Source organism: Chenopodium album, chromosome 1 (assembly GCF_948465745.1).
Source record: "Chenopodium album chromosome 1, dcCheAlbu1.1, whole genome shotgun sequence".
In the NCBI taxonomy this organism is placed as follows: Eukaryota; Viridiplantae; Streptophyta; class Magnoliopsida; order Caryophyllales; family Amaranthaceae; genus Chenopodium; species Chenopodium album.
In genome coordinates, this window is record NC_137834.1 from 22,440,312 (window position 1) to 22,512,400 (window position 72,089).

The 72,089-nt window shown below is 37.8% G+C and overlaps 4 protein-coding genes across 6 annotated transcripts; 2 read left to right on the forward strand and 2 right to left on the reverse strand.

The window, feature by feature from the left end:
- The first annotated feature begins 7,208 nt into the window (after positions 1-7,208).
- Positions 7,209-13,531, forward strand: LOC145642646 (protein STRICTOSIDINE SYNTHASE-LIKE 7-like). The gene is made up of 4 exons (XM_081693832.1): positions 7,209-7,778; positions 12,421-12,728; positions 12,893-13,025; positions 13,117-13,531. Exons 1-4 carry the CDS (start codon positions 7,332-7,334, stop codon positions 13,399-13,401), a joined length of 1,173 nt encoding a protein of 390 aa, XP_081549958.1. The 5' UTR covers positions 7,209-7,331; the 3' UTR covers positions 13,402-13,531.
- Positions 13,532-13,579: 48 nt separating this feature from the next.
- LOC145642639 (isovalerate--CoA ligase CCL2-like) lies at positions 13,580-20,307 on the reverse strand. Its single transcript, XM_081693828.1, has 3 exons — positions 19,840-20,307; positions 14,382-15,336; positions 13,580-14,283 (listed from the first exon to the last, which is right to left on the reverse strand). Exons 1-3 carry the CDS (start codon positions 20,191-20,193, stop codon positions 13,802-13,804), a joined length of 1,791 nt encoding a protein of 596 aa, XP_081549954.1. The 5' UTR covers positions 20,194-20,307; the 3' UTR covers positions 13,580-13,801.
- A 24,966-nt stretch (positions 20,308-45,273) lies between these two features.
- Positions 45,274-54,629, reverse strand: LOC145642652 (isocitrate dehydrogenase [NAD] regulatory subunit 1, mitochondrial-like). Of its 2 annotated transcripts, none has more exons than XM_081693840.1 (4): positions 54,023-54,629; positions 52,386-52,613; positions 46,518-46,596; positions 45,274-46,011 (listed from the first exon to the last, which is right to left on the reverse strand). In XM_081693840.1, exons 1-4 carry the CDS (start codon positions 54,569-54,571, stop codon positions 45,737-45,739), a joined length of 1,131 nt encoding a protein of 376 aa, XP_081549966.1. In that variant the 5' UTR covers positions 54,572-54,629; the 3' UTR covers positions 45,274-45,736. The 2 variants fall into 2 exon arrangements, with proteins under 2 accessions (XP_081549966.1, XP_081549963.1); XM_081693837.1 differs by having other exon boundaries at positions 52,386-52,625.
- Positions 54,630-55,313: 684 nt separating this feature from the next.
- Positions 55,314-60,418, forward strand: LOC145571655 (uncharacterized). 2 transcript variants are annotated; one of them, XM_081630716.1, is made up of 11 exons: positions 55,314-55,620; positions 56,706-56,761; positions 56,883-56,960; positions 57,060-57,642; positions 57,728-57,865; positions 58,005-58,091; positions 58,174-59,071; positions 59,155-59,254; positions 59,525-59,614; positions 59,705-59,835; positions 59,952-60,418. In XM_081630716.1, the coding sequence occupies exons 4-5, from the start codon at positions 57,125-57,127 to the stop codon at positions 57,747-57,749; spliced, it is 540 nt and encodes a 179-aa protein (XP_081486842.1). In that variant the 5' UTR covers positions 55,314-55,620; positions 56,706-56,761; positions 56,883-56,960; positions 57,060-57,124; the 3' UTR covers positions 57,750-57,865; positions 58,005-58,091; positions 58,174-59,071; positions 59,155-59,254; positions 59,525-59,614; positions 59,705-59,835; positions 59,952-60,418. The 2 variants fall into 2 exon arrangements, with proteins under 2 accessions (XP_081486842.1, XP_081486906.1); XM_081630780.1 differs by lacking the exons at positions 56,706-56,761; positions 59,525-59,614 and adding an exon at positions 59,355-59,447.
- The last annotated feature ends 11,671 nt before the right edge of the window (positions 60,419-72,089 follow it).

A 72,089-nucleotide genomic window follows, 5' to 3' on the forward strand; every position in this document is an offset into this window, starting at 1 on the left:
CCGTGTGTTCCCTCTACTCATTTTTCCTATAAATATGACCCTCATTTCTACAGTTCGGGGCATCAAATCATTCACTCTTCCTCTTTTTTACCCAAAAATATTCTCTTCTCCCTCTCTCATATTCTAAGTCTTAAACCTATATTTCTAATTACACCATTCTTCCCTTAAGCACTCCAAGGAGTCCATACGACACCCAAGGTTCCATCCTTAAACCAAGACATGAAAGGTATAAATAACTGAGGGTTTGGACCAAATCAAATCTACATTTATTTAATTTGATTTTCATTTGATTTATATTTTTTATTGAAGTTACTAACAATTTATTCATGATGTAGCAATTTAAAGGAACGCGCGGAATGTGAGTAATTAATCATTTAATTACTCTTATTTTTATTTCAATATTGATAGTATCATGATTAGGTTATTTTATATTTGATTTGACTAACACTATTATTGTTAAATTTCTTCCAATATTAATGTTTATTCTATAATTATTTTTTATCACCATATTGCATGTTTAAAGGGAATATGTAATTGAAAATCACGCCTAATAAGATAATTTGGACAACCGGTTTAGGTTCCTTTTTAATCTTGTTGTTAATTGAAGTGGTCACAATATTTTAGAATTATATGTTGCATTAATATTCAACCAATTTAGTCTAATAATAGTTTGGAGCAAATTGAATCTTTGTTTGCATGCCTTTGAGATCGCAGGAATCACTTTTCACTATAAGAATCGAGTAGAGGCCAATACGGGTGAATGTGACTCCATGACTCACTTCGTACCATCATCCCCGATCCTCCTTTCGTGGTTCTCAACCATATGGAATTAGTAATCTCATGGATTATGAATGGAGTGTAACCTTCACGGGTCAATCGTTGTTGCCTATCGTTGTCCCTTTATCGTGGTTGCCTTTTATGATTCGTAAACGGTTTACAAGTTCCTTAAAAACTTGTTGGCGGCTCCCTACTTTCCTTGTCCCTAATCGTATATGTTAATTCCCACTTCCTATGAGTGTCAAGTATAATCACAACATGCTTAACGTAGGCGCACTTCGAACGTCACCTACAACATCTCACCAGAAGCAAGGACATTCGCATAGTATACAGGTTAAATATAATACTTAGCAAAAAAATCTATGCATGCAAAATTGAAAGCTTTAAAAATTTTAAAGCATAACACAATATAAACAAAACGGTCAAAATGACCGCATGCTTCATTCACATAAATAAACAGCCATCAAAATTGACAACTACAAAAGTCAGCTGGTTGAGCCAGAAATTGTTAATTTACTTGACCCCTCGATTGGTAAGATACATGATTACTCGACATGTAAGTTGGAAAGCAAAATACTTGGCCATTCGGCCGCAGAAAGATACCAATAAGCTTAAAAAGATCAGGAGAGGTTTTCAGCATTAGAAGCCGCCTCATCCTTCGGCGACTGCTCCTCATTCTTCTCTCCCTCCTCCCGATCCTCGTCATCCCCCAAGGACGACTCATCCGAGGAATTGAACTCCTCATTGCCCCCGGTAGCCGCCTCCTCTGCTTCCTTCATGAGTCGGTTGTTAAACTCATCATTCGCCGCATCAAACTTGTCTTTCCAAATTTTATAATCGGCGGCTGGCTGCAATGATCCCCATGTCATTCACATGATGGACTCATTGTCCTCCATCATTTGTTTGACTAGGGCTGTTTTCTCCTCCTCAGCCAAGGACATGTAGTAAGCCTTGAGCTGAGTTTCTTGATTTTGTAGCCGACCCTTGAGTTTGTTAACCTATCCCTCCAGACGGCTAACTTTGTCTTGCGCGTCCTTGAGGGGCTCCAGCTTTTCCTTGAGGCTTTGAACCTTATTGTGGATCTTGGTGATCCGCCCCCTCGCCGCATCCAAATTTTGCTGGACCTACAGATTGGCCGACGCTTGGGAATACATTATATCAAGAGTCAGAATCTCATTTTGGGCAATCTCAAATTGATCTTTGTCTAAGGAGGAGGCAGCTCGAGAATTAGCTTCCTTTACCTCTTTAGACTTGTCGTTGAGTGGCTTCCTAAGCCCACTCACGCGTAGCATAGCCTTTATTCGGCCAAAACATAAGTAGAAATTAGTATCAATTGGCCAAGAAATTATTCAAATGAAAAGTTACAAGTTTTACCTTGCAGAGAAGCGCCAGAATGGCGTCCGAGTCGAGGGTCCTGACCCCCTTTACAAATTCCTTGTCATTAGGATCAAGCTCCCTGAGAATTCGCTTGGCCATCTTTAGGAAATTCGGCCACTCCGGAATCTCTGTCAAATCAAGCAAAATAAGTTAAGATAAAATTCAGGAAAGCCAGTTCCTTTATTGGCAAGTGTAACTAGGAGTTTGGCCGAATGATAGTACCTTCCTCCTCCCCCATTGCGGTTTTGTTGTTGCCAACTGCTAAGCTAACAGCAGTATTGAGTGGCTTTCCACTCTTTGATACTCCATGAGGAGTATCCTGCTTCAAGGAAGACTTGAATGGGGTGGAGGCGCCAGTGCCCTTCTTTGGTTTGGTGGCGATGTGCTTCTGGATCTTGCCTGAAGCGCTGACATTGCCGCCCGACTGCTTTCGCAGCTTAGGGTGCGGCTGTTGTGAGGGAGAAGGCTTTGACGAGTCACCCTGCAAAGAATTCACATGTTAGTATTGACTTCAAAAAAAACTCGACTCAAGTATAAAAGAAAGAAATATGTTTCACCTTAGGAGTTCCACCTGACGCTTCCTCCTCATTCGTCCGCTTCCCCAAAAAGGACAAACGGTAGAAGGCTGCAGCATGCGCAGCCGTCTTCTTGTGAGATGAACCTTTAACATTGCTTTGTCTGCACAATAGAACAATAGAGTTAGAAAATCAGACAAAAATAATAATGATCATTATGAGCAGCTAAGAAAAGTAAATCTACGTGGCCTACTTAGGGATTACCTCCTTTACCCCCGTCTCCTCATTGGTTTGAACGACCATAAAGAAAAGGCCTCGATCCAATATCTGCTCCTGTGCCTGCCGTGGGACAGGCGGCAGGGCTTTCTTTCCAGCAAGGAGTGCCGATTCTTTATTCCAGCGGTTGTACCGCATGTTAATCTGGAAGTCTGAGGAAGAGACTATGTAAAACTCAGATCTCCAATCTTTCCATTTGTTCTCTTTCCCCACAGTCATCATAAAACCCTTTTGACTGGTAATGGTAAACCAGCCGACCCCACTTGCATGGGAAGCCTTGCTCAAATAATGCATATAGTGAATGCCTCGAAGCTGGGGTCCACCTCCAGTATCTCACAGGCAGCAACGTAGCCCAAAATGTTTACCCAAGAGTTGAGGGCTAGTTGCCAGATGCCTAGTTGGTATCCTTCAAGAATCCTCTCCACTGCTAGATGGAGAAGGAAGCGCAGAGCAGCTTGAATGGCCGCCTCGTAACAGCCGAAGCATTAGTCACTGTAGCTGGCCTTCTTTGGCCAGGTAACTGTGTCCTCACCATCCGGCACGGACAGTAGAAACCCATGTCCCATGAAATGGTTGGAGATGAACTTGCTGATTTGCTCTTGGCGAAGTGCAAGAAATAAGGGGCATGTTTTAGTCGCCGCAAAGCAGACAGCTCCGCCCATCCCTCGCCCATGTCCACTGAGAGGCACTCTCGGGCGTCGTCTAATATGGACCGTGCCTCCTCCGAGTCTATGGAGGCGCTGTTAGAGGATGATAACCCAGAGTCATCATTAGAATCTTCTTCGGAGCTTGGGGCCTGCTGACTTATGCCAGCAGTGTCCTCCCCCATTTCTACATCTAACATCGAATCACTTGGCCCGGGGGTTTGTTGGTTATCACCCGACTCCTTCAAAATTGAGGAGCTCAGGGTGCTAACATTGCTAGGAGGGTCCTGGTGAACCTGCTTTAATGGAGCCTTCTAAATAGACTGTCGAACTCTTTGAATGGTACCAGGAACCATCCATCCTGTACGTCCAACTGGTTTATTTGGTCCTTGCCATGGTGTCCTGCAAGGGCACAGACACTGTCGGATTTGGAGAATTTCTCAAAGGGAGTCCTCGAACGAGCATTCGGCACTCCTAGTCCTAGATCTAGCCGTCCTCGGCGACCGACTGATTGCTAACCTAGGTCGTGCTAGGTGCGTTTGGGAAACCATTTTTGAAAAAGAAAAATGCAAAAATAAAATAAAGAAAGGATCAAACGGTTACCTTAGAAGAAGGTACTAGAGTCGCTTGGTCTGGATGTCTACTAAAACTGGCGGACGAACAGCCGAGTGTCAGATGCTGTCAGGAAGAAGTCAAATCTTTGAAAGTCAAAGATTCAAGATTCTCTCAAGATTCACATACACAAGTGCGAATCCAAAGGGGAGGTCAACCCCTATTTATAGAAAGGGTGAAAATCTAAGGTAAAACCCTAGATTCCCCAAGCAATAAAAACTAATAATTCGGCCAATGAAAAGCCGACACCTGTCACACGCCTCACGGGGCGAGACACGTCAACCCTGTGAGGGGCAAATGATGATTTGGGTATTTATACCCCGCCAAGTGGATCAATGAGAGGGTGACACGTGTAGCTCTAAGAGGTGTCCAAATGGACTCCCCAGATGATGACACATGTCGCTCTGATATGCCCCCTAGGAATGGCGGCCTTCAAGGCCCAAATCCCAAGGTGAGCCGCAAAACGTCGCTGCCCTAATTCCTAGGTGATCAAACCCTAGGATAGGGTACGTTCTTCTAGGACCCTATAAATAGGGAGATTCCCCCAATAATTGGGACAACTTTACAAACCTGAACTTTACGTCTTAATCATTAGGACATTTATTGCTCTCGAAAACAGAGAACACCTGATCTCGGAATCCGAGAAGATACTTACTTTCCGTACGTTTTTCTCCGAATCCGTACTAACTTAATTTTCGGAGGCGGACCTCCAACCATTCAGAGCTCCGTTTGTTTTGCAGGTACATGCGCCCTTGTCGAATCCAGTCTTCGAGTTGCAACTCTCCCAAGGGACATAAAAACACCCGAAACACAATCAATGCTCCGTAGACAGATATATCTCAAATCAAATTATTAAAAAGCTATTAAAATCCCTCTTGTGCTTCGAGTAAATTTTGTATATATTCGGTGTACAGTATTTTACTGTACATTAAGGGTCACTTTTATCTAATTTAGGGTCACTTTAATCTAATTTAGGGTCACTTTTACAATTTTTTGGGTAACTTTTATAAACAAAGCATAAATAATTCGTAACTTTTATTTATGTTAGAGTAATTTTTATTTATATTAGGGTAATTTTTGCTTATTTTAGGATAACTTCATAATAGATGCATGTACCATATTTATGGTACTTCTGATTTATTTAAAAGTGTGTGTTTCTTCAATTCTAATCCGTGCTCAGAATTGAAGACGGATATATCTCAAATCAAAATCCTCTAGTTTTTTTCAGTTAACACTCTTGTTTTTTATCCGACTTTCTATAGCCTCTAGATATCATGGCCGAGTCAAACACTATTACATTAGGCACGACTTTCGCGTGAGATCGTGTTAGATTCATTTTAATTTGTATTTTCAAAATATTGATTTTGTAAATTTTTTTTTTTTTTTGTTTATTGATATGATTAGATCCTTAGAGGTATCTACAAATAAATTTAGAAAAAATAAACTTTAATAATCCCAACGATAGGCGATTTATTTTTAATAATCCGTACTAAGGTTATTATCTAATAATCCAAACTATGGGGTCCGTTTGCTTCCAATGGTTTCAATCACCGGTGATCTGGTGAAACGGTCTTTTTCTTGGGTCTATTTTGTTTTAATCACCACGTGTCAATACATAACTGGTCCAAAATTAAAAATAAAAAAAAAAGAAAATAAAAATAAAAAATTGAAAAAAAAACAAAAATTTCATCCACCCTTTCCCACTCCTTAAACTTATGGGAATCCTAACCCCACACCCTAACTTCGCCGGTAACCGACCGACCAACCCCCACAACCACCGAAATTGGCTAGCCGGTGGTCTATGTAACCCATTTTCGATCCCCGAAACTAACCACCCAGCCCACTCCAACCCCCAAAACCACCGAAAATGGCAGTGAAGCTCCCACCGCAAACAATGAATGCTTAACAACCATTGAGTACGATTTCAGTGCAATTGAATCCACAAAATGAGCCCTAAAATCTGCAACAACGACGATGAAGGCCGAAAATCGCAGCAATGGCGGGAGAAAGAGGAAGACTGGAAGAGAGTGAAAATGGAGGCTTTGGGGGTCTAGGTGGGTGATTTCGGGAGTCGAGAATGGGTGGTAGAGGACGAGGGACCATTTTCGGTGGTAAAAAGGTTTAGCCAGCCGTTTCCCGGCGAGGTTAGGGGGTGGGATTAAGATTCAGGTGAAGTTAAGGCAGGTGTGGTGGAGGAAGTACAGCGTGATGGGCTACTGCTTGGATTTGAATTGGTGGGAGCAGGGGATGGTGATGTTGGTTATTTGGTGCGGTGTAGGTTAAGAGTTGGAGTGGTGGAGGTTAAGGGGGGCAGCAGTCAGGTTTTTTTTAATTTTATTTTTTAAATTTTAGACCAATCACATGTTGACACGTGTCATGGTAACCTGTTATAACAGGTCGTGACTTGGTATTTACCGGTTAAGACTATTGGAGGAAAACACATAACATAGTTGGGTTTATTAGATAAATAAACCTTAGTTCGGATTATTAGAAATAAATCGTTCATAGTTGTAATTATTAAAGTATGTTTTTCCTTAAATTTATGCACTGAAAATCTTGATAAAAAAACGTGTCAACTATTTCGGAATGGGTGATGTACTCGTATATGATTTGTAAGATATGATATTGGACACATTAATCTCAGAACTTCAATTTTATTCTTCTTTAGGTGATATTTCGAATTTTAAATTTCGGACATTGGGTAACAGATATTAGATTCAAATACAAAAATTAATTGGGTGTTATTTACGATTTTATTAAAATTAAATCCAAATTAAAAATAATTACATATAATTTTATATATTTAGTATTTCCAATTCGAAAATTTATGCTATATCTGAAAGTTTTTGAAACGAATTAAAAAAGTAGTTAATCTATTTTGAATTGAATATCCAATCTTTGCTCATTCTTGATCGACGGAAATATCTCAAAAAGGCTATTAAAGCCCCCTCTTGAAGGATCAACCTAACTCAATTATATCAACATACTTGGCACATAAATGAATCCAAATTGGTAGAGGCGACGTAGATTACGTTATCCTTGTCACTTTTAACTTTGTTAGTGCGCCTTTGTAGTCTTTTTTCATTAACACCCTTGTTCTTTACCCGACTGTCCTTGGCCTCTAGACATCATGGCCGAGTCAAACACTATTCCATTAGGCGCGACAACTGCAGCCACTAGTAGACTATGCTTTACAAGCTTGTGCTCATTTGTCGCTCCCATAGTATTTGCGATTGCTGTTTTATTGTATCAAGCTGACCCATTTGATCCAGCACCATTCCCTGCAGACGAGTCAACCAATAATAAGGTAGCTACTGCAGCAAAAATCAACAGTGGGATGCTTAGGGAGTCGGAGTTTATCGTGTCTGGTCAACTCTTTGGCCCCGAGGATGTGGCTTATGAGCCTAGATCACGGTACATGTATACTGGTTGTGCAGATGGATGGATCAAGCGAATCAAGGTTGGTGAATCGGATGTTGACTTAGTGGTTGAGGATTGGGTCAATACTGGTGGGCGCCCTCTTGGAATTGCTATTGCGAATAATGGAGATCATGTCATTGTTGCTGATGCTTACAAGGTACATTACTAACTTATGAGCAGGGCAGACTCCACTTATACGAGGGCTATTCGATTAGTGTCTGACTCGGCCTTGAGATATTATGACCGAGACAGACACGAACCATAGTTCAAAACAAAAAGGGAGTATATAATTTTGTAAAGACAAATTGTGACTTACAAGAGTTCAAAAACTGAATTGTATTTTAAAATACAAGTACAAATGTACTGCTGTACATCAGTACATGGTTTTACATGATTGGTAAGATCAATCAATCAATCAAAGCCTTAATCCCAAAAGTGGGGTCGGCTAACATGAACCAAATTTGATTATTCCGTGTAGTCATCAACATAAATCTTTCTCCTCCATCCCTTACGATCCAAAACTTCATCCTCACGTAAATCCATGCACTTCATATCCTTCCTCACTCCTTCCAACCAAGTCATCTTTGGTCTCCCTCTTCCTCGTTTAATCCCTCCATGGTCCCACTCTTCCACTCTTCGCACCGGTGCACCCTCGGGTCTCCGTCTTACATGTCCAAACCAACGCAGACGATTTTCCCTTAATTTATCTACAATGCCCGCCACACCTACTTTCTTGCGAATAACCTCATTTCTGATTCTATCTCTTAAAGTGTTTCCACACATCCACCTTAACATGCGCATTTCCGTAACCTCCATCTTTTTAATATGCTCTTTCTTAGAAGCCCAACATTCTGTACCATAGAGCAACACTGGTCTTATGGCAGTCCTGTAGAATTTTCCCTTCAACTTTAAGGGAATGCTGCGGTCGCATAACACTCCCGTGGCCGCTCTCCATTTAAGCCACCCTGACTTAATCCTGTGGGTCACGTCTTGATCAATGTCACCATTCTTCTGGATGATCGACCCTAGGTACTTAAAACATTCACTCATGGTCAAATCCTTTCCATCCAAACTCACCACTTCATTGCTTGTCCCCCTCTGAGTGCCAAAACGACATACCAAATATTCAGTCTTACTCCGACTTAGCTTAAACCCTCTAGATTCCAACCTTTGCCTCCATTGCTCCAACTTGACATTAACCCCATCCTTAGTCTCATCCACCAAAACGATATCATCTGCGAACAGCATACACCATGGAACCTCATCTTGAATTGGTCTAGTTAATTCATCTAGAACCGTTGCAAAAAGAAAAGGGCTTAATGCAGACCCTTGATGCAATCCGATTGTAATAGGGAAATCTTTTGTCAACCCTCCGCATGTCCTCACATTTGTTGACACATCCCGATACATATCCTTAACTAGGTCTACATACCTTCGTGGGATACCTTTCTTCAACATTGCCCACCAAAGTATCTCTCTTGGCACCTTGTCATATGCCTTCTCTAAATCAATAAAGACCATATGAAGATCTTTCTTCTTTACCCTATAAAACTCCATCATTTGTCTTATCAAATGGATTGCCTCCATAGTAGATCTCCCAGGCATAAAACCAAATTGGTTATCTGAAATGCTTGTGCATGCCCTCAACCTTTGTTCAATCACCCTTTCCCACAACTTCATAGTATGGCTCATAAGCTTAATTCCTCGATAGTTAGAACAATCTTGAGCGTCTCCTTTGTTTTTATAAACCGGGACCAAGGTGCTCTTCCTCCAATCTTGTGGGATCCTTGTAGCCGTCCATATCTTGTTGAAAAGGTTTGTTAACCAATCAATACCAATCTTACCCAAACACCTCCACACCTCTATCGGTACCCCATCAGGGCCAACCGCCTTCTTAGGTTTCATCTTCCTCAGTGCAATCTCCACCTCTACTCTCCTAATCCTTCGCACATACTCCATGTTGATTTCTTCATCACTCATAGAGGTATCTCCTATCACAACTCCATTACTTCCATTAAATAATTCATCGAAGTACCCCTTCCACCTGTCCTTGATGCCCTCCTCTTGCACTAGGACCATTTGGTTCTTATCTTTGACACACTTCACCATGCCAATATCCTTCCTTGCCTCTTGTCTTCTCTTTGCCATCTTATAAATGATCCTTTCTCCCTCCTTGGAATCAAGCTTTTCATAAACCTCCTGATATGCCTTTTCTTTTGCTTGGCGAACAGCTGCCTTTGCCTTACTCTTAGCCTCCTTATACGCTGCAAAGGTTTCATCACTCCTACATTTTCCTAAGGCTTGATAGCATTCCCTTTTTTGCTTAATTACTGCTTTCACCTCTTCATTCCACCACGAAGTATCTCTCTGTACCGAAGTTCTTCCCCTTACTTCCCCTAAGACCTCTTTGGCCACTCTTAGGAAACAGTTCTTCATTCGTAACCAGGTCATGTCCGGATCCACCTCTCCATCCCAATCCGCTTCTTCAATTACCTTTTCTGTAAAAACCTTAGCTTTTGCATCCCTTAGGGTCCACCATCTTATCCTTGGTTCTTCTTGTCTAACTTTTTTCTTCGCCTTCTCTTTCAGACGAATAGTCATTACCAATAGCCGGTGTTGGGTGACCACACTCTCCCCTGGGATAACCTTACAGTTTATGCAACTTTGTCTATCTATGCTCCTTGTGAGCAGGAAGTCTATTTGAGTTGCATTTGCTCCATTCCGAAAAGTTATCAAGTGTGAATCCCTCTTCTTAAACCAAGTATTAGCCAAAATTAAATCATATGATTGGGCAAAATCCATAATAGCTTCACCACCGGCGTCCCTCTGCCCATACCCAAAGCCTCCATGGACACTCTCATAGCCATCTCGGCTCGCCCCAACGTGCCCATTTAGATCCCCTCCAATATATAACTTCTCTGAGTGGTGGACACCCTGCACCACCTCGTCTAGGTCCTCCCAAAATTGTCGTTTCTCTTCTGCATCTAAACCCACTTGGGGAGCATAAGCACTGATAACATTCACAATCTCCTTGCCACATAGCAACTTCAGCCTTATCAACCTATCGTTCTTCCGATAGACCTCGATCACCTCTTTTGCCAACCTCTCATCGAGAACCACACCAACTCCGTTCCTAGCTCCACCATTCCTTGTTCTGTGGCTCGTTTCTTGCCCAACATACCATACCTTATACCCCAAAACCAAGCCTCGAGCTCCTTCTCCTGTCCATCTTGTCTCTTGGAGGCACATGATGTTCACGCGTCGTCTTTTCATTACTTCTACCAATTCTGCTGATTTTCCCGTAAGAGACCCCACATTCCAAGAACCAATCCGCAAACTAAATTCTTTTCTCCCACGCTCCCTCCTGATCCCAACTCCAAGTCCTTGATTATTTGACACCACAATTGGGCAATATGGCGCGTCGCTTCTGGGCGACGACCTAGCAACCCTTACATACTTATCACTGCACCCGGGTCTGGGAAGTGCAGCGCGTCGCTCAGTAGGGAACGCCCCAATGGCACGCCCTTGCTCATTTGACACCACACTCGGGCAATGTGGCGCGTCGCTTCTGGGCGACGACCTAGCAACCCTTGCATACTTATCACTACACCCGGGTCTAGGAAGTGCAGCGCGTCGCTGAGTAGGGAACGCCCCCACGAAAATATCTGTTTGGCTCATGTCATGGTAAGATAATTTGACTTAAAATTTTCTATCTAAGGCTCCACCTGGATTGAGAGAAATGGAATGTAAAATTTAAATGGGTAATAGCTATGGGTTTGTAACCTTGGCCTGGATTGAGTGTAATATTTTGGCCCGATAAAAATTTCCCCTCAAATGGGTAAAAATCTCCCCTCAAATGGGTAAAATTTAAATGGGTAATAGATTAAATTTTGAATTACTTTTCTATTTATCTTTTTTATTTTCTTTTCTTTTGACGATATTTTTCTGTGATATTTTTTTTTTTTTTTTCGTTTTTGTTTTTTATATTGTGATTTACTAATTTGTTTGTTTTGACTTAATAATATTGTGATAAATTCATGTTTGTAAAACAGATTTTAATTTTATGATTTTATTGGATTAATCAAATTTAAAAGATTTTTAAGGAAAAAAAAAAGCATTATAATAGAAGGAAAATATGCAGAGCAAGGTAGCAGGACAGATTATTATAAAAACATTAATACAGCTGGTGAGTGCTCCTTATAATACCAAACATAAGAATAAGTTCCCCGGGCCCTTGTAAAGTTGTAATGAGTTACCTTGTGCCAAACCTACTATAAATAAGTCTCCTTGACAGTTTCCCTCCATTAATTACTTTCCCCTAACAACTCCCCTCTTAATCATTATCCCACTAATAACTCCCTTAAATCCAGGCAAGTCCTAAGCAATATGGACATATTGAAGCCAATTTTAAGACCTTATTTAGTTCGCCAAGTTTGAATTACATGTAAGATACCGGTGTAAATTTAAATGAATTTAGATAAGTTCAGATACATGACAATCACATGAATACACACCTTAAGCTACTTTGAACATTCAGTTTGGTATGTTAGCAACAATCTAAGCAAAATTTGGATGACTTAATCCAAATCAATCCAAACCAGGTTGAAACTTGTAAGTTTCAAATTTTCAATCCGGATCAAACTAATTGAAAGTACATTTTCTCATACAACGGTTGTACCACCCATTCACATCCCTTTTACATCTTCCAGAAACTGAGAGGTATATTTGAGAATTGTACGTATAAAAAAAAGTAATGGTTTTATTGTATTGATTTGAATTGGTTGAAAACCTTTATGCAGGGCCTGCTGAAAATCACTATGAACAAAGAAATCAGTCTACTAACTAATGAAGCTGAAGGAAAGAAATTCATGTTTACAGATGGTGTCGATATTGCTAGAGATGGTACAATATATTTCACAGATGCTTCGTACAAATACGGGTTCCATAATTACTTGAACGACATCTTAGAATACAGACCGTATGGCAGACTACTGAGCTATGATAACAATACTAGAGACACAAAAGTTCTACTTGAAGACCTCTACTTCCCCAATGGAGTTACAGTTTCGCCTGATCAGAATTCGCTCATCTTTTGTGAAACGCCTTTGTAAGATTTCAAGTTTTCGGTCTTAGACTACAACTAATCATAGACTGCACTAATCGTTTTCTTTGATAGAAAATTATCATCCAAGTGACCAAGTCATTAAGCATAAGGTGTATGATGTTCAACTATCTGGTGTATGTGACACTCAATTCATTCTAAAAATGCAGGAAAAGGTGCAAAACATATTGGATACAAGGTAGCAGGAAGGGAGAAGTTGATGTATTCATCGATAATCTTCCTGGATTTCCAGATAACATCCATAGTGATGGGCAGAACAGCTATTGGATCGCGATATCCTCTGTAAGGCTTTCAAACTTCCTACACTTTTATTGATTATTAAATTGCCTTTACTGAATTGTGTAATTGTCCTGTTTGCTATGATGAATACTAGTGGCTTAATCCGTATTTAGAGCAAGCAAGGCGCTACAGATTTGTACGGAAGTCCCTGTTGATAATAGACAGATACATCAGTATACGCCATATACAGAGAAACGGCGGTATTCTTGGTGTAGATCTTGAGGGAAATCCAACAGTGCACGTCTATGATCCAGTTATGTCGCTCATCACAAGCGGGATTAAGATTGAAGATCATCTATATATTGGTTCTCTAAATTATGACCATATTATTCGCTTAAATTTGAGCAGTTTATTGAGTCCACCAGTTGAAGGTTACTGAATTTATCATCTCAGCATCTTCCAGACTTTTTAAACATCAACCTGATATTTTTGACAGTGAATCTTCCTGCAATCTTTTATGTAATAACAAGATTTTACAAATCATATTACATATTTCTTGTTTTGCTTCCTTTGGCATTGAACTGTTAGGCATTACTCAAACTATATTATAAAACGATGCTACACAACAGAATAAGGTTGTCATCAATGTAGTATTTTACTCGTTCAAAATTAACTGTCACGTATAGTATATAGAGAGATCTGAAAAATGTAACAACCTTTTTTATTACAGTACGATTTTCTTTTATCTTCTACATTATGGGACAAACCTATGTAACAGTCAAACAGATTCTTGTCATATTTACTAATTAAGGCCTATAGCCTATGTGAAATTCTTCGTCTTATGAAAGGCATCCCATAGCCTTGGCCTTTTCTCTAAGAATAAACTTCTGGAACTTACCAGTCGCGGTCTTTGGTATCTCCTCAAAGACAACACACTTAGGAGCCATGTAATGAGGCAAATGATCACGACAAAACTTGATTATTTCCTGCTCAGTAACCTTATAGCCATCCTTCAACTTTACAAACGCGCAAGGTATTTCACCCCAGTGATTATCAGGTCTTGCCACTACAGCAGCCTCAAAAATAGCAGGGTGGCTGTATAGCACAGTCTCTACCTCGACTGTGCTTATATTCTCTCCACCAGAAATGATAATATCCTTCAAGCGATCCTTGATTTCTACGTAATTGTCAGGGTGTTTCACAGCAAGGTCACCAGAATGAAACCAACCTCCTCTGAACGCTTCCTTTGTTGCATTTAAATCCTTCAAGTATCCACTCATCACAGTATTTCCTTTGAACATTATCTCCCCCATTGATTTACCTGTTCAACATTTTGTCAGAAATCCTCTTTTTTTTTTTCCTACAAATTAAGTTATGATAAATATGCTAGATAAAATGAGAGGATGCAAATAACATTACCATCTGCAGGAACACTTTCCATGGTGAGAGGATCTCTGACATCAACATCCTCTAACCCTAGATGTTGTACACCTTGTCTAGCTTTCACATTTGATTTCTCACAGGGAGGCAAAGAGTCCCATTCAGGTTTCCATACACAATAAGTGCTGGGGCCATACGTTTCGGTGAGCCCATAAAGGTGTCCTACTTCAAATCCTAATTCTTCCATCTTTGAAAATACCTGAGGTGGAGGGGGTGATCCTCCTGTGAGCACTTTTACCTTGTTTGGTAGGGTCTTCCGGTCACAAGGAAGGGAGTTGACAATCATATTCAAAACAGTAGGAGCTGCACCCATATGAGTCACATTGTGGAGGACAATGTTATCAAATATTGCCTTTGGGGTGACCTTTCGGAGGCAAATGTTCGTGCCCCCTTGAGCTGCCACACCCCAAGGAAGGCACCATCCACTACAATGAAACATGGGGACGGTCCAAAGGTAAGTTGGCATAGGACCCATTTCATGAAGCAAAAATGTGGAGATGGCATTGATGTAAGCTCCACGGTGACTATAAACAACTCCCTTGGGACAAGAGGTGGTGCCAGAGGTGTAGTTGACACTTATTGGGTCCCACTCATCTGTAGGAAGTTGAGGCTGAAATTGATCATCCCCATTGGCTAAGAGATTCTCATATTCATAATCATACTCAACATTCTCATGTTCATCAGAGTCAGAATCTCTAATGAGGACAAGTAATGGTGGTTTTTCCCCGGTTATAGACATGAGATGGAGAGCTTCTGAAGCAAGGTTAAGTAATTGATAGTCTACAAATAAGACTTTAGCTTGAGAATGAGAAAGGAGGGTGGAAAGCATGGATGAGTCAAGACGGGTATTAAGGGCACAGAGAGTGGCTCCTGCCATGGGTACTGCAAAATGCAGCTCGTACATAGCAGGCACATTTGGAGCTAGTGCTGCTACCTGCCCACACAATGAAAGAAATCATGAAACTAAATATATCAAAATAGTAATTAGCCATATGTTGTGCAACCTAAGGTACGTTTGTTGTGGGGATTATAGGAAAGGTAAAGGTAATTAAGACGGTGCATATATGATGGGGTAGGCATATGCACAATGTTTACTGTGCTTCCGTTAAGCATCAAGCCTAAAATCAAAGAACATGAAGACAAACTCCATTGAGCATAAACCCTAGTGAGCATAAGAGCTATAACTAAGATGATATTATGTTATATTAGAGTTTATGTACGTTCTCGAGGTTTATGTTCATTGGAGTTTATGTTCTTTTGTTTTAGCCTTCATGCTCTTTGGAGTTTATGTTCTTTTATTTTAGCCTGCTCTTTGGATTTATGCTTGATGTTCATCGAATGTACAATGTGCATTGTGTATACTCCTCCACACCAAATATTGATTCCCCACCCCTCCACAACAAACTACTTAGGCAGGGAAACTCTTTCTATTTTCTAAAACAAACAGCAGGATCTCTTCCCCTACAAAAATTAAATGCACCCGTAAGAATACTACGAAAGGGTGTGCTTATTTGTCTAGTTTTTAGGAAACTAATAGTAGGGTAATTAAATAGTTCATCACACTCTTGCATACACTTCCTCCCATTCTTTGTCTAAAAGCTTAATTGTCCTTAATAATTTTATTATCTAGTACTCATGTAAAAAGATATGTTGAAAATTAAAGTTTGATGGAATGTTAAGAAACTAATAATGTACTTGCATTTGTTTTGTAAATCAAATGAACGATGCACGAATACAATTAGGAATTGTTGACAGTCTTATATTAAGTACTCAATGTAATTATTAATTTGTCAAAGGTTGTTTAAAAAACTAGACACGATGTTTACAGCAAGGACAACACGTCACATTTCTAATATTTAATAAAAGTTTTAATCATATAAAATCTAGTATGATCATATGAGAAGTGATATGCTCTTTCAAGTCTACGTCATTACGTTGAAGCTGATAAAGCCAAATAAGATAAGAAGGCGTTTGGTGGACTTGACAAATCTATATTTAGTGCCATTAGTGGATTAGTACCATAAAGATTAAAGAGTGCGGGAAAATGTAAGGAAATCTCCACTATCACCTTTGGTGTTTCAAGTTATGAGATAGAAATCTTAACCATAAAACAAAATCAAATAAATACAATGTAGGTGACTAGGCTTATAATTAAATATGAGTCCACCATATTCATTTACAGAATTATTGTCGATACAATGCAGTGCTAATATAATAATATAACTAATTATTGCATCTAAGATCAAAACAATGTGCATTGTGTCTAATTTAGTCTCCGTATTATTTTGGAAACTTATTGAAGTATACTCTAGATCGTAATCAAAAATAAACAATTAGTAATTTCAAAATAAAGAACATTTCAAAGATTATTGGCTTATTTACTATGCTCTTCATTTTTTTTGAAGAATTTGTTCATTTTTGTCATTGGAGTTGTAAAAGAATTATATAGTCATAATCAATTACGGAGTACAAGATTTTCACAATTTGTACTCTCTCCGTCCCATAATATAGTTTCCGTTTGTGTTTTTTTTACGATATTTAAGAAATAGGACAAAAAAGTGGATAAAGTACATTATTAGATAGATAAAAAGTACAATCATAGACAAAAATTAGATAAATAAAAGGAAAAATTGAAAAGAATAATCCCACCTTTCGCACATCTGCTCAAAATAATCTCACCTTTGCGTATTCCAGAAATAATCCCACCTTGTACACCCATCTTCCCAAAATGATCCTTTTTACCTTCAACCTATAAAACAGGTAAATTTTATTTTATTTATTTAATTTTTTCCCTTTAATCCCTCTTCTCTCACTTCACCCCTTCCATCACTGTCAACCACCTTCACACCACCACCAAACACCAGCACCACCTCCAAAAGCTTACTCAATCGTCACACAACCCCGACAACCGTAGCATTCACCTCGCCATTCACCCAAACCAACTGCTGAAATTGGCTTGATTTGGGTTGCAAATGCTGAAATAAGTGAAATTGGGAATAATAACGCTTCCCCTTCCCTCTTTCCCGACCAGAACCAGCCCTTTCCCTTGCCGGAGCCTGCCCCACCCCTGCGCCTCCCCCCGTCTGGATCACCACCAGAATCTCCAAGATCACCGCACTACATCTCCATCCTCTCACGACCAGCAACCCACAAAGCTGATGCCGCAACATTAAACTATGATTTTCTCTGCTAAATTAAATCAAGTGATACAACTTCCATTCTACCTTTGGATGTGCGATTCCTTTATTTCATGGGATTATTTTGCAACTTTCTTCTACAATTTTTAATTTTCTTTCAAATTTAATTTTTGTTAATTATTTATGAAATTATTTTGTTGATGATGATTTAATCAATGCATTAACCACACCAAACGTAGAGTAGTGTTTGGTAATTTGTGATCTTGAAATTTTGATCCATCAAATATGCTAGATTTTCTGGGTGGGCTTTTGTTGTCTGTTCGACGAGGATAACGGTGGGGTAGGGGGAGTTGGGTAGGAAGAAGGAAGGGGGAAGGAGAAGGTGGTGGTGGCGGCGGGGCATTTCAGGGCGATGAAGGGGGTGGTCGTACACGGCTGGGGCTGAGCGATTTTTAATTTTTTTTAATTGTTTTGTTTTTTTTTTAATAATTTAAAAATAAGACCAATTAGAAGGTGACAAGTGTCAAGTCACCTCCTTCTAATACAGGTTATAAATTTCATAAACCGGTAAAAGGATCATTTTGGGAAGATGGGGGTACAAGGTGGGATTATTTCTGAAAAACGCAAAGGTGGGATTATTTTGAGCAGATGTGCAAAAGGTGGGATTATTCTTTTCAATTTTTCCTAAATAAAAGTGGTAAAAAAAAGTACAAGACATGTGTAAAATCAAGGATAAATTAAAAAGTACAATAAATAAATTTAAAAAATTGAGACTTTACCTAATATCCAATGATAGAAACAACTACAAATAAGAACTATGGGGTTGTTTGGTTACACCAAGAAAATGGGGGAAGTGGAAAATCATGGGAATTTGAAAATACATGAGTGGTTTGGTTGACAATAAAAAAAGTAAATGAAGGAATTGCAAATTCATAGGAATTGTGACTTCTTACAAAATATGGGAAGTTAATTACCTAACCCTCTCTAGATAAATCAAACTTCCTATGATTTGCAACTTCCCCATGCCAACCAAACAATTTTATACAATTCCCATAATTTTGATATAGGAATTTAATTTTCATGAAATACAAATTCCTATGGGAAGTAATTTCCCATAGCATCCAAACGACACTTATATAATACTTCCCCCGTTCTATTAATATTGCAACAATAGACTTTTTGCACTATTTATCACTCTTGTTTGACCATATAATTTGAGTTATACGTTAAGCAAAATATAGTCAAGTGGGATCTTGTTGGATTCGTCTCATAAAATACTTTCACAATATCAACTTTTTATAATTTTTACTCTTACAAAATTATAGATATTTAGCGTATAAAATGTGTTTTGGGATGCGTAATTTCCTCCTTGTTGCAATATTAACAGAACGGAGGAAGTATAGATCATGATACATATCATGCCAACACGTGATATAATTTGTAAAAGCTATGAGCAATCTACACGTGTTTTCCGTACCATTATAGAAAATGCATCCTATCATTACCGATTTGTTGTTATTGAAGAGAACATGGTTTGTTTGAAGTGTTAAACCTTTTCCTCATAAATAAGTTAATGTCCTTTTACACAAAATTTATAAGTTTGAAAGAAACTTTTTTTTTTTTTTTTTTGAAGAGAAGTTTGAAAGAAACTAATGTTAAGATCATAATTTTTTCACCAAACAATAAAGGGAAAAAAAAAAAAAATCATAAGCCTTAATTTATCCCTATAATAGCAAAATGGTAAATAAATAAACAAAATAATTGATAAACGGGTCTAGACAACACCCGTCATAACTGTCCCTCAAAACCATATGGCAAGCCTTATAAAGTGGACACCCGCCCAAATCACAACACAATCCACCCTGGCTCGAATATCATGATAAACTGGTCCGGGCCACATACATCACAACTGTACACTTTATACGACCAAAGAGGTTTCACTACAAAACCAAATGACAATGAAAATAGTAGCCCCTTAGTCATATAAAATGGACACAACTTTCTTGTTTCTTCAATATGGAATACACATCTCAATACAAACTTTCACTTATACACTCAACTAATGTGGGACAACATACCACTCACATGTGGGTTTTCTTAAGGACTCAATAAAACATTGTAATTTTGTAATTGTATCTACAATTGTAGAGCTTATATTTAATGAAAGTTGATGATTTATTGATAATTTTGTCACGTGATAAATAAAATTTGTCAATCAGGTCAAGGTGAATGATAAAATTGTATTTTCTTGAATATCACATAAATAACCAAACCAACTCAGATGAATTAGAAAAACATACTATATGGCCGGGTGAAATGCGAAGGATGGTAGTGAGAGCGGAAGCAAGTTTGCCGCATCGTTGACGAGTCTCGCTCCAAGTGTACCGCAAACAACCGTACACGACGGAACTCCGGTGAGGAAACACCTTGGCGGAGCGTTCGAGGAAGGTGATTGGAGTCAAAGGAGTATAATTCGCCGGACATCTCATCAGACCATCCAACTTTTGCCATGACGCACCACCTCCGCCTTCCTCTCCGCCGCCACTTCCACCGCTACTGGTTGTGCTAAAGGTGGCTGATTTTAGAGCACATACACATAAAAACTTAGGCTTAAATCTAGACTTGAATAAGTGGTTTAAGAACTGATTTTTCATTGAAATTGAAGTATTAAAGATTTTATCCAAAGAACAAAGGAAGGTGGGGTACAGAAATAGTGGAACTAAGATGCAACCAAATGCGTGAACTTCGAATCACTGATATTTAATAGTTCCTCCGTGTTTTAATATGTTTAACATTTTGACTAGGAAAATCTATACTTAGTATTTAAAAACACAAATTATAATTTTTCATATGACACATGTCATCACAAGTCACTCACTACCACATATGACACATGTCACCCCTTTTAATCTTTTTGTTTAAGTCTTTATACATTCTATAACTTGCAAATTCAATTAAGAAAATGAAGTGTTTCATTTCCATCATAATAAAATAAAGTTGAATCAATTAATATACATCACATAAACATATGAATTGAATTATATTAAAATTGTCTTTTCAACTAATATACTTAAAATATAACTTAAACCAATATGTCATTTCATATCCTATAATCTTCATGTATATATATGTAACTAAATTCCTTTATCTTTTTCCCCATTTCTACCCTCATTCTTTTTTTCCATTTAAGTTTTAGCAATGAAACAATTACTTCGTATTTCATATCAAAAGTTTCAACTATTGAAAAACATACCTACATATGAAATAACCTAAATATGAACCCGTGCATCGAACGGGCCAAAAGGCTAGTTTAAGATGAATAATCCAACCTTTCACTTGTTTTTCCAAAATAATCCAACTTTTAGATTAACCCCGAATAATCCTACTTTTACTTATTATTCTCCTCCACCGCCCCCAGCAGGTCACCTTATCCTCTATGACCGGTTGCCAAGCCACGTGGTAGCTTCATATTGGTTTGATTTTTTTAAAAAAAAATTTAAAACTTAATTTTTTTTAACAAAAATCCTAAAAATTGAAAAAAAAAAATTTTTAAAAAAATCCCAAAAAAATGAAAAAAGTAATCAGAAACCCCGCCATGGACTTCCCACCATCAACCCCACCGCCAATCCACCATCATCTGCACCGCCGCAGCCCCACAACACCACCACAACCCACCGTCGATGAAACCACCAACCCACCTCCGTACCACCATCAACCAACCCAAAACCCCCCACCGTGCTACCTTCTGTCTTCCCGTGACGAAAATCAACCAGCCCACAAACCTCCACTTCCCACCATCCCAACTCTGCACCACCATCAACCAACCCACAAACCCCCACCGCCACACTAAAACCCATAGAAAACACCCCCTCTTGCCTATACTTCCAAAACCTCCTTTTTTCCCGTTTTCCTTCTCTCTCCTTTCGTGGTGGTGATTGTGGTTTGTAATGATGAAGGAAGGATAGATGAATTGAAGGAGGTGCTGCTGGGACGAAAATAGAGGTGGGTGGGGATTTCGACCGATTTCATGGTGGTGATTGTGGTTCGTGGTGATGGAGAAAGGATGAAGGAGGTGGTAATAAAGGTTGTGTCAATGGAGAAAGGAGGAAGAAAGGTGTTCATGGAGGGGGAAGAGAGGTGGTCATGGAGGAACAAAGAGAAAGAAGTGGTCATGGAGGAAAAAAAGGGGGGGGGGGAAATAAACTACCTAATCTTCAGATAACCGGTCACTTAGGCTCGATATGGGAGAATATGTATCAAAGATGGGATTATTTAGGGTTAATCCAAAGGCTGAATTATTTTGGGAGAACCAGCGAAAGGTTGGATTGTTGATGTTAAATTTTCCTTTTGACTACTATATAGTTTTAGTCAATTTAATTAACTTAAATAAAATATGGAATAACTAGGGTTGTTGAAGTATTATAATTTTATAAAATAAAGATAATGAGGTTAAGAGCTTGTTCACATTTACTTAATTTCAGTTCAGTTCAGTTCAGTTCAATTCAATTCCAATCAATTCAGTTCAGTTCAGCTCTAATCAGTTAGTTCATTTCAGTTCAGTTCAGCTCCTAATTTCTTTCTCTCATTAAAATATTCATTTCAGCTCAATTCAGTTCAATTTAGTTCAACTCCAATCAGTTCAGTTCAATTCAGTTCAACTCAGCTCAGTTCAGTAAATGTGAACATGCCCTAATAGTTTATTAAAAGGTAATTAATATGAGATGAAAGAAATAATAAAAAAATAATTTATAAAATTAATAATGGGTTAATAATTTATTTTTTAAAACAAACAGAGTGGAAATTGTTTTGCAAATCAAAATCTTCCAAAGTAATTAAACTTTGGGAGAACAAGTCCAAACAAACTAGTTCATCATTACCCATCGTGTCCTACCGAGCTACTAAGTGAGTTATTGTATTCTCGCGCACTAGAGTTAATATAATAAAGAAATAATAAAAAAAATAGAAAGTAGTAGTGGACTTAAGTGGGACTATGAAAGGAGAGGGATACTTGATATGTCCATTTTATATAGTAATTTACCCCCGTCCCTTGGTCATAATTAGTAGTGTTTTTGGCTCTTTCGAACCACTTTTATTACTAACTTGTGTTTTCTAGTGTTTTCGTAGTTTTAGTTGTATTTTACAGGAAATTGCACTCTTGGAGCATTTTCCCGGGTTTTATGGATCAACTACGGAAGCTAGAAGGACACGACCACTTTTGAAGCCCAGGATCGGTGAGAGCCGATGATTAAGGGCTCGGTATGAGACACCAAGGATATTGGATCGTTTAATCAAGACTCGATGAGGAAACTTAGATTGGGCCGAGGAATTGACCCCAATCGAAATCCGAGCCTCGAAGAAGAAGACCGGGCCCGATCGGGCAAGCATACGCCCGATCGTGCGCCTGCGCGCATAAGGACCCTCAAGGGAAAGGTGCGCCCGATCGGGTGAGCATAAGCTCGATCGGGCGCGGCGCACCAGCAGCGGGCAAAGCAAGAAAGGCGGGCCCGATCGGGCGGCCCTTCGCCCGATCGGGCGTGTGTTTTTCTCAGAGCTGATTAGAGTAGTTTTAATTTTTGTTTTAGGGAATGTTTAAGTACGAGATTTGTACGTAATTTTTTATTACCTTCTTTTTTAGACTTTCTCTCTCTACTTAGGATATTTCTCTCTCTTAAATTCTCTCTCAACTTTTGTTCTTAATTACTTCCATTAATCCAGATTTCTTTTGGTAACAATTTCTTCTCTTTTAATTTCAGCTATTCTACTTACTTCTTTGATTATATGCTTTACTTTATTTATTTGATTAGTTTAGTTATGATGATGCTTGAGTAGTTTTATTTCTAGGGTTTATGGGGATCTAATAAATGATATGAAGGGGTAATTTTGTGATTGCTAATTATCAATGCTTGGCTAATTTCCTATTGATTGATTTAATGCTATGCAATTAGGTTTGGCCAGATTTAATTGTATGAGTTTAGCAATATTAATTCGAGATTCGACAGATGAGAATTGATGTTTAGGCCTATTTTCAATAGGCGGACTAATTTATAAATGGTTAAGTCGAGATTCGACAGATGAGATTTAATACCGGTAAATTTAACTCTGTGATTATAATACGTAGCGAAAGCCCTTTATAATCTGATTAACCAATGCTTGATGATTGTTTATTATGATTTGCCCTGGAATATTGTTTATTAGTGAACCTATGCCCTAGGTCTTTCAATATTTGATTTTCCCCTACTTTATTTCTTTCGACCTTTTTCTCCGTAGTATAGATTTTATTCACAAAAATATTGGTTACTTAGATAATTTAGACTATAATAATTAATTAGGAGTAAAAAGACTTGTTTCCCTGTGGAGTTTGACCCTACTTCCCTATCTACTTTAGTTAGAGGACTTAGGTGATTATTTTTTATTAGGGGATACGACTTTACCCTGTCAAAATTTGGCGCCGTTGCCGGGGAAATGGTTTTATTTTTATTTTCTGATTATTTTTTTCTGTAGTCTAGATTATCCCATTTTGTCTCAGAGAACGTTAGTTCTTTGAGACAATTCTCATATTTTTCTTTTAGTTCCTTGTTTATGCCCAGGTGTTCCAGATCAGGTTACATCCCATTTGATCCTGAGATCGAGCGCTCTTTTCATAGGCAAAGGAAAATTTATAGACAAATTCTGGCGGGTTTCGAGGAGGACAACAGTCGAAGAGATCCTCCCTCTGATTCTAGTGACACAGATATTCCTTCAGATTCAGAATCAGAGATGACGGTCCAGAAGAAACTCAGTGACTACTCGCAACCGAAGCTCATAGATTTCCCGCACCTTACTCCCACTCCAGCACTAGATGGAGTTCAATTTGAAATCAATCCCCAATTTATCACTATGATAGAGAGGAAGCAATTCAGTGGAGCTAAGGGTGAAGATCCTAATCTTCACATCGCAGATTTCTGCCAATATTGTATACCATTAGACAAGCCGGGGTCACGCAAGACCAAATCAGGGAGATTCTTTTTCCTTTTTCATTATGTGGCAAAGCTAAATTATGGTTTAATGGTTTGAATAGAATTGCACTTGGTATTACTGACTGGAAAACTCTTGCTTTGAATTTCTATAATAAGTACTATCCTGAAGAGAGAACAGCGGTGCTAAGGAGTGTTATTCAGAACTTCGCTCAAGAGGCCGACGAAACGTTATATGAGGCTTGGGAGAGGTTCAAGGATCTACAGAGAGAGTGCTCCCACCACAATCTAGCACAATGGCAATTGATCTAAGCATTCTATAATGGACTTGGAAATTCTTCTAGATCAGTGCTAGATTCTGCAGCTAGTGGGAGGTTCATGAATTTAAATGTGGACGATGCAGGACAGGTTATCGAAGACATGGCAATACACAATTCCCAATATGGGAATCCGAGAGGGTTTGCAAATAAAGGAAAACATAATGTCGATTCCGTATCCTTTTTGCAAGCTCAATTAACGTCTATTTGTCAAAAATTAGATAATCTTACTGTTGCTCCTAACTCTGTAGATAATGTTTCTGCTGTTGCTAACAATGAAGCTTTTTGTGAAAATTGTGGAATTGTAGGTCATTGGGAGCAAGATTGTAGGAGCTCTATGGAACAAGTTAATGCCTTTCAAACCTATAGGCAAAATAACCCATATTCCAATTCCTACAATGCCGGTTATAAGAACCATCCATACCTTTCATACCGGAGCACCAATGTACAAAACCCTCCACCTCCACAACAACCACAACAGCAAACCCCACCACAGCAAAAATATTATCATCCTAATTTCGACCAGAAAAGCCAAGCATCACCCTCATCATCTTCCGACCCTACCATGACAGAAATTAGAGCAATACTTGGCAATATGCAAAAGCGTATGGAGAGTAGGGATGCGCAAATTGATTCTATCCTAGCCCATAATAAAATCATGGACAATCAAATTGCACAACTTTCATCTACCCTACAATCCCGTCAGCGGGGAGCTCTACCATCACAACCTATCCATCCTACAGATCATGCCAATGCAATCACTCTAAGGAGTGGTTCACATTATGATGGACCTCCTATGCCAAAGGAAGATAGACCAGTTCCTAATCTAGATTCCTTTATACCAAACGCTAATCCTGCTAGCCCTGCAGGGCTACAAATAGATACTAACTCTACTAATGTTTCTGTGCAGGGTAAATCGCATGATAAGGGAGGAGATGTGCAGAGCCCAGTTATCAAACTTCCATTCCCTAATAGACAACTGAAGAGTAAGTTTGATAAACAATTCGATAAGTTTTTAGAGGTTGTGAAAAACCTGCAGGTAACAGTTCCTTTTACTGACTTAATCACTCAAGTTCCTGCTTATGCTAAATTTATGAAAGACATTCTAACTAGAAAAAGGGCCTTTAATGAAGTAAAAACTGTAGCTTTCACAGAGGAGTGTAGCGCTTTATTGCAAAATAAATCCCCTCCTAAATTAAAGGATCCTGGTAGTTTTTCTATCCCTTGTCATATAGGGAATGTTTTTATTGATAAAGCTTTGTGTGATTTGGGTGCTAGTGTCAGCGTCATGCCATCCTCTGTCTGTGCTAAACTTAATATGGGAGAATTAAAAGTTACTAATATAACTTTGCAAATGGCAGATCGTTCAGTAAAATACCCTTTAGGTATTTTAGAGGATGTTCCTGTCAGAGTTGGTAAATTTTTTATTCCTGTTGATTTTGTTGTGTTAGACATGGCAGGGGATACACAAATACCCATTATATTAGGTAGGTCTTTTCTCCATACTGCAGGAGAAATTATTGATGTTAAAAATGGTAAACTAATCCTTTCTGTAGGTGACGATAATGTTACTTTTAATTTAGGGAAGGTTTTGAAGGGGCCTATGCTAGAGGAAAATTGTTGCTATATTGATGTAATTGATATAATGGATGATATTTGTGATGATAGCTTGCCACAGGTTCTTGCGAAGGATCCCCTAGAGGAAGTTCTCTGCGGGAATTTATTTAGAGACAATGCAAGCGTTTGGTGTAATGAGGTACAAGATATTGAAAAGGCTCTTTCCTTAAAAGAGTTAAGCCCCAAGGAAACAATGAAGGTAGTAAATTTAGTTCAGGAATCAAAACCTGCAGAGGTCAAGAAACCTGAGCTAAAACCTCTCCCTTCTCATTTAAAATATATTTTTCTGGATGAACAGGAACTACACCCCGTGATCATCAGTACTGCACTTACTGACCTACAAACTTCCCAACTTCTAGGGGTTCTCAAAACCCATAAGAAAGCTATTGGGTACAGTATTGATGATCTCAAGGGTATTAGCCCTGACTTTTGTATGCACAGGATACATCTAGAGGACAATTATAAGCCCTGCATTCAACCCCAACGAATATTAAATCCCAACATGCAGGAAGTAGTCAAGAAGGAGGTTATGAAATTACTTGATGCAGGTATTATCTATCCTATTTCTGACTCCAAATGGGTAAGTCCTGTGCAAGTAGTGCCAAAAAAAGGTGGTGTGACTGTGATAACAAATGAAAAAAATGATTTAATTCCCACTAGAACTGTAACAGGGTGGCGTATGTGCATTGATTATGGTAGATTAAATATCGCCACTAAAAAGGACCACTTCCCTCTTCCCTTTATAGATAAAATGCTTGAGAGGTTAGCCAATCATAAATTATTTTGCTATTTGGATGTGTATTCGGGATTTTTCCAAATTCCGATTCACCCTGAAGATCAGGAAAAGACTACTTTTACATGCCCTTATGGCACTTTTGCATATCGTAGAATGCCCTTTGGTTTATGTAATGCACCCGCTACTTTTCAACGTTGTATGATGAGCATTTTTTCTGATTTCATAGAGTCTATTATGGAGGTCTTTATGGATGATTTTAGCGTATATGGTTCTTCATTTGATTCATGCTTAATTAATCTCGCTAAAATTTTGAAAAGATGTGAAGAGTGCAATTTAGTTCTTAATTGGGAAAAATGTCACTTCATGGTGACAGAGGAAGTAGTCCTAGGTCACATTGTATCTGATAAGGGCATACAAGTAGACAAAGCTAAGATATCAGTGATTGAGCAATTACCTCCCCCAGTTAATGTTAAGGGAGTTAGAAGTTTCTTGGGTCATGTGGGGTTTTATCGCCGTTTTATCAAAGATTTTTCTAAAATTGCTAAACCACTGACGCAGCTTTTGCTCAAGGATGCTCCTTTTATTTAAACTGACGAGTGTCTTGAGGCTTTCAATAGGATTAAGCAGGCTTTGATATCGGCACCCATCATATGTGCTCCCGATTGGAACCTTCCTTTCGAGATCATGTGTGATGCAAGTGACTTTGCGCTAGGAGCCGTGCTCGGACAGAGAAAGAACAAGGTTTTGCATGCTATTTATTATGCTAGCAAAACTTTGGATGAAGCCCAAGTCAACTATGCCACTACGGAAAAGGAGTTTCTTGCTGTTATTTATGCTTTAGAAAAATTTAGATCATATCTTGTTGGTTCTAAACTCATTGTTTTTACTGACCATGCAACATTGAAGTACTTGATAGCCAAGGCGGAATCAAAGCCAAGGCTACTCCGATGGGTTCTTTTGCTCCAAGATTTCAACATAGAAATAAAAGATAATAGGGAGCAGAGAACGTAGTGGCAGACCACTTGTCACGTATCAGGTATGATGAGGGTAAGGATTCTCTACCTATAGATGATTCTTTCCCTGATGACAACCTTTATGCAGTTGTAGAGCAACACCCATGGTATGCGGATTTTGCTAATTATTTGGTGGGTGGTACTCTACCTCTTGACTTGTCCTACCAATTAAAAAAGAAATTCCTTTCTGATGTTAAACATTATTTTTGGGATGATCCTTTTTTGTTTCGTGAGTGTGCAGATGGATTATTTCGCAGGTGTGTTCCCGAACGGGAAGTCCACGGTGTGCTTACTAGTTGTCACACCTCACCATATGGAGGACATCATGGCCCCACTAAAACGGTGGCCAAGATTAATGAGTCAGGTTTTTATTGGCCTACGATGTTTAAGGATGCTAACATTTTTGTGCAGGCTTGTGACTCTTGCAAGAGGACTGGCAACATCTCGCGGAGGCATGAGATGCCCCAAACAAGAATTTTAGAAGTTGAAATTTTTGACGTTTGGGGTGTTGATTACATGGGACCGTTCCCTTCTTCAAAAGGGAACCGTTATATTCTTGTCGCCGTCGACTATGTATCCAAGTGGGTTGAGGCCATCGCTACTCCTACCAATGACGCCAAGGTCGTCCACAAACTTTTCAAGAAGACCATCTTTCCAAGATTTGGTGTACCCAGAGCTATAATAAGTGACGGAGGATCTCACTTTCATGAACGAAAGTTGGGCACCCTCCTCAAAAAGTATGGTGTCTACCATAGGACAGGTTTAGCCTACCACCCCCAAACTAGTGGCCAAGTTGAGGTTTCTAACCGTGAGATCAAGGCCATTTTAGAGAAGGTGGTGGCAAAGTCAAGGAAAGATTGGAGCGACAAGTTGGACGACACCCTTTGGGCGTACATAACTGCATTCAAGACCCCTATAGGTACTACTCCGTATAGACTCGTGTACGAAAAAGCATGTCATCTCCCGGTCAAATTGGAATATAAGGCATATTGGGCTATTAAGGAGCTCAATCTATATGCCAAACTAGCGGGAGAAAAGAGGTTACTTCAACTTAATCAACTCGATGAGTTTAGTTTGACGGCCTATGATAATGCTCGAGTCTACAAAGAGAAGACGAAGAGTGGCACGACAAGATGATCCTTCTGAGGGAATTCAAGGAGCGTGATAAAGTGTTACTATTCAACTCACGACTTAAAATTTTCCCAGGAAAGTTAAGGTCAAGGTGGTCGGGTCCTTTTATCGTAAAAAAGGCCAATAAATTCGGTTCTGTGGAGGTTTTCGACGAACATGGTAACGAGTTTAAGGTTAATGGCCAAAGACTCAAGCTATATCATGAGGGGGCTACAATTGGTGCAGTTGATTTACTTCACCTAAGCGGTTCCGATTCACTCTGAGTTTCACTGTGGTAAGAGGGTCGTGCGGGACCTAGATAAACCAGCGCTTTGCGGGAGGCAACCCGTATTTCTTGCTTTCAAGACTAATATTTTATTTTATTTTTATTTTTACTTTTTCTTAGAGAGGTGAGGAGAGTGAAATTTTACCTTTTATAAGTGTTTTTGTACAAGTATAGGTTTGAGAGGTAAAGAGACTAGAAAAATTTGAAGACGAGAAGAAATCGAAGAAGCTAAGAAAATCCGACTGGGCACGGGCCCGATCAGGCGGAGCTCGCCCGATCAGGCGCGAAAGCATGGAAAATTTTCAGTTCTTATTTCGCCAGATCGGGCGAGGCTGCCCGATCGGGCGCGCAAATGGAGTTGAAAATTGGAGCTAAATTCGCCCGATCGGGCAAGGTTGCCCGATCGGGCGCGAAAGTGAAGTTAGAAATTCGAGCTTAATTTGCCCAATCAGGCAAATCGGGCGAGGCTGCCCGATCGGGCGCAAATCGAGTGAAGGAAAAGAAATCTCGGGCGAAGCTCGCCCGACCGGGCGAGTGAAAGGGCAAAATTTTACTTCGTATTCGTGCCCGATCGAGCGGAGCTCGCCCGATCGGGCGCGCAACCATACATCTGGAATTCAGAATTTTCGCCCGATCGGGCGCGCCTATTTTTGGCCGTCCCTTATATCCTTCTCCCTTCTTTCTTTCCTCACTTTCTTCTTCTTTCATCTTCTTCACCACTACTTTCTCTCTCTAAAACCTCCATTTTTACACCTTCAAACTCCCTTATTTTCAAGATCTCCTCCAATTCTTCCATCAAAACTCAAAATTTTTTGCATATTCTTAATCCTTTCATCTTTCTCTACAATCTACACCTAATTTCTACCACTTTCTCTCAATTTTCTCAAAACCCTAAGAGAGAGAAAGTCTTCAATTCCTACCTTTTCTCATCACAAATGGCTCTCAAAAGATCTAGGACCGTGAGGGGGGAAAGCTCAAGGCAACAAGAGCCTAGGATTGACCCATAATTGCAAGTTCCGGGATGGGAGAGGGTGGTCATCACCACCCAAGAGCAAAAGCAAAGGATGATCAATCTCACGTCAAGGCAAGTAATTCCTACACGTTTTGTTCATTACCCCACCCTTGCTAAATTAGGAATTGATAAACCCGTAGAAAAGTTGTTTAAGGGAATTGGCATGAGTGGTTTGTTTAACATGCATTATGATACTTATGATTACTTGACCTTGGAATTTATTTCTTGTTTTAATGTCATAAAATCTAATGCTTTGATTTCTCATGTTCAATTTAGATTACTTAATAATGATGTTAGATTGTCTTTGAAAGAATTTGGCAAATTATTTGAGTTAAAATCGGATAGGCCAATTGAACCTCCTCAAGACAACATTGCCGTTGTCTATCAATCCCTTACGGGGGATGCTAACTTGAACCTCCAACATGCCAAGGGCACTTGGATACAACATCCCGTGCCAAAGTTTTGGCAACGGTTTGTTGGCCTTACCATCTTTGGGAGGCATGAACCCGCCAATGTTAGGCGGGATGAGTTAGAATTGTTAGGGTCATACATGATACCTAGGAGTGATAAGATCAACATTGTCCACAAGATGGCCAACCACTTCCAAAGGGTGGCCAATGCGGCCGAGGCGGGTAGGTCTAGGGTACCCATTTATTTTGGTGGTCTAGTAACTCACATAGCGGTCAAACACCTTAACTTTGTCCCTAACAACGACGGGAAGGTAGCCGGCCCAACTATTATGGACCTACCCTATTTAGGTGGCCTAAATTGGATAAATGTCATGGGAGGTGAGACTTGGTGGGTGATTCAAAGGGAATCGGGTAGAAGGGACAATGCTTTTACTTTGCCCAACCCCACCTTGACCAAATTTGAGAAGGGGAAGCCCTCTTATACTTTCGAGATTAACGGTGAAGGTGAGGCTCAACCACCTCACCCTTCACCACAACCCCACCAATCTCCCCTAGACCACTCCCCTCATCACCATTCACCACACTACCCACCACCTCCACCCTTCACATATGACATTCCCACTTCCTCAACCAACTACAACATTGACCCCAACGCCCCTTATGACTTTTCGGCTTTTAGGAGCCAATTGGATAGGATTGAGATGGGGCAAGGGAGAGTCGAGAGTATGGTTAGGGATTTGGACACTAGAGTTGGGTCTCTAGATAGATGGGTGGGGTATGTAGAGAGGAACGTCGGGAGGGGTTTGTACCCCATGTATGATGATTATGCCCGTCGGGGGGCTATTCCCCCTGATTCACTTGTTCCCGATTGGTTCCAATATCAGCAAGGCGGATACATGGACCCAAGTGCCTACGGTACCTATGTGGACTACTCATCGGTCCATGGTTATGGGACCGATGTTCCTTTTGGTGGGCTTGGGGGGAGTGTGGACCCTAACTACTTTGCAGGTGGTTCGGGTTATGGAGGTGGTGGCTCTAGCCATGGAGGAGCCGGTTCTAGCCATGGAGGGGGCTATTCGAGGATGGATAAGGATGAGGAGTAGGCTACACTCCCAAGTCAATGAGGGCATTGCTTGATTTGGATTGGGGGGTGATCTTTCGCTTGGTAATTCTCTTCCTTTTCTCTTTTTATTTGCTTTCTAGTATAGTTTTTATTGCTTTCCTAGTGTAGATTTTATTGCTTTTCTATATGAAAAATACAAAAAAAAATTGAAAAATAAAAAAAATACAAAAATACGTTCTAATGAATTGTAAATCATGCTTCCCTGTGCCCCTTATTTGAGAAAATTTGTTTTGATTCTTGGTTATTGATAATGAGCATTGTGGATTTGTTGGTCATGATTTGAAGTCTAATTGTTTGGATTCTTAAACATGAGTCAATTTTGCCAACTACTTGTGAATATAGTGCTTGACTAGTTGATTTTGTTAGGAAATGTGTGATAGTTCCATAGTTCATGGTATGTCAACGAATTTGAGTATTGGTTTGCAACTATGAGTAGTTTTTCATGACTTATTATTATGCACATGAGGAGGACGAAGACGTTCATTCTTTTAGGTAGCCTTCAGAGTATTTAGATACATTTGTTCCCTTCTTGCTACCCATGTTGTTGCTTGTGCCCTTTTATTGTTTATTTAGCCACATTACAAGCCTATATGAGCCCCATTGGTTACTAGTCCCAAGCTTGGCTTGGGGGAGCTATTAGTTGGTGAGGTGAGGGAGTTGTGGTGTGCACATTATTTGCACAATGTGGGAATAAAAGAAGAGTGATTGTTCTTTGATTTTTGATTGGAAAATATTGATATGTTGTGTTTCAAAGTTGAAAATTCCAATATGAGTTAAAAAGAAAAAAAAGAGCAAAAGAAAAAAAATTAATGCTCAAGTGTTCTATTTGAAGGTTGTTCAAGAAAAAAAAAAAAAAAATCCAAGTTTGAAAAGAAAAAAAAAAAAAAAGAGAATGAGTTCAAAGTTTGTATTTCACTCAAGTTCTACATTATCATATTTTTATGAGTGAATTTTGTAAGTAATGGGTTTGTTTATATTGTTTGGAGTTGTATTTGGTGGTTTTTATTGGAGTTAGTTATGTCGATGGAGATATATGATCATCATTTATTTTGATCATGGGTTTATTAGGATTTGGCTCCCTTAATGCATAGCTTTTCTCTCACATACTCCCAAATTTATCCTACCCTTTACCCTAACCTTACATTACAAGATTTAAAGACCTTCCGACCTTGTGCATAGAGTTGTGTAAATGTGAAAGTGTTGTTTATCAATGCAAGTTATGACATGACATATTTCGAGTCGACTAGTAGATTGAGTGTTCATTGTTTTAAACACACGAGAGTGTGAGATGGGTGGGCATTGTTCACAAGAAAAAGGGTTGGTTGGAGAGCGATCAAGTACATCTTTTACTCGCCACATAAATGAGAGTTGAGTGTGTGAGCACTAGTCTTGAATTCTATATGCTCTTGTGGTTTGCTTTATTTGACAATTGTTGGGGAGGAAGGGTGATTAGATGAATAAGATTGAATGATGTTGAAGCATGTTCATTAGATTTGCCTTGAATCGTTTATGCTTGATTTGATTATTGGGGTGAGGCATGTTTTATATGTTCATTGATGAGCTCTTTGCTTAGAGACAAGCAAAGGTTTGGCTTGGGGGAGTTTGATATGTCCATTTTACATAGTAATTTACCCCCGTCCCGTGGTCATAATTAGTAGTGTTTTGGCTCTTTCGAGCCACTTTTATTACTAATTTGTGTTTTCTAGTGTTTTCGTAGTTTTAGTTGTATTTTACAGGAAATTGCACTCTTGGAGCATTTTCCCGGGTTTTATGGATCAACTACGGAAGCTAGAAGGACACGACCACTTTTGAAGCCCAGGATCGGTGAGAGCCGATGATTAAGGGATCGGTATGAGACACCGAGGTTATTGGATCGTTTAATCAAGACCTGATGAGGAAACTTAGATTGGGCCGAGGAATTTAGCCCAATCGAAATCCGAGCCTCGAAGAAGAAGACCGGGCCCGATCGGGCAAGCATACGCCCGATCGGGCGGCTGCGCGCATAAGGACCCTCAAGGGAGAGGCACGCCCGATCGGGTGAGCATAAGCTCGATCGGGCGCGGCGCACCAGCAGCGGGCAAAGCAAGAAAGGCGGGCCCGATCAGGCGGCCCTTCGCCCGATTGGGCGCGTGTTTTTCTCAGAGCTGATTAGATTAGTTTTAATTTTTGTTTTAGGGAATGTTTAAGTACGAGATTTGTACGTAATTTTTTATTACCTTCTTTTTTAGACTTTCTCTCTCTACTTAGGATATTTCTCTCTCTTAAATTCTCTCTCAACTTTTGTTCTTAATTACTTCCATTAATCCAGATTTCTTTTGGTAACAATTTCTTCTCTTTTAATTTCAGCTATTCTACTTACTTCTTTGATTATGCTTTGCTTTATTTATTTGATTAGTTTAGTTATGATGATGCTTGAGTAGTTTTATTTCTAGGGTTTATGGGGATCTAATAAATGATATGAAGGGGTAATTTTGTGATTGCTAATTATCAATGCTTGGCTAATTTCCTATTGATTGATTTAATGCTATGCAATTAGGTTTGGTCAGATTTAATTGTATGAGTTTAGAAATATTAATTCGAGATTCGACAGATGAGAATTGATGTTTAGGCCTATTTTCAATAGGCGGACTAATTTATAAATGGTTAAGTCGAGATTCGACAGATGAGATTTAATACCGGTAAATTTAACTCTGTGATTATAATACGTAGCGAAAGCCCTTTATAATCTGATTAACCAATGCTTGATGATTGCTTATTATGATTTTCCCTGTAATATTGTTTATTAGTGAACCTATGCCCTAGGTCTTTTAATATTTGATTTTCCCCTACTTTATTTCTTTCGACCTTTTTCTCCGTAGTATAGATTTTATTAACAAAAATATTGGTTACTTAGATAATTTAGACTATAATAATTAATTAGGAGTAAAAAGACTTGTTTCCCTGTGGAGTTCGACCCTACTTCCCTATCTACTTTAGTTAGAGGACTTAGGTGATTATTTTTTATTAGGGGATACGACTTTACCCTGTCAATACTCCTTGCGTTTTTATATACTTACCTCTCTAGTCATTTCAGACCGTTTTTAAATGCTTTCTCTATTTCCTTATTTTGAATACTTTTATAATATTTAATTTATTTCTCTCAACTAGTAGACTCAACATCAATTATATTTTATTGATTTTATATTGTTTATTCTCCAATTCTGTCCACTACTTTCACTTTTTATAATTTTGTATTCTTCTCCCTACCCCACTACCTCCGTATATTTAGTTTCTCCAGTTTCTCCTATAACTCCACACATAGAGAAATAGGACAAGTATTTAAAAACGGATGGAGTACAATATTAAAATTTAGATTTTTGCCACAAAAAAGTGTAACAATTATTAAAACAAGGCTACATTTGGTAAATATCACACTTATTAGAACACAGAGGAAGTATACTACATCTGTTTGTAACATAAAAAAATTCAAATCACACACTTTTTTTTATTTTTTAATTTTTAATTTTTTTTTATTTTTACCGTGCTCGATAATGACATGACACGCACGTATGTCAATGCAAAATGTTTAACGGATTTTTCACCAAATGTCCCTGTGCTATTTTTTTATTCACCATTTTCCCCCAACAATTTTCAAATTCACAATATACCCACGAGTTCTACAAAAATGTCACCAAATGCCCTTAATGACTAACGGTGGTCAACTCCGTTAGTCACTAGGGCTAATTATGGAAAATTATTAATGAGAGTTTGACACATAAGACACTTTAAGGGATTAATGACAATAACATGTTTTGTTTTAGTAATAGTTCTCTTTGTTCTCATGGCCCTTACCCAAATCCATCAATAACTCTTTATTTTGTTTTTCCTCTCAGACTCATTAATTGTCAAAAAACTATCAACTCCACTTATTTATTATTATTTTTTTTAGTTTTTGATACTATAATTATCCCATTTACCTCTTATATTATTTAAATCAATTAAATTGCCTAAAAATATGTACTATTCAAAATATAACACTTAAAAAAACACGTAGGAAGATTCGTTTGGTATTGTTGTGGTTTTCTGTTTTTTGGTTTTTTGTTGTATAAAAGTATATCATATATGTCACATAATGAATTAAAAATTATTTAAACTTATTAAAATCATAATAATTTTGAAAACTGACAATAAAAAAGTGAAAACACCTTTTTCTTGTTTTATGTTTTTGGTTTTTAGTTTTCAAAAAAATAGGAAACCAAAAACCAAAAATAATGTCAAACAAGCCCTTATTAGATTTATCAAAATGTATATTATTGTAATATAAACTTTTAATTTACATTTTATGTTAAACATTTTGATTCTCTTATAAAAAATGCTACCTCCGTTAACTATTATTTGCAACAAAGGGGTATTATTTGTGAGATATAAAATATTCCTTTGTTGCAAATAATAGTTAACGGAGGTAGTAGTTAAAATGTTATCGAATTTAATATGTGAATAGTGTACACATATTATCAAATTCAGACTATTAGGAAAATCTAAAATCATGGGAAATTGGGAAGTACAAGTGTTGGTCTGTTATGGGTCTAACTTCCACACATATTAATGCATACTATGTTCCATTATGTATAGGGACGTCAACTAGGCAGAGCGGGTTTTGGTCATCTCATCCCATGCCATCTTTACCTCATACTTTCATCCTCATCCCCAGAGGTCTGAAATTTATCCCCTTCCTCACCCTATCACCCTCTTAATAAAACATCATGTAAGCGTCGTTTGAAGTGCGCTTAAGTTAAAACATGTATGAATATGTTTGGCACATAAGAAGTGGGAATTGACATAATATGATTAGGGACAAGGAAAGTAGGGAGTCGTCAACAAGTTTTTAAGGAACTTGTAAACCGTTCACGGATCATAAAAGACAACTACGATAAAGGGACAACGAAAGGCAATAACGACTAACCGTGAAGCTTACACCTCATTCATAATCCATAAGATTACTAACTCCATATGGTTCGGAACCACGAAAGGAGGATCGGGGATGATGGTACGAAGTGAGTCATGGAGTCACATTTGCCCGTATTGGCCTCTACTCGATTCTTATAGTGAAAAGTGATTCCTGCGATTTCAAAGGCATGCAAATAAAATATTCAATTTACTTAAATATATTATTATGCTAAATTGGTTGAATATTAATGCAACACATAATTCTAAAATATCGTGATCACTTATGTAAACAATAAGATTAACAAGGAACCTAAACGGTCGTCCAAATTATCTTATTAGTCGTGAATTTCAATTACATATTACCTTTAAACATGCAATATGTTGATCATAAATAATAATAGAATCAACATTAATATTGGAAGCAATTCAACAATAAATTGTTAGTCAAATAAAATAATAATAAACCTAATCATGATACTAACAATATAAAAATAAAATAAGTAATTAAATTAAGGCAATTTTGTTTTTTACCACCTGACAAAAACACGAAAATCTCTTTTACCACCTCCCAAAAAAAAAAGTATTACTTTACCACCTCATAAAAAACACGAAAATAGGTTTTACCACCACTTAACTGATTCCGTTTAGGAATCCGTTAAGTGGGCCCATAAAACCACGTGTCGTGTTATTATTGGCCAAAAAAAAGAAAAAAAATAAAAAATAAAAAGAAAAAAGAAAAAAAATTTAAAAAATAAAAAAACCTAAAACTACCCAGCCACCACCACAGCGCCACCACCCAACCCACGACTGCCCCCCCCCCGAACCTACCACCGGCGGCGCGGCTCCACCCCCTCCCTCTCCCAACCCACCTGAACGCCCCTTCCCTCTCCCGCAACCGCAATCGACCCAAAAACCACCGACCCACAACCTTCAATGACCACGAATCCCCCCAAAACAGCCACGATTCCGGCCACAAATGGCCGAAATCGGCCGGTTAAGGCCACTCAGCCCCAAAACCGACCGATTTCGGCCATTTGTGGCCGAAATTGTGACCGTATTAGGGAAGGAGGGTTTTGGGTTTGGTGGTGTTTCGGTTGCGGGAAAGGGACGGGGAGGGTTCAGGTGGGTTGGGAATGGTGGTGTGACGCGGGTGGTGATTTCAGGGAGTGCTGTGGTGAGTTGGGGGAAGGCGGCGGCGGTGGCGCGGGGGTGGCGCTGTGGTGGTGGCTGAAGTAGTTTTAGGTTTTTTGTTTTTTTTTTTTAATTTCTCTTTTTTTTAACAAATAAAATGCTGACACGTGTTACTGTGGGCCACACTTAACGGAATTTTTGGATGGAAACCGTTAAGTTGTGGTAAAACCTATATTCGTGTTTTTTATGAGGTGGTAAAGTAATACTTTTTTTTGGGAGGTGGTAAAACAGATTTTTGTGTTTTTGTGAGGTGGTAAAAAACAAAATTTCCTTAAATTAAAGGAAAAATTAGAAATAATAATCCCAACTTTGTCTAATTTATGTAGAATAATCCCAACTTTCGTTATTACTGGAATAATCCGAACTTTAGGGGTTTTTTTTTCTTCAATCCTTAACCGGTCAACAAAAGTCAATGACCTATTATATCAGGTCACTTGACACGTGTCAAGTTCTGATTGGTCCGATTTTTAAAAAAAAAAAACCAAAATTTATTAAAAAAAATTCAGCAGGCCAACCTCGTCGGACCACCACACAACCACCACCCTAGTCGCCGCCAGCCTAGCCACAACCCTCGTCGGACCCCCACGTTACCACCACCATAGTCACCGCCAGCCCAGCCACAACCCTCGTCGGACCCCCACGAAACCACCACCATAGTCATAATCAAACTGTACTTAAATCACCAGCCCAACCTCGTCAAACCCCCACATAACCACCACCCTAGTCGCCGCCAGCCCAGCCACAACCCTCATCGGACCCCCACGAAACCACCACCATAGTCGCCGCTCCGGCCTACCATCTAAACCCCCATCCCCCTTCTCCGAAACCCCCACCCAACCACCAATAAAACCCAATTTCACCTCAAAAATCAAGCAATTTACGCCTCTAATTCCCCCTCCTTGTGCCGCTAATACCTCCTCCCCTAGCGCCGATGATTTCCCTCCTCCTACGCCGAAGGTGATTGGGTATGGCTTGGACGAAGGTGGTTGGGTATGGGTTGGATTCGGGTCGAGTGAGGGGGAATTGTAGTTTTGGGGTTTATTGTTGCAATTGCACCGCAAAGAGTGGTGTTGTGTGTGGCGGCGGCGGTAATGCGGTTGGGCTGCTCAGTTTCCCGGCGACAGAGGGAGAGGGAAGTGGGTGGTCAGGGGGGTTCCGATGAGCAGGGGTGGAGAGTTGGGTGATGTTCTGGTTTTTTTTGGGTGGCTTTTTTTTTTAAATTTTGTTTTTTTTTTGAAATTTTTTAAACCAATTAATTTGTGACACGTGTCATTTTAATCAAAAAAAAAAAAAATTAACCCATTCAACCGGTAACCAGTATTTGGGATTGAAGAAAAAGAAGACCCCCTAAAGTTTGGATTATTCCAATATTAACGAAAGTTGGGATTATTCTACATAAATTAGACAAAGTTGGGATTATTATTTCTAATTTTTCCTAAATTAAATAATTACTCACATTAAGCACGTTCCTTAAAATTGCTACATCATGAATAAATTGTTAGTAACTTCAATAAAAATATAAATGAAATTGAAACAATTAAATTAAATAAAAAGTAGAGTTGATTTGGTCCAAACCCTCAGTCAATTATACCTTTCCGCCTTGGTTTAAGGGCAGAATCTCAGGTTAAGTATGAATTCCTTGGAGTGCTTAATGAAGAAATGATGTAATTAGAAATATAGGTTTAAGGCTTAGAGTATGAGAGAGAGAGAAGAGAATAATTTCTGGTGTAGAAGAGAGGAGAAGAGAATAATTTGGTGCCTCGAACTGTAGAAAGGAGGGGGGTATTTATCGAAAAAATGAGTAGAGGGAACACACGGAACCCTAAAAAGATAAAATCCTAAAATAAATGTCGCGACACGTCAGCATGTTTCTGCGACACGTCAAAATATGTCGTGACACGGTATAATTTGGCATGACGCGGGAAAGAAACATACCTAAAAGATAAAACGCGTGAAGTCTGACACACGGGGAAAATACGGGATCATCCCGTGACACGGAACATGTACCGTGACACGACATAGGGCATCGCGACGCGACATTGTCAACCGTGGCACGATACAGTACACCGTGTCACGGTAAGACAACGCGTGAGAAAAAAGCGAAAATGACACGGAAAAAGCACCTAGGGGTACACATACCATGACACGGTACTAGCTGTTGTGCCACGTTAGATATTGCTGCGACGCGGCAATTTTGCTACCGCGCGGTAATTTTTGTTTTTACACGTTTTTAAAACTACGATAACTTTTGATTCGTAACTCGTAATAAGGCATATAATATAGGAAAAATTGCTCAGAATAATCCCACCTTTGCCTCATCCGCCCAAAATAATCCCACCTTTCGATTATTTTTTAATAATCCGACCTTTATACCCTATCCGCTCCTAATAGTCCCAAGTGACTTGAAACCGGCTAAACAAGTTACCATAGGTGACTTGGAACTATTTGCACACGTGTCACCACTCAATTAGTCTAAAAAATATATATAAAATTATAATAATTAAAAAATCATTGAAAAATTAAAAAAAAAAAAAAAAAAAAAACCCCAACGGCCACCTTCTCTCCGGCACACCCACCACCGAAACCATCTCCCCTACCCAGCCCACCCACCGAAACCACCTCCTCTACCCAGCCCACCCATCGAAATTGTCCCTTTCCCTTAGTAATGGCAGTTGTGAGGGGTTTAATATTCGATGTTGGGGCTGATTTGTGGGCGTCGAAAGCGGCTGCTCTAGTGAAGTCCACCAGCGGTTGTTGGTTTGTGGTGGCTTGGGTGGCGGGTTTGCGAAGGAGTAGCAGTAGCGATGCTTTGGTGGTTTGCGGGCTGGTTGCTTTGGTAGTTTGCAGGCTGGTTCTAGGTTCGAGTGGGCCAAAAATGGGGAGGGGGAAGGAGGGAGTGGCCGGAATCAGGAAAGGGAAGGATTTGGTGGTCGGATTTGGGAGGGGGAGGGAGATGGTGGCCGGAAATGGGTAGAGGGTTGGTGGTTGGGGCTGCCGAATTCTAGGTTTGGGATATTTTGATTTTTTTTTTTTCTGTTTTTTTTATTTTTTTTAAAATAATTTTTATTTTTATTTTTTTTTACCAATCCTAGACTGAAACGTGTCTAGTAACTTGTAATAACAAGTTAGATGACCGGTTGGGACCATTTAAAGCTAAAGAGGTATAAAGGTCGGATTATTAAAAAATAATCGATAGGTGGGATTATTTTGGGCGGATGAGACAAAGGTCGGATTATTTAGGGAAATTTTTCCTATAATATATTATTGGAAAGCTTATCATGTCTACTTTCGAACCCAATTAGAATCAGGTCAAAATCATTTGTAGACTTTAAGATATGGTTGTTTTAGTTAAAGGGTGTTGGTTTAGGGCCGAGTTTAGTATTTTGCTCATATCTTCTTCGTTTTGCATCGAAATTGGGCTTATGATATATTGTTGGAAAGCTTATTTCAAGGCCTATCCAACCAAATAATAATTGGATCAAAATTATAGGGCCACTAAATTAGTTTCTCTTGATTTTGTGATGTGGATACGAAAAGTGGAAAGTAAGTTATGGTTTAAGGAAATGAGCTATAATTGGATTGGTTTATGAAATGTATTGAATAGAAACATGGATTTAAGCACTATAAAGATTAAATACTCAACCCGACCAATAATGACGATGAAAGGTTGTTCATCATCAGGTTTGGTTTCGGGGAGACATTTTTTGGAGTCTACACATCCCTACCCCACACCCCCCCTCCCCACACACGTGAATATCCATCGCTGCTTCAGCCCCACCTTCCCGGCCCTATCACCCACCTTGTCTCCATCATTGACACACCACAAATAATACAATTCTGTTGTAAATTTATAATTGTACTCACCTAATATAATGAAGCAAAATAAAAAAAAAATTAAAAAAAAAAAAAAAAAACATTACTCCCTCCGTTCTCTTTTGTTTTTTACGTTTCCATTTAGGGTGTTCCTTTTTATTTTTTACATTTAGGATCTTTCCTTTTTAAGTCATTGATTTTGAACTAAATTACCCTTACTTTAAAATTTAAATACTCAATTGCCCTTCACTTTTCATGTGCAATTGTACTATTTATAATATTTTAATGGGTTTTCAATACTCATTATTACTTTCTCTCTCATCTCTCTTCTACTTTCTTTACCCCACATGTACAATATTCTTTTTTTTTTTTTAACTATAATTGTACTTTGAATGATTAATTTATGTCAATTCACCTCAATTTTACACAATTTCTTAACAACCGCGCATAATTCCAAACGTAAAAAACAAAAGGGAACGGAGGGAGTACTAATTAATATCACGCTTGAAACAAATAAATCTAATACCAAAGTTCAAATCATATAACTAATATATAAAGCTAAATTTTTAGCCAGGATACGAGACATCGACACTTGGCGTCCTAATTTTTCGCCAAGTGTCACGCCACGTAGGCAAAAATTAAATATTAAAATTACACGTATGATTTATTATAATATATTGTTTATAGAATAGGATTAAAAAAAAAAGTTGGATAGATTCCGTAGAATAAAAAAGTTATTTTAGAATTTTATTTTCAATAAAATTTGGATAGATTATTAGGATAAAAATGTTACTTTAGAGTTTTATTTTCAATAAAACTTTTGATTTAGAATTTTATTTTCAATAAAAAACCAAAATTCTACATATAATCATTCTCTTAAGTCTTAACATGCAACCGACCTTTTCTTAGATATTCGGAGAAAATGAAAAGAGATCACAACTTTAGCTTTTAGATGACCGTTCTTTTTGTTTATACATCATTGATAATCATAAACGGACAAGTGATTATTAATCCATGAGTACAAAAATTCAAATAGCAAATGTATTTTAGATAAAAAAAAATTATTTAAACTTCGATAAACAACCCGGGCATCGCACGGGGCACAAAACTAGTATTAAATATATGTATAAAACTACAACAAATATTAAAATACATTGGGCGAGATTGAGGCTGGGTGTAAGAGTTTATAGGTACTATAAGCGGAAATTCATGAATCATATTCATAAGCACCTAAACCAAGATCGCATGCATAACACACAAGACAGATAATCATACCTTTGAAGTGTGAATTCCAGGAAACTATTCAATAGGCAAATCAGGGAGAGAATAGAGCCCCAAGCATTGTTCCTCTACTTAGTCCACGAGATTCGAACGAGCCGTCCGATCCACCAATACTAAACTAGTCAAATGAAGGGAAAAACCACAATCACCACCTTTAATGGACAACGGACCACCGCACGAACCACCATCACCACGAGACACCACCACCGGCTCCGAAAGGAAGAGAGAGAGCCGTGAAAGAGGGAGAAGTTTGAGAGGGCGAGGTTAATTTCGTATCTGCTAATTAGGGTTTCAACTTTATAGTAAAATTGTTATGTCTAATTTCCTAGGCACCTAGTGTACTTATAATCATATTATAATTAGACTAGGTTAGGAACTCCAAAACCTCTCTAATCCTTCCATATGGCCGACCACCTAGAGTGATGAGACCCATCATGGGCCTCGTCTTCTAATGCTCGATGGCCCTTTGTGTGACCTTATAAGATCCGTCTAATTGGGTTTTGGTCTATTTTACTAGCCCAAAGATCGTTAGTACCTCTAACTATGATATAACGATGATCCAGATAGTCGAACTTAATTATCTCCACAATTTGATCTATTTATATATCTAGTAATTGCACTTGACGAAGACATAAATCCTTCATGGGGTGGGTATGTGATAGGGTAACTATAGCTTAAAATCCACCCTACCCTACCACATGTCAAACCTAGATCCATCTCCATCCTATTGAGATGGATGGAGATGGAAATGGGACGATTATCCTACTTAATGCGCTTCAATGACATTCCTAATCCGGTGTATTGTATATTATATGTCATGATGTGGTATAAATTTAAAATGAATGAGTCCAGTTGTATAGAATGTAACGTTTTTGTCATTTTTCTATTTGTGCATCCCATGGTGTTAGTTATCTAAACCATGGTACCGCTCTAACCAACATGATACCACTTTCACCGACTCCTAATGACTACACTCTTGAATGAGTCAAACCCACATAATAAAGTGGTGAAAGCATTCTTGGAATGCCCCAATATCCCTTACATCGTGAATTCGTGACCTAAAACCTGTTTCTTGCATGTTTCACTTGCTTGCGTTATTAGTCACCCTACCTTTAGAAAGCAAGGAAGGTATGATATTGTACACCAATTTTATCATTATAAACAGGACTATTTTTCCCAAAACCACATTTCTTAATTTACCACACAACATGAGTAGTGTTACATTGGGTCCTTTCTCTCCAAACAATGATCCTAGAAATGTTAATAATGTTGATTTCCATCTCCAACAGGCAGAGGACTGCCTGGCCTCGGCTTCGTGTTCCGTGAAATCTTCAACGCCATTGATGAGATCATCATCTAGCCCTGGTCTCATGCAGATTCCTCCACCTCCATGGCGGGCATTTCAGCCACCACGAAGGGCGTCAATGGTAACGAGACTATGTAAGCCGTGTGATGATCCCTTCCTCATTGCCATGAAGGAATGCACCAAAAGTAGTAAGAGAATTGGATTCAGATCATTGTTTAATATTGGGAAGATTACATTTTCATGCAAGCATGGAAGTGAAGTTAGAGAAGATGGTTTAACGAAAATATCTCAACTTCCCTCTTTTCCTAAAGAAAGATCAATCAGAAGATCGAAGATATCTTAATGCTTTCTCATGCTGCAAAATTTTAGATTTATGTTGTAATCAGTAGTTAGTGCATCTTCATTCTATTGTCTTAGGATTGTAAAATTACAATTTGTTGTTAATGAAATGGACAACATGTACTACCCTCATTTTAATTTCGTGTTTTGCACATTAAAAAGGTCAAAAGTTAATTAAAAAAATTAGTAGGATTTATTTGATTAATAATGGATAAAGGAGAAAAAAAAAATTTTTTAAAAAAAAAAAAAAAAAAAAAAAAAAAAAAACACACCTTATTAAGGGGCAAAATTCTAGGTGATATAGAGCAAGAAAAACTGCAATATTATTAATTTTTAACCTGCAGAATGTTATCTGCAAGTAATTTCTCTAGTTTCATCAGCTTTACTAAGATTATATATAAGCACAATAATCAACATAACAGAAATCTCAGCAGCCTTCAGCGCTTAGCTATCATTTAAACAATTACAAAAGAATATACATCAATTTCCAGTCTCCTATGGTCCTTCCACATCTTCAGTGCAAGCCAATAGAGTCCAGGAAGCTATAATCAGCTTTCTCTTGAACTGATAAAATTTCCTATATCCTCAAAATGCTCGACGTCTTTCAATCTAATGATTCTTTATCTTGAATCATATATTATTTAAAACCAAAGTATTTGCCAATTACAAGAAGATCTTGAAGGTATGGATTATTCTGCAAGCAGATACCCAAAAAGGTTAGGCCTGTCAACAGGCTTCACAGTCAAAAACCACAGAGAATGTCTTCAGTCCAGATATCGTTTGATTGCATCAACCACCTCCTGGGTGGTGCTGTCACCTCCAAGATCTGGTGTTCGATACTGGCCCTCTGCTATCACTCTTTTCACAGCGGTTTCCAATCGATCAGCAAATGAAGGAAACTGGAGATGTCTCAACATCATTGCAGATGAGAGCAGAAGAGCTACCGGGTTAGCTTTCTTTTCTTTTAATATTTCATCACTCCCAACATTTCCTGCTGAAGCACCTTGTTCGAACACAGCATTATCTGCTCCCACATTACCTTCAGATGCAAAATATTCAATTGATGAGACATTTATTTAACCTCGTATTAAACTCAAATTACTAATTTCTATGATTTTCTGAATACACAATCTTGCTGTACATCATTTTAAAAGTCAAATTACCAACCACATTATATTGTTATATGTTTATCTATATATTATGTTGTTAAGAAACACCGCTTTTGGTCATGAACAAGATTCGACTCGGCCAAAGAATAACCCAAAACCTACATAATATTGCATTTCAAATCAGTCTAAACTACTGAGGAAAAAGGGGGCAAACAATACTCAAAATTTTTTTTTAAGCATCAGGCTTATAATATGATCTTCCCAACAAGAAGGAAAGAAAATACTCATAGCAAATGGTTTGGATAGATAATCCCAACAAGTTATGGTGTGAATACAAAAAGCATTAATCTTTAATTTTTGCTCAGCCTGGTTAAATATGTTGCTTTGAAAGCACAAAACTGAGCTAATTATCAGAAATCCAAGGAGCAGAATGTACCTCCAGGCATTACTCCAGTACCACCAGCTATACCAGCTGCTGTATTTGCCACAAGATTCCCATACAGATTAGGCGTCACCTAAAAGATCAAGATACACAAGCAGGTCAGCATAGAATCTACAATTGACCTTTAACACGTATAGTTGCATACAAGGCACGCCTAGGCGCTGAGGCGCAAGGCGATAGAGGTCATGCGCATTTTATGGTCTAGGCGAGGCGACTTCAATGAGGCGCAGCTAAGGCGCACAGACGCACCAAGGCGCAGCTTGAGGCGCAACAAGAGCTTTTTTCAGAATTTTTTTTATTTCTTATTATATGCGCCTCACTTCAGTGAGGCGCTCTGAGGCGCGCCTTAGGCGCAAGATACTCCAAAACGCCTTGGTGTGCCTTGAGCCTTTTTATACATTGTGCATACCTTATAAAAAGCTAACATAATGCACAAAAATAAAATTACTAAAGACCATGTATTAGAAAGTGGACACATTGAGAATGATGCTTTATTTCAAAATAATTTCCACGGGATTGCCAAAGCTCTCAAAGGTATGACTATAAGAATGCACCCTGATGAACAATAGTATGTATCTTATCAAGTACATCATCCATTTCTATTTAGTTGACACATTCAATTTAGGCACACACATTAAGGAGAGGAGAGAGATTGAGGAAAAATAATAAAACAAGTGGGGTACACTAGTAAGTACAAGGTATAAACTTACCCAAAAAGGAAACGTGTCAACTAATAATAAACATCCTAAAAAGGAATGTGTCAAATAAAAATAAAATAATAAATAAATAAATAAATAAATAAATAAAAAAAAAAAGAAAGAGGTAAGTATATTACAAGCAAAACACTAAAACAGATCAAGACACATTTTGATGATTCTTCTTGAACTTCAAGTTCCCATACAATACATTGTATGTTATAGAACAAGAGCATTATTCATTGATTAATATAAATTAATAACAAAGATGTTTCACGATTAAGAATCCTCAAAGGTTTTACTTCCCAATGTCAAGCTATAGAAACTAAAGCTCCATTTGTTTTGACGGAATCCTAGAAAATGACTCATTTTCCATTGTTTGGTTTGTAAAGGGATGGAAAACAATTTTCCAAAGATGGAAAATAAATCTCCCAAGAATAAAAGATGTTTTCCATTTAAAAGGAAGGTATGCCACATTTTCCTCCCTTCTCCTTTAATATTTTACCTACCCTCTCATCCATCTTTTCCCTTCCACTCCTATTTTTCCCATCCTATGTAATTTTTTTGGAGCTTTCAAAGATATATATATATATATATATATATATATATATATATATATATATATATATATATAAAATTTTTTGGTAAGGAAACAAAACAAAGGAAAACTTTTTACTATTGTGTTTTATCTTGAAAATTACTTTCCATGGATAGTCATTTTCCCAATAAATTGTTTTCCGTTAAAACAAACAGAGCCTAAAAGCCTTTCTTTGGTAATGCCATGTAGAAAAAGTTGGCCAACTGGATTCCCGATGGACAAATAAGTGTTATTTCAATTTGTATTTGCATCTCAAACCGCTTGTAGTCATGCTACAGGAAACTAAATGCTTCTCAATAGCTATTCACTAAGACTAATGAAGTTTAAACCATTGCTAACAACAAACATTTGCTAGTATCTATTCTTAATTATACTGCTTTGATGGCTAATAATATCATATTCCATTCAGCATTAGCATACTGTGCAACTAATTGTCTTTTACATTTTCTTGAAATTACGTGAAAGTTAAGTGAGAAAACACTGCCAAAAGTGCTTTAGCCTTCACTCAACTACAACTGCCCAGCCTCAGGTAGGATGCTTAAAGTCCTGGAAGGCTGGAACAGGGCAAATAGTTAATATCAGTACTCTTTTCACAGTACTCAAGTGAAAAAATACGGCCAAGACTGTTTAAGCCTTCACTTGTCATCAACTACAAGGTTACAACTGCCCAGCCCTCAGCAGAATGCAGGAAATCCTGCAACTGTGCCCAATGTTTAAAATGCATCTTATGAATAAAACTGCTCTCTTCAAAGAACTCAAGTAGATTTGATTCACTCCAGAACCTTGACAATAAACTTTCCAAAAGTCTAAATCAGGTCTGGTAACCTGTTAAAAACTAAAAACTTCAGTAATGCTCTAGGAGTGTTTTACATCAGCATTTCTTGCCACCAAGTTTGGATAACTCTAAATAGAGGTTATTTCAACTATTCTAAGATGTGAAACAGATCACCAAAAAGAAAATTGTTAAGTTGATGTTGTGCCAAAAATATTATGAGAGTCCAATGAATACTAAATTTTAGAGCCTTCAATCACCACTATTTCATTACAATCCAATCTAATTTCAACGTGTGACCTTAACAAGAAATATAGGATGATAGACTTCCTTCCATTTGGGTCACCAAAATGTATTGATTAACATGAGCTTAGAAAACTGGACTGTACAGGCAACCAGGTCCTATAAAACTAGCTTGAAGACCAAAGGAACTGGATCTAATTTTGGCAGATGTTTGTAAATGCCAACAGGGAGTCTCTTCCAGCAAAAAAGTAATTCACCTCATTTATTGATGATTACAACCAGAGAACTAGGTTTATTTTACAAAAGAAAAAAAAAGGTATATTTTCCTGAGATTCTAATTTAAAAACATCAAAGCTAAAGTAAAAACCTGAAGTGACTGGAAAACATATGATAAGATATGGTAAACTTTATCAAAATTACAATTCTGAAGAGGAAGGCATAAACACTGGCTCATAGCCTCATACGAAGTTAACTCAAAAAGATGCACCTTCTACGAGGAAAAAGCAGAAAAAAAATATATCATAGAAATGTCGTAGGCATGCTAGCAGAAAAGAACATTCAGAAGAACTTGCTAAGGAGACTTCTAACCAAGGGTGGTTTGAAAAACAAACATGGCCCCAGCCAAAGACATTAGTGGTGTAGAATTTGTAGATGGCAACTTTGTATATCATCAGATCAAGCTAGATGAGAAAGCTAAAATAATGAAATTTAACTGGAAGTGAAGTCAAAAGCAATCAGGTCTTTTATCCAATTCAAAGAAATTTTCCATTATCGAACATCCTCAAAGATCTATTATGGAGCATTTCAGTTTGGAATTCCATGAGGTCCTTAAGGCACTCATATCTCCACTATATTTCTAATCTAATGTCCTTCACTCCTTCAGTGAGCCTCTTTATAGAGCAATATCACCTTCTTCCACATAGAAGCCACCAATTCAGCCATTTATTTCAGTTTAGCTACCATATCAAAAGCCAACACAAATATAAAACAACAATCAACTCTTAATCCAAAGATGGGGTTAAGATTTTCTCTCTTGTACTCACCAAACCATGAATTCATGATCCCTTCCTTCCATTCCTTTATGCTTAATGTTATGTGCTCCTACAAATCTAACTCATGTCCCTCTCAACTCCTTCCATCCAAGTCATCTTTAGTTCCTCGGCCTATTCAGAGATCTTGATCTCAAACCTCTACTTTTCTTATTGGTGAGTCATCTCCCCTCACATGACCAAACCAACGCAATTGATTCTTATAGTATACTCAATGCCTGAAACTCCAAGGCATCTCCAACTTTCTTCCTATATCTTCATTTTCGATTCTATCCTACGGCGATCCAACACATCTAACTTAACATAAGCATTTCTGCTACTCTTATCTTCCTAATATGATCCTTCTTGAATCCCGGATTTGACCCATATAACAACGTTGTGATGATAGTTGTCTAGTAAAATTTTACCTGTAACTTCAAAGGTATACTACAATCATGCAATACTCCAGTTGTTAAGCCATATAGAACATGGAATTAAAACTTGATCGTTCCATAATTATAGAAAATCCGTTCTGTAACAGAATTAGGATTGTCATTCCGCAAAACCCTGTTATACAACGCCACGACAAAAATCATAAATTTCGCCCCGCGTTGAAATTTATGCAACGGGAAATCACTGCATTAGAACATTTTTTTACATGTACATCTGTTCTTTTTGTAATTAATTATGTACTCTATTAAACATGATATTTAGTGAATTTTAGTTCAAAAAATATGTTATCTGCTTTTATTTAATATATTGGCTATATATTTTCAAAAAATACTTTTTAAACTTGAAAATTATAAACCATTACTGTGGATTTTTTGAAAAAAAAAAATCACACCTGGTTTGCTGCAATCCGTTTAATTCATTTGTTACAAGTCGTTTCAACGACAATGAGACCATTACCACAATCAGACAGCATCCGCATCCGCATTTGCAATTTTTCCTCAATGATCCAGACATAATCCTATAGATTTTATTTTGGTACATTTCTCCATTATTTTGCGAAATGTACCATCTAAAACACTCGCTCATGTGCACCTTCTAACCATCCAATGTTACTATGTCCCTACTACTCCACTTACCCTCATAGTACTAAAACTAGTCTTGCTTTGACTTAGTCTAAAACCACAAGATTCTTGCCTCAATTTCTTTAATTTGGCATCAGCCCCAACTCTAGTCTCATTTTTAATTTCAATAGCATTTGCAAACAGCATACACTAAGGTGTCTCACCTTGGATAGAGCTTATTAATTCATCCAATACTGCTGCAAAGAGGAAAGATATCAATGTCAATCCTTAGTGAAGTCCAATCAGAATAAGGAATTCCTTTGGTACTCCCCTGCAAGTCCTAACACTTGTTTTGATGTCTGGATAAATATCCTTAACTAGGTTAATACACTCATGAGGAACACCCATCTTAGTCATTGCCCACCAAAACACATCCCTTGGCACCTTGTACTAAGTCTTATTCAGGTCAATGAAAATCATGTGTAAATTTTTTTTCCTCGGCCTATAATACTACATCATCTGCCTTATCAAATAACCAAATATATAGCTTTCATGGTAGAACACCCTGTCATAAACCCAAATTAGTTCTCTGAGGTTCTCATACATTTCCTCAATCTAAAGTCTATCGCTCTGTCCCATAGTTTCGTGGTGGAGCTCATGAACTTTATACATTATACCTCGATAACCTTGAGCATCCAGAACATCAGACAATAAAATGCATGTGATTAAACATCCACAATTTCAGATCATCAAGGTTCATAAACCTTCTAATACATCCAGACTGCTAAGCAGCTCAAATGCATGGTCTATATTGAAAAACAAAAGGATCACAAATCTTGATAAATTTACATTATAGGACCTGCTGGTAAAATATACATACTATCTCTATCTAAAACAGGAAGCCATGTGACTTTGGTACTTAGAGCACTAGTCTATTTGGAATTAATGCAGCAAATGTTAATTTATAAAAAAATGACACAATAAAAAAAATAAATAATAAAAAGATCCTCTGAAGAATGTACAGATCCAAATGATATTAGAGAACCAGTCAATTGAGATCCACCATAAGAATCAAGAAGGCATTGGTAATGTTGTAAGAAATGGCCTTTATGGTTCGCTTTTTAGGCAGTAGTTGTCTATTAGTATTACTTGAAATAGAAGTTGTGTTTTCAAATAATCTAATTTAGGGTATGGGGTAGGTCAGGTCCACAAGTGGTAATTGGTAAGTACCTTATTTGGCTAGTTCAGCTTGGCTGGTTGAGCTAGGATAAACAATTAACCTCTGTAAGTGTGTGAAATTGAAACATGCAATCCATTGGAAGGACAAGTACAAATGCTTGACTAAAGGTAAAGGTTATTGACTCACCAACAACAAAAGGTAACTGTAATTAACATGTCAAAGATAGTAAGGCCTGGAAATACAGCAAAAGTAATTATTCTGTCAACTATAATGTAATGAATGCAAGCAAATCATGAAGTTAAAGCAAAAGATGTAACTAATGCACCCACATACCATCACATCAAATTGTTCAGGCTTAGATACGAGTTGCATGCAACAATTGTCCACAATTATCTCATTATACTTGATTCCAGAATATTTGCTTGCAACTTTTCGACAGGATTCTAAGAAAAGACCATCTGCAAGCTTCATAATGTTAGCTTTGTGCACAGCTGTCACAGTCTTTCTATTATTGAGGTATGCATATTCGAATGCATATTTTGCAATGCGCTCCGAACAAAACTTTGTTATCACCTAGCAAAGACGTGAAGTTAGTCCAAGAAGTATGCCAGACCATACAAACAGAAGAGATAGTAATAGAGAAAATCAGGTTATAGAACTACTACAGGGGTCCAACAATCTGCCAAAATAGAGATAAACCTTAAAGCATATTTTTATCAATAGATGACATTTCAATTGTGGCAGCAGCGTAGCACAAAAAGCTTTCTAAAAGACAAAAATCATCCCTTTGATTGCACATATAAAAAACTTCCAATGTTCACTTTGGTGAAGACCTAATCTTTACAGCAATTACATTAGATGAATTGATCAGAAACAAACCCAAAACCGATAAATATAAAAATAAAAATTGCAGTTCATGATCAATTGGCAATCCATATTAAATTTAGGTAAACAAATTGGAAATCGATCATGAACTAAAGAATTACCATATTCCACCCCTTTACAAGTTAGGTCAACCCAAGTAATTGACAAGTTGGGTAAATCATTACTAATTGACAGAAGGGTCAACCCAAGTGATCCAAAACCGAAAGATCAAGGTCACTGCCATAAATTCTCCAACCCAAAACCGAAGGGCCTGCTACTGACCCATACCCAAACTTCACAACCTCATAAACATGTTTGTTTGATCAAATCTACACCCACCTAAGTGTTCTTGAAGAGCCCATGGAGTTCTAGGCAATGAGTGCTTTGTATCAAATGTTGAATTTTGATTAACCCACATTAAGAAAAGCATTGGTAGATTCATGGTTCTTGAACAACTATTTCTCAGAAAACAAGTTGTTCCATCTTCTCAATATTGAATATCTATGAATCCTAAACAATCAATTTGAAATAAATTTCCAAGATATAGGCATGAAATCAAAATATTCAAACCAAACTCCAAACTCCAATGTAGGCATGAAATCAACATATTCAAACCAAACTCCACCTATACAACCGCTACTTAAATGGGCATCGTCCACTCATTCGATCACAATCTACCGCTAACAGTCCTGCATCATTAAATCTTAGCTACTCAGCACTCATTTTAGTACGATTGGAGTCAAATATCAATGCACAAAATTAACAGATTGATCATTGATTAAAAAAAAATGTTAAATTTCTAACAAATTCGATTTACATGTATTTTTATTTCAATCTTAGACGTAAAACTAAGCAAAATCACCCCATTTTACCCCCACTCCCCCAAATTCAAAATCATGTTCAACCTTCATCAATTATCACCACAAACCACCCAAAATATCAACAATACTTCAAAGTCAACATCATCAAAATTCTCAAAATTCCCAATCAAACCAATACAAAAACCAAATCAAACCAAATCAAAACAAATATAAGCCAAAACCAACAACTAAAAACCAACCAATCAATCAAAAACAACGAATCAAACACCAAAAACATAGAATTACCTTAAGACTCTCGACGACACCGGGCACAACCTCATGCTCAAGACCAGAATACTCCCCTTCAGTATTCTCCCTAATAACAACAATATCCACATTCTGATGTCTAGTAGGTAACCCTTTAAGATTAAAGCAATTAACCAAAGAAGCATACAAATCAAGTTCCTTCCTCAATTGCATATTCAACGAACTCACACCACCACCAACTGGAGTCGCCAAACCACCCTTCAAACAAATCTTATTCTTCCGAATCGAATCCAGAACTTCTTCTGGAATCTTCTTCATGTTACCTCGTACCTCGTGTTTCTCGAAGTACACCGGCGCGTGCATGGCCTCCATAACTTGCTCAACGGCGCCTGTCACCAGAGGTCCGATACCGTCACCGGGAATTAAGGTCACCTTACGTGGAGCACCGTCGCCGGGTCGGGGCATGTAGGTGACGGATCTTGAGTGTGACAGCCATGGTTTCGTGAAGTTAGGGTTAGGGTTAGGGTTTAGGCCGGAAGAGGTGTCGATGAGGCGTTTCAGGAGAGTTGGGGCAGATCGCCGAGCCATTGGAGAGAGGATTGCGGTGTTGACTGTGATGGAATTGGGGAAGAAGCTTGGAAGACTGCAAATGATCAACAAAGGGATGAGAACTTTATATTTTAGAGAAACTATATGAAGCGTTGTGATGCACGGTTTGTTTGAATTTTTTAAAATAATATTTTTACATATATATTTATTTGCTAAAAATTGTTAAATATTTAGATAAAATTTGTGATATTAAAAGATAATATTTTATATTTAATTAATTTAAACTGGATAATTTCATTTGCTAATTTTGCTTACGTGTCAGTTAAATTATTTAATTCTAAAAGAAATTAATAATCTCGTATTTAATTGGCTACCACTAAAATTTATTATCTTACGTGGCGCGATGAAAAAATTAAATCCTACGTGGCTCTCTAAAAATTCGTGAAAAAACTCCCCTTTATATATATATATTAGATTTTTCTTTATTCTTTATTTATTTATTTATTTATTTTTTATTTTCATAATAAAATTTAAAAATAAAATAATATGGATTAATAAAACATGTAATGTGATTGTTATTCGATTTTGTGAGAGGTCGCGTTTGCCCTTTTTTTGGGCAACACAAATATTCTAAGAAGCATGCCGTTGGGCCCATACCCGGGGGTAAAATTGTAATTTCTGAGAATTAACTAAAGAAGTTACCAAGCTATAAAAACTTTATTCTCTCTTCAAAAAAACAGTTAGTAGTCAATCGAAAAACCTCTTCCCTATTTCCCTCTCCTCGTGTTTTCCTCTTTGTTCGTCCCTCTTTCTCATCGAACGACATCGACATCGGAAAAAGTTGTTGAATTTTCACCAAAATTCGCCTCTTAAGCTTATTGTGGACCAATCTTGTTGAATTTTTTTACCAAAATTCGGTCTTAGTTTGTACTATGTAATTGTATGACCTAATTTTGAAATTTAAGTGTAACTATGTTTATTTTCAGTTATGATTAGGGGTTTTCTGTTCTGATTTGTTTGATAATTGCGAAATGGGGTTTGTAGGCGGTGCTCGCAAAGGAGGTGCTCGCAGTGGTGATTTAGAAGAGGTACTTACTCTTGATTTTGGAAATTTGGGTGTATATGTTTGATTTAATTTGTAGTTAGGGGTAGCTTAAACGTGGGGGTGTATAGTTTTTTTTTATTCAATTACAAGTGTGTACTTTTTAGGCAATTACAAGTGTGAATTACTGTTGAATTGACTTGGATCAGAGATAATAAGCTTTGTTTTGATTGTAGGAATTTTGGGGTATAGTTAGAACTATGAACTTAGATAACTTAGATAGTTGGTAGTCATATGCTAGAAACTTAGATAACTTTAATGAATCTTATATGATAACTTAGGTGATTATGAATATTATATAGTAAAGTGGAGACTTAAATGGAGCATTGTTTTCGAGTGCCCTTGTTTGATGATGAATCTTATACAATAGAATTGATGATGGAGAGTATTTTGAGGCTTTAGATAACCCGGATAGTTAGTATAGTCAACTGCACTAGTGCACTCTATAGTTTATAACCTGGATAGTCAGTATAGTTAACTGAACTCTATCCATTTCATCTCAAAGTTAAAAGATATCCTATAACTCAATGTATTATAATTATGAATTTGTCCAACTTCCAAATTTCTAATACTTAGTCTTGGCTTTATTGTTCATAAATAGATTATTAGTTGCAGTTATGGTTCACTTTGTCCATTAGACATCTGACCACTGTTTTAGGAACATGAACAGTCAATATGATTTTCTGCTTATTTGGACTAGGTGCATATTGATGTAAAACAAAAATTGGCTGCCATAAGGATTCCTAAGGTGCTGCCATCAAGGGTCTTTTGAAACATCTCTATGTTGATTTGGGGAACGCTGTAATAATAAACATTAAGAAGCTTCAGATTTATGATGACACAATGAAACCTTTGATTTAACAAGGGCTTATCCAATTCTTTGGGCTTTGGTTTCTTATCCATTGCCTAGCTCTGTCAATTTCTTATCTCTTTGTGTATTTCTTCTCATGTCTCTGTCTCTGTCTCTGTGGTTTCTTTGTGTGTTGGTTATATATACACATTATCTATCCATTCTTGTAATGTTCTGTTCAATTCAGATGACTGAACTTCTTTATAATATGTTGTATTAAGGATGTGATTGATTCATCAGTGGGTAATGATGCAAGTGAAGGTGTCGCCCTCATAAAGTGAGTGCGGATGTGTTTAGGGTGAATTTTTCATTATCAGCGGTTGTAGTTTGTATATGTTGTTATCTCCCTCTGTGGTTTGTATTGTAATTAGAGCCCATAAACCATTTTGTTTTTGTAGGACAATTCTCTTAGCGAGGGTGGGAAGATGAAGGAACTCAGCAAAGTAATTGAAAGATGCTCTATGGAATTGAAAAGGGTATTTGGACTCAGTACATTATTGTTATTGACTCGTTTGTCTTAAGTTTAATTATTTCCCTGTTATTAGGTTTTGTTACAGTATTACTTGTGTGTGCAGCCTGAAAATGTTAATTGTCGTGTTGAGAGTTTCGATGCAACAATAAACAGATTTGATGAAGATAAATGCAAGTTAGTGAAGGAAATGGGTTTTACTGGACTGTATGCCCTTGTGGACAAGCAGCTTCCACGGGAATTATGTTATTGGCTTGTGACACGGGTGGATGTGAACTGTCTATGGTTACCGTAGATGGCAAAGAGTTTGGGTTTAGCCCCATTCAAGTTTATTGGGTGCTTGGTATTCCGATGGGAGAGAAGCCAGTACCCAAGAAAGCCAATGAAGAATTGAGAACTATGCTGGACCGTGTACGTAGTAGGTACAAGAGAACTACACCCAGTTTGGTGGAAGGAATTCCTAGGCAAAGCCTTATTGAAGCAGTTGAAGGTCCATTGAAGGATCCTATAGATTTTAAGATTACCTTTTTGCTCCTTGCTATAGTTGATATACTGTGTCCTACAACATGCCATAGGTTATGCCCGCAATTTTTACCTACAGCGTTTGCAGCTGAAGATGCAAAGTCCTATGACAATTGCTCCTTAGTAATCGACCAGCTTATGCATGCCATAGGAAGCTTTGCCAGGAGGTCCTTACTAATCAATCATTATATTGTTTTTTTTTTTTTTTAACATTTGGCTTGTCTTTTATTTTAATTGAATTTTATGTTCCAGATCTTTTACCTTGATCGATTGAAAAGAACACCTATTCAATGGGACGTCTTCCTTAGGATGGCAGTGTGGACCACATAACAGATAACAGAGGCAAAGAAGGCGGATCGGCATGTGAATGGTGATTTTGGCAAACTGGGTGTAAGTGATTATATTTTAAGGCAAATAAACCAGAAGATACACATGCCCATTTTCTGTTGATAGTCTTTATAACATTACTAACACAAAGCCATATGCTTCATAATATTGTTGACACAAAGTCATATGCTTTACTTTCCAGACTGTAAAAGTAGCGTATGGCCGTGCCTATGAAATGAATACGGAAGATGTGATGCCAATGAAAAGACCAGCTATGGTCATGGAGGAGGTATTTGTACTTTTATTTATGTTTTGAGCAATGAATCTAAACATATTAGCTTACATCTTAACTAAAGGTATTCTTAATGCAGGTGTATCAAATTAATGTTCAATGTTGTGCATAGTCAACAGGAGTGTGTAGATGTAGTAGATGAACTGATTAACATTAGGTGTGTGAAAAAGCGCCGGTAAGGATACTTTAAGAAAAAATTTGGCATCAGTTTCTTTAGCTGGTGATGACGGACATTTGCACCCCGACTTAAATGTTCACGACTATGTTGTAAAAGCTCCATTAATGTCGAGTGATGTGGTGGATGATAATGGGTTAGAAACTTATAGGCAGTTTGATAGGGCATTGGACTTGGACACATATACAGAATGGCAAAATGACAAAGAAAGGGACAAAAGGGAGAGAGAAAGGGAATTATATTTGCTAGTCGAGTTGGAGCTGGGGTTGGAGTTTCAGTTCGTTGTTGACTTGGTTATAGAAGTGCAAAGGGAGATGGAGTTGGGAATGATCTTGATGATGGAGTTGGGCTATGAGTTTGAATTGGAGACACAATTATTAATGAAGTGCGAGAGTGATAGGATGTATGAAATGGAGTTGGAATTTGAGTTTGGGATGGAGTTTGAGAGGGAGAGGGAGAGGCAAGAGGTAATGGCTTATGAGCGGCAGAGGGTGGGGGATTTGGACTTGCAGTTATAGAGGCAACAACATCACCCTAGTACCTTGGCATGTGGAATTCCAAAACCTTTACAAAGTCCTAAAAAAATTGAAGTTGAAATTGGATATAGTTCGGAAGAGGATGGCAGAGAGAGAGGCTTTAGCCCACAACGAAGTTAGCGAAAAAGGAAAAATTCAGACTCACCTTTGCTTCTTGAAGGTTATGTGAACACTTGGTGGCCGAGGAAGTTTCGGAGATTACGGGTTCCATTATATGACTACATAAGATCTCATTCCAATGTCTCACGCAGATTGCAGTCACAAAGGTATGACATAAATATTTATTCTATTCATAGAGTGTTTCATTTTAGTATGTCTTACGTTTCTTTTGAAAAAATTACACTAATAGATTTAGGGAGAATCCTATAATGCTAAGAGTTGATGGGATACAAGTGAAGCTTCATATGTGTGCTGGAATTGCTGTAGAAAGGGGCCAGGTCTTTGATGAGGTTGAAATTTCTTACCTTGAATTTATTTATTATATAGGGCACTAGTTACTTGGTATGTTTTCAATTAATAAGGGCAAATGTCTAATGTCTTTTTATGTAGTATGTGAGTGCTGCTGGCAAGTTGTATGAAAAAATTTAGGCTGCTCGCTATGCTGATCGCAGCAAGTGTTTCATGTTGGATCCTATGTTTGCGGTTAGGTTTTTGTTTATTGCGTACTATAATATTTCTAACAATAACCAGGTGCAATGATGTTGAAATGATATTTGTAGATGCACGTTTTCCAAAGAAGGGAGATGGAAATTAACACACGTGTGTTTACACCACAGATGGATGGTGTTCGTCCACAGAGGATATATGTTGTAAGTATCATAGAGCAGTAGAACATATTGTTTTCTTGTGGCTGATAATGTTTTTGCTATACAATATGCTCTTTCTTTGCCATGCTGCAGGTGTTTGTCCCAGTTCTTTTTGAAGGTCACTAGGCGTGGCTTTTTCAGTGAATCGTGAAGAAATTTTGGTGATTAATTCGATTCAGACCTCTTCCGCGTCGGAGATCCACTCTGCCAATGTTGATCATTTGGTACAAATCCCAATTGTAAATATATAACATCTATTTTTTTTCATATATAACATCTATTTAATCTTTGCTTAATCCCATTTCACTTTGTTAATTGTATATCTCTTTCTAAATTCCAGGCATATGAAATGGATTTGATTTTTCAGTCCTTGGACCCAAAATGGGAAGTTGGTGCAGTGACCGCTTGGCGGCAGATTTCCCTACATATGGCTCAGCAAGGGGACCTGTAAGGTTTAATGTATTCTTTTTGGGGAAAGAGGAAACTTATTGTTGTTTGACGATTTTTAATCAATGTATCACTATATTTTTAGGCATAGCTGCTGTAGGGAATATTTCAAGCGTTAATCCCTAGCTTGAACCCCACTATGATCATACACTAAAGTACGGTGGCGTCCAAAAGGGAAGAAGATAGAGCAAAAGAGTCGCCAACAAGTTTTAGGAACTTGTAGACCGTTCACATGGTGAAGGTTACACCCCTTAACGATCCAAGAGATCGTCAACTCCATAAGGTGTTGAACCAAATAAGGGTTCGGGGATGAAGGTACAAATCCAACCTAAAAGAGATTGAACCTGCCCTAATAATAGGCCTCTACTTTATTCTGATCGTATTCATGTGCGCTTTTTGACTAACATACAAGCAATAGGATTACCCTAAACCTGTTTATCTATGTTGGTTGAATATTAATGCACAAATAAAACTATTATTGGTGATCACTTGAATTATAATCAAATTAACCCTAACAAGATTATTAATTATCTTATTAAGCGTGATTACAAGTACAAATTCCCTTTAAACATGTATAAAAGGCGTGATCAAGCAATAACAATAAATATCAAGCAACGTAATAATAATCATCATAAAAATAATTATAATAATCATAATCATAAATCATAAAGTATAATCATAATAATAATCAAAACAATAATCATCATAATAACAATCATATTAATCATAATAATAATCATGTTAAAGCATAGCAAGATCCTAGGCATGATATTAACAAGATCAATAACAAACCCTAGCATGTCACTAAGCAATAAAAATCAAATCTTTAACACTAACATGATACTAACAATCATAAATATTAGGAAGAACATAGGAAGCATCGTACTTTTAATCATACTTGATATTAAAGTTACCCTAGCCATGATACTAGGAATCATAATAACAATCTAAGCATGATTTCTACATCATAACATCAATAAAAACCATTAAAGTACTTACTTTGATGCCTCGTACCTCTTTCTAATAACAAAATACACACGTTAGTAACTTCAAGGAAAATAATAAACAACAATTAAATTAAATAATGAAAAGAGAGATTTGGGACCAAACCCTAAGAAATTAAACCTTTCACGTCTAGGGCGAAGGCAACTTCGAATATGGCTAGGTGTTTCTAAATCTAATGAATGCGGAATTTTGTATTTGAGAAAAGCTATTTTAGAAAAAGAAAGAGAGAGAGAGAGAGAGAATAATCAAGAGAATCTTGATGAGAGTTGGTAGATGATTATTGAAGAGAATGAGAGAGAATTGATGATTGAAAATTCGTTAAAACAGGTTATTGATAAAAACTGGTTATCTAAAACGGAGTTTTTAATACGTTATTTATAAAGAAAGTCAGCCAAAAAGATAAAATTATCAAAACAGAGTCTGGCGCACATGAAACAAGGTTGGCGCCAACGCTGGCTATTGGCGCCAGACGCTGACCCTGGCGCCAGGCGCTACAGCTGGCTTTTGGCGCTAACCTGGAAATTCACGCGTTTTCCTAAAATCAGATAAAAAATGCCGTACAGGAGGACAAAATTGTATTTTCCTCAAAAATGCTCTTTGATTTTAATTAAAACTCTGAAAAGTCAACAAAAGTCAATTTATCAATGCTAATTGAATTAGGAATGAAAAGAACCTTCTAGAAGAATCTAGAAGACTAAAACCAATCCTAATTGCATTAGGAATGATAAATCTATATTAGGCCCTCCCCCTAGATCATTGGGCCGCATATAAGGCTCAAACCGGGCCCAATTTAGTAAATTGGCCATAACTTCCTCAATATTTATCGAAATTGGGCTTATAATATATCGTTGGAAAGCTCTTGTTAAGCCCCATCCAACTACACTACTATTGGACCCATATCATGGACCAACCAAACTGGATTGGCTGTTTTTTTAAAATAAGTTTTCAAAAACAGGGAGAAGAGAAAAGAAATTAAAACTATCCGCAACACTAAACTTTCCACACTTTCACTTCATTCGATTATGATTCGACGTGAAAGGTACTCATCACTGGGTTTGGTTTTGGGGAGACACAAATGGGTGTCTACAGAAGCCCCCACTTTGACTGAGTTTGGAGAAACGCAAGTTTCGAAAACAAAAGTCAAAGTATCAATAGGGACGGAGAATGATTCAAAACGTTCTGCGATCCTAAATCACTCTTGTAACGCCAATACCTGCAAAACTAGCGTTAGTTAAAAAGATAAAAGAGTTAAGAAACGCGTATCTTGCACCGTCGAGCACACGTCTCTGAAAGTAACCGATTTGCTGCTGCTTTACTGTTGTTTTAATGACCTCCTGCCAAGAGAATGCCATCCCGCTTGAAAACTGCTACGCTTGTAACTGCTTCCAATATAGAAGACCGCTTCGCTTGAAACGATCCTCTCCCGCTATGATAATATTACACGTCCAAGGGAATACCATCGAAGATTGTTTCGCTTTAAACAATCCCCATCCGCATTGATAATATTCCACGTCCAAGGGAATACTATCGAAGATTACTTTGCTTGAAACAATCTTCTTCCGCTTTATGACCATCTTCCACGTTTAAGGGAACATGGTCGAAGACAACTTCGCTTGAAATTACCTTCAGTTGTTTGTGACAACTCTTCGCAAGCCAGGGAATGTTGCCGAAGATATCCTCGCTTGAAGCTATCCTCATTTGTTGCGATAATTTTCCAAAGAAATTACCGAAGATCTCCGCTTGTCGATCTTTAAAAGCTCACTTGAACTTTGCTCTCGCTATGCCTGTACATCGGCGCTTTTGTTGCTTTGAACTTGTACGTCGGTGCCTTTTGTTGTGATGACAATCCTCTTTTATTTGGGAATAGTTGCCAACACAACTCTTGTATGATGTATGACAATCCGATCTAGGGAAAGTTGCCAATGCTTCGTAACAATTTATCCTTGGAAATGTTGCCACGATGAAGCGACAATCCGTATCTCGGAAAATTTGCCAAAATCCAATTTTTGGGAAAAGTTGCCAATGCTTTGTAACAATCTGTCATAAGAATTTTGCTACGATCGACAATCCACATCTTGGAATATAACTCTTGAAAGCAATCCACCTTGGAAATTTGCCAATGCTATGCGACAGTCCTTTTAGGAAAATATTGCCACTATTGACAATCCGTGTCTTGGAACATTTGCAAAAAAAGAGTTGACCGACAATCCACTTCGAGAAAATTTACCACTAACTGAAATGAATGACAATCCACGTTGAAGAACCTTTGCCGATTTTTATGCTGAATAGAGTCCTACAACAATCCTTTGGGAAATTTTGCCATAGGGAACTGGGTGTATGACAATCCAATCTCGGAAAACTTGCCAATGAGTCGATGAATGTACGACAATCCGAACTTGGAAAAACTTGCCAAACAAAGAAGGAGCACGGCAATCCACGCTTGGAAACCTTGCCAGAGATGACAATCCAATCTTGGAAAAATTGTCGTTGAAGAAGATGCACGACAATCCAATTTTGGAAATATTGTCAGTTGGGGATGACAATCCAATTTTTGGAAAAATTTGTCGTTTAAGAAGAATGCGCGACAATCCATATTTGGAAATATTGTAGTTTAAGTGCTTGCTTTTAAACTGATTTGTAATGAGCTAGTGTTTTAGGCGCTTAAGCCAAGTGAGACGATCTTTCGTTAGGTCGATCACTTAGACTGTAATCAAACCGACTACTTAATCATGTCAAATTGCTTATAGGGGCTAACTGGCGTACCAAGGAACCCGAAATTGCTGTATGAGATCGAAATCACCTTTCTGAAAGGCTTCGAGCTCTGTCGCTGCTGAAATATCTCTGGCGCCAAGAATTGACTCTGCTGCCAGACGCTGAGATCTAGCGCCAAGCGCTGAAATCTATTGCCAGACGCTAGATATTTTCGTCTGGCGCTGGAGTAGGGTCTTCCCTATTCTGCTGCACCTGTATTTATTTTTTGGCTATAGAACTTTGCTAATCTCTTTAATTATCTTAGGGTTGACCTAAGGTTTAACGTCGCTTGACTCATTGACTTGACATGACTCAAGGTACAAACTTGACTCACTGTGATTGACTCGAGGTTGACTCGACTCAAAGTGAAATGACACGTGTGACTCAAAAATGCAAAAAAAGCAAAAATTTTCCGTCATTTTTGTGGAGGGTACAACCTTTCCCCCGAAAAAGAAAGACGCAAAAAAGAAAGAAGCGAAGTTTTTAAAGGTGCATGTTGAATGAGCTTAGTCAAATGTTGTTTGATAGTATTTCTTAAGGTGCAAGGATTAATCCATCCTAGGCTATCTCAATGGCTAACTCAGTGATGAAAGTATTTAGGTAACTTAGGCACGGAGGCTAAGCACTTCATACTTCGTGATGCAATGACAATTATGATTGATGAGTGATGTTGATATGACAAGGCGTGCTTCAGCGGTGTGTTAAGATTTCATGACAAAGGGTTCCTAAGGGAAAGTATATTTAGTCATGTATTTGTGATGTGTGTGATAGTGACACTAAAGTTAGGACGCAAGGGCTAAGTGTGTGGGAAAATATTATTTGTTAAAAGAGTCAAATGGTGGTGACTCTTAGGCTAGGTAAGCTAATGATGTAGGGATCAAGCCCCCAAGTCTAGCTCTACATGAATAGGGATGAGCACAGGGGATCCCTTGATATGATCATGGTGTGAGTTTGTGAATGTGAATATGAATGCAATTTTATTAAGGCCGCACCTCGATGCGAGGTTGCCTATGTATCAGTTAGGAATCAGGCCGAACGTAGCTCTAGCCGAACCTCGCACAAGTGTGTGTATACCTCAAAAAGGTCTTTTTAAGGGTTGTAACGTGGTTAGGCTAAAGGTCGAAGAAGAAGGGGATAAAAGGCTCAAGACCCTAGATAAGCCCCCAAGGTGTGCAACCTTGCTTTTGAATCTTTATTATTTTATGCTTGAGGTTTGCTTCTCTTTTCTCTTTTTTTTTTTCTTTATTTATTTTTATTTTTACGAGTTTGGGCAATCCCGATCATGCGGTCTATTACTCACTTGGCATTCATGTTTCTCAGGAACGGTACCGAGCACTCGATAAGAGACACAATCTGAGACATGTTCATATCAAAGACATGTTCATGTCAAAGACATTGGAACACTTACCCTTTTGTACACTTTTATTATTATTTTTTACTTATTTTTGCTATTTTAATCTTTTTAATTCACTCAAGCCTTTTTTAGAATTGCATAAGTTACACACCATCCCATCCCAAGGTTAGGTAGATGTAGGTTGAAAAAAGGAAGGTTTATCGCTAGACGAGGCTCAAAGTGGTTTATGAAGAAAGGATTATAAATTAGAAGGGTGAAAGGCAATATTATGTGGCTACGAGGGGTGCCTCAAATCATTGGTATATCTTGTGCTTAGTTCGACATGGAATTTTTTTTTTAAATGCAATGCAATGCGGTGATCATATGCAAGGAAATAAATGCTCATTTTATTAAAGGAAAATAAATAGAGAATCTACAAAAGTAATCTAAGGGAAAAGAAAGGTGCCTATGCTAGACTTATTGGGGAAAGGAAAAAATGAAAAAAAAAAAGAAATAGAAAAAGAGGTCATGAAATCTTGTCGTTGAAGCTCGCCTCTTGTCTTGTGTCATTTGCTTTATCATCACCCAGTCTTCTCGCTAGCTAGAGGCAATGGGATCTTGTTTGCTTCTATGAGATTTTGAAACCTGTAGCATTCATCAGTGGTATGACCGTTTCCTCGATGGTACTTGAAATAAGAGTTGGGATTCCATCTCGAAGATCGATTTTCTGGCGTTGGATCCTCGGTAGGGCCAATAGTTTTGATTAATCCTCGATCGTAGAGACGGTCGAAAGCAGCATCGTAGGTCATTCCAATGGGTGTGAGTTCTCTCCTGGGTTTCCTTTTAGATCCTTGATTGTCCATGACTAAGACACCATTATGGTCAAAGGTACTAACATTATTAGTAGAGTGGGCGTATTCGGAAGAAGAAGGATTGTCGTTCTTCTTTCCCTTCCAGCCACTGTGGTTACTATTGTTAGTAGCTTTTTGATTTGCGAGGTCATCTTCGATTTCAATTCCGATGTCATAAACGGCCTTGAAAGTATTCAGATTGTATTGATATTTTAAATGCTTCGAATACTTCTCTTGGAGATTCTTGATAAACATCCTCACAGATTCTTTTTCAGTGGGCACCTCAATCATCTTAGCGGAAGTTTCCCGCCATTTATTAAAGAAAGAAGTAAAGCCTTCATTCTCTTTTTGTCTTAGCATCTCAAGCTGTCTATAATCGGTTTCAACTTAAATATTGCACTTGTACCTATCAATGAAAGCGTTTACTATTGATTCCTAGGTAGAGGTTTTCTTTTTGTCAAGGGAGAAGAACCATTGTTGGCAAACGGTTTCAAGAGATAGTGAGAACAGAGAGGGGAAAACCTTCTTATCGATACCCTTAATGTTCATTATAGTTTCGAAAGCTCTTAGATGGAAGTAAGGGTTATGTGTTGCCTTGAATTTAGGGATGTCAGTGGCGTTGAACTTATTCGGAAGAAGTTCCTTGTCCAGCGAGACCCCTTGTGAACTCATGCCCTGAAATTTATAGTCACTAGATAGCTTTCTCAAACTTTCTTGCATGAGGTTCATTTGTTGTTGCTTCACAGGGTCATCAATTTTGAGGGTTAAAGCCTTTAACACCTTAGTCATGTTATTCAATTGATTCCTAAGTTCATTGACCTCTTCTTGACTTGCCATTATCTTTTTAGCCTTCCTCTTTTGACAAATTGGTTTATCAAAAAGTGAAACTTGAATAAAGAGGTTGTCCTTGATTAATCGCCCTCCTCTCCTCGACCAAGTACTGTGGAAATGGAATTTGGGGATATTCATTGTTAATTATTTGACTCAAACTTTATTCAACATGCAATGGATGGTGGAAGTGAAGGAAGATTGGAATAGAATGTGAAGAAAAAATGATGTAGATGGAGGGATAGGAATAGAATGTACCCCCAACTCAAATGACGGAAAAAACCGACTCATGCATGAACCTAAAACATGGTCATGGTGACATATACTCAAAGTGTGTGCTAAGACTAGTGAGTGTAGGTGATATGTTTGGACTCTTGTTTAAGACCATGGGACTTAGTGCCTAAACTCGATTAATGACTCAACCAAGTACTATTGACAGCGAAAATTAACCGAATTAATTAACAAACTGGTTAATTAGACACTAGGTGATGACTTGACCAATAATCCGAATTGTCGGCAAAACGACAGGACTGGCGTCGCACTATGTAGCGTAGCGCCAGACGACGGGGCTGTCGCCAGGCGCCACACTCCACAGAGTGGCGCTACAGTCCAACCTTTGGGGCCAATGCTGGGGCTTCAGTCTGGGACTGTTTTCGGTGTTATTAATCAACAGGGGTATGCCTAAAGTCGTACTAGGTCAATTTTGATTAAAATATTAGACTTTATTGACTCAAATTAATTAATTAATTAGGCAAAGTTCTTTAAGTCATTAATTTATTTAAACTCAACACAAGTCAAACAAACGGTTAAGAAAACATAGAATATATGCACAACAAATAATGCACAATTAATCAAGTAGGCACAATATGATGCAATGAGTTCGCAACCTAACCATATGGCTCTAGTTCTCTAAAGTTCGGGATATGGTTTAGTCAATAAAGGGTCCATGGTTAATTGTCCGGATGCACCGCGCGGAAGCCTAACCATGAAGGGTTGGCGCGAGTGGATGGGACACCGCGAGTTTTAGAAAAAACTCGCTTCCATGGTTTGGTGAATTCAACAATCTCGGATGTACCCTTTGTTGCTCAGAGCGTTCAATCAGGTAGATGGAGCATGAATTCCCAGAGGGTTATGTCCATATGTAGAACGCATATGGGTTCAGAAAAGTGACAAAAAATTCAATCAGGAAGTAGGATCGAGCAAACAATACGAAAAACTGGTCGAAATTAGAACGCATATTTCTGGCTCGGTATTGGAAGAATTTGGCGCCAGCAAACAGAGACTGGCGCCAGGTTTTAGCTGAAGCGCCTGGCGCCAATGCTGGCGTCGGGCGCTACAGTTAAAATTTCTGGCGCCAATGCTCTGGCCCCTAGCGCCAATTCCTACATGCCTCAGCAGCTTTCTGTGCTTGATAAAATTTTCCAGTTTCGCGCAGTGTTATTTCGGTCCTACGTGTAAAATGAAACACTAACAAGATTTTTGGCAAAGGTAATGAGTTAAAACTATTATTGGCGATCACTTGAATTATAATCAATTAACCCTAACAAGATTATTAATTATCTTATTATGCGTGATTACAAGTACAAATTCCCTTTAAACATGTATAAAAGGCGTGATCAAGCAATAACAATAAATATCAAGCAACATAATAATAATCATCATAAAAATAATTATAATAATCATAATCATAAATCATAAATCATAAAGTATAATCATAATAATAATCAAAACAATAATCATCATAATAACAATCATATTAATCATAATAATAATCATGTTAAAGCATAGCAAGATCCTAGGCATGATACTAACAAGATTAATAACAAACCCTAGCATGTCACTAAGCAATAAAAATCAAATTTTTAACCCTAACATGATACTAACAATCATAAATATTAGGAAGAACATAGGAAGCATCGTACTTTTAATCATACTTGATATTAAAGTTACCCTAGCCATGATACTAGGAATCATAATAACAATCTAAGCATGATTTCTACATCATAACATCAATAAAAACCATTAAAGTACTTACTTTGATGCCTCGTACCTCTTTCTAATAACAAAATACACACGTTAGTAACTTCAAGGAAAATAATAAATAACAATTAAATTAAATAATGAAAAGAGAGATTTGGGACCAAACCCTCAGAAATTAAACCTTTCACGTCTAGGGCAAAGGCAACTTCGAATATGGCTAGGTATTTCTAAATCTAATGAATGCAGAATTTTGTATTTGAGAAAATCTAGTTTAGAAAAAGAAAGAGAGAGAGAGAATAATCAATATAATCTTGATGGGAGTTGGTAGATGATTATTGAATAGAATGAGAGAGAATTGATGATTGGAAATTCGTTAAAACTGGTTATTGATAAAATCTGGTTATCCAAAACGGAGTTTTTAATACGTTATTTATAAAGAAAGTCAGCCAAAAAGATAAAATTATCAAAACAGAGTCTGGCGCACATGAAACAAGGTTGGCGCCAACGCTGACTATTGGCGCCAGACGCTGACCCTGGCGCCAGGCGCTACAGCTGGCTTTTGGCGCTGACCTGGAAATTCACGCGTTTTCCTAAAATCAGATAAAAAATGCCGTACAGGAGGACAAAATTGTAATTTCCTCAAAAATGCTCTTTGATTTTAATTAAAACTCTGAAAAGTCAACAAAAGTCAATTTATCAATGCTAATTGAATTAGGAATGAAAAGAACCTTCTAGAAGAATCTAGAAGACTAAAACCAATCCTAATTGCATTAGGAATGATAAATCTATATTAGGCCCTCCCCCTAGATCATTGGGCCGCATATAAGGCTCAAACCGGGCCCAATTTAGTAAATTGGCCATAACTTCCTCAATATTCATCGAAATTGGGCTTATAATATATCGTTGGAAAGCTCTTGTCAAGCCCCATCCAACTACACTACTATTGGACCCATATCATGGACCAACCAAACTGAATTGGATGTTTTCTTAAAATAAGTTTTCAAAAACAGGGAGAAGAGAAAAGAAATTAAAACTATCCGCAACACTAAACTTTCCACACTTTCACTTCATTCGATTATGATTCGATGTAAAAGGTACTCATCACTGGGTTTTGTTTTGGGGAGACACAAATGGGTGTCTACAGCTGCGGTGTCCATATGTAAGCCGCGATTAAGCGTAATGTAGAGAGGCTACTTACAGATGTCCAGCTGGTTTGTTTCACCCAACTTTGCTACATGCCCTTATTAAAGCCTGTTTTAGATTAAACTTGTAATTTTTTTGTATTTATTGTCACGCCAAACGATAACATTAACTCCCAGAGATCCTGGCTGTTGTGGGAAGATTTGATGTCCGAGTACAACAAAGTTCGATCTGATGTTGTGACACTTATTTCACCACCGACACAACATGGTGCGGTCTGAGTAGTTTAGGGGGTAGAAGTCTATGGACTAAGGCCAGTTTTTTTGGGGGGCAGAAGTGTATGGACTAAGGCATGTTTTTTGGTTGGGTTTGGGTCTTTTGTGACATGGATATCCAACTCAAGTTGTTATTGTACATATTTGTCGTTAATGGGCGTAGGAGTATGATTGTTGGGCTTTATTTTAGATGGTTTATGGGATTTTGTGTATTAAATTTCCATGACTGGCCCAAACTCCTCTCCATTGTGTACTAAGAAATATATTTAACATATTAACCCGTATAGCTTCTTAAAGCTTAATTAACTCCTAATTAATGCACATAGAACTAGTATTTAAGTCATTGCTTCACTGACTAACCATGAATTGTAATCAAGAAACTTTTCATTTCAATTTATGTTGTTTTTGTAATCCAGTAACACTAGTATTGTTGTAACTTTTGGCTGGAATATTAAGTAGATAAAACCTAATTTTTATTCGCCACATGAATACATTCATAACAACTATTGATTATTACAAAATAAGTTAACAACTTTGCAACAGTAAATTCCCTTGCCATTGATTTGGGCTTTGTTTGACTTCAACCATATTGCATTTGTTGCTAATGTTTATGGATGCAATTCAACCACAAACACCTCCTAGTTTTGCAGTTGATGAGGAGTAGTGTCACATTTCGTAGTATCAATTTCAACATGAAGTTTGACACACGTGTTTCTGTGAGGACTACGATATCAGGTTGTATGGTGGGTATGACTTTGGCAGCTCGGGAATGGAAGAATTTCTCAGACTTTCCCCTTCAATTCCAGAAAAGAATTTTGAATTCTACTTTAATTTTAGCACAACAAGTTTCTTCCCTATTAGAATTGACTTCCAAGTCACATGTAAATATTAGACCATCTCTACCATCAGATGTTGTGTTCACTGACTTAATTACCATCGATATGCGTTTGCCACAAAACCTTCCCATGGAGAGTAACTCAAGCCTATCCGAGAAGCTTTTCATGGAGGTGGCATACCTACACCCTGTCAGGAAATTGTTCATTCGGGGGACGTTTAGTGCTATTACACTATCTATTCTAGTAAACAAGTCTTCTATGGTGGCATTACTATGTAACCACTCAAAGTACACCTTATTTTGTTTCAGAAACAATGCGAGATCAAACATGTATGAAACATGAAATGGCCGAATTTGACCATTCAATAGCACTTCAATTAGGCTACTTGAACATGATTCTATTTTATACGGGTTGAGAATGAAATTCAACAACTCCCTCTTTCGGAGGAACCTTACTTTAAGACTATTTTGAGAGGTAGTAGGAGACAAAAGAATAGCAATTGATTTGTACTTCCTATTTGGTGACTTGAAAGTGGAGGGAACCGGCTTTAAAGCGTGATTCCGTAACATTTCCCATGGAACAATTACTTCATTCATGGTTAATGTGGAAATTAGAAATGAAAGCTTTTTTAATATTTTGAAGACTGGTAATATATTTAGGAAATTGTTGGCGGGAAAACATTATATGTTTTTGACAAACATTTGGAGGAAAATTATTTAGAAGCTCAAAATTTATTAGGTGTTGTGACAATTTAACTTATTATAAACATGAAAACCATGTACTTTGTTCGACTTCTTTATTTCTACAACCCCTGTACTTCGTAACAACTAAAATAGTAATAATTTAAACTATAACGGTTTGTAATCAACATATAACTGTATTTTATGTTAATATAACAATATGTATTAATATATAATAGAATAATCAAATTAAAGGTCATAGCTAAAAACAAAATACCAAATAAGTGGTAAACAGTAGACATACAACTATTTGTGCTGTCACAAGTATGATGCTTTTCAGCCTGAAGTTGCT

What these genes read in the sequence shown, in the direction of transcription:
- LOC145642646 (XM_081693832.1), top strand. Translation starts at nt 7,332, where the DNA reads ATGGCCGAGTCAAACACTATTCCATTAGGCGCGACAACTGCAGCCACT. An exon ending in TTGTTGCTGATGCTTACAAG is followed by an intron (nt 7,779 to 12,420) that starts GTACATTACTAA and finishes ACCTTTATGCAG; the next exon opens with GGCCTGCTGAAAATCACTAT. An exon ending in ATCTTTTGTGAAACGCCTTT is followed by an intron (nt 12,729 to 12,892) that starts GTAAGATTTCAA and finishes CTAAAAATGCAG; the next exon opens with GAAAAGGTGCAAAACATATT.
- LOC145571655 (XM_081630716.1), top strand. Translation starts at nt 57,125, where the DNA reads ATGCAAGTTAGTGAAGGAAATGGGTTTTACTGGACTGTATGCCCTTGT. An exon ending in ATAGGAAGCTTTGCCAGGAG is followed by an intron (nt 57,643 to 57,727) that starts GTCCTTACTAAT and finishes TTTATGTTCCAG; the next exon opens with ATCTTTTACCTTGATCGATT.
- LOC145642652 (XM_081693837.1), bottom strand. Translation starts at nt 54,571, where the DNA reads ATGGCTCGGCGATCTGCCCCAACTCTCCTGAAACGCCTCATCGACACC. An exon ending in CTGAACAATTTGATGTGATG is followed by an intron (nt 46,597 to 52,385) that starts GTATGTGGGTGC and finishes TTGATCTTTTAG; the next exon opens with GTGACGCCTAATCTGTATGG. An exon ending in TACTGGAGTAATGCCTGGAG is followed by an intron (nt 46,012 to 46,517) that starts GTACATTCTGCT and finishes TTGCATCTGAAG; the next exon opens with GTAATGTGGGAGCAGATAAT.
- LOC145642639 (XM_081693828.1), bottom strand. Translation starts at nt 20,193, where the DNA reads ATGAAAAATCAGTTCTTAAACCACTTATTCAAGTCTAGATTTAAGCCT. An exon ending in GCATTTCACCCGGCCATATA is followed by an intron (nt 15,337 to 19,839) that starts GTATGTTTTTCT and finishes TTGTGTGGGCAG; the next exon opens with GTAGCAGCACTAGCTCCAAA. An exon ending in GGAAAGTGTTCCTGCAGATG is followed by an intron (nt 14,284 to 14,381) that starts GTAATGTTATTT and finishes AATGTTGAACAG; the next exon opens with GTAAATCAATGGGGGAGATA.